Genomic DNA, 58,188 nt, shown 5'->3' on the forward strand with positions numbered 1-58,188 from the left:
CACGCGCTCTATGACGAGTGCGGGGCTGTTGGTTATTGGGGATTGTGACTTGGTCCGTCCCGGTGATGTTTTACTGTGTTTTTTTTTCTACTAGAACTTGTTGGGAATCATCATTACTTGGATTTGAGTGTTGTATTTGGGCTTCGTGCCGGTTATTTGAATCCTTCAGGGATTGATTTCACTGATTTGCATACTTTGCACATTGTTTAACCTCATTCTAAGGTTTTCAGTACTATTTTGCAAACTCAGCCCCTTTTTCTAAACTTGAAAACTCAAATGACATTTAAATGATATTTTGGGCTGTGAGTTACTGATTTAAAATGCCCGAGGGGCTTATATTGATTTCTGGATATATGGATGGCTCGGGTTGCACGCCGCAGCAGTATTATATTGATATTGAGGCTGAGGGCCTGGTCGGTGCCACGAGATGGCTTGATTATTTGCGCTTGGGCTGTAGGAGCCCCTCCGGAGTCTGTACATACCCCCAGTGAGCACCGTCGACGTAAAATATATGGTTGGCTCGGACTGTGCGCCACAGTGGGTACCTGAGTGTTCCGGTATCTGCATTGCATTGCATCATGGCATTATTCCTTACCTGTTACCTGTCATGGTCCTTTATGTACTATTGCTTTATTGACTTGTCGGTTTTACTGTTAAGGTTTGGTACTGCCTATTATAGTTGCCTTGTGTTTTTCAATGATTTCTTATCTTCAGTTGTTATTTATGCTTATTACTCACTGAGTCGGAGTACTCACTTTACTCCTTGCACCTTGTGTGCAGATCTAGGTGCACCACAGGCTGAGTGAGGATTGTTTAGCAGCACCGCAGCATCGGGGAGCATTGAGGTAGCTGCATGGCGTTCGCAGCCTTCGTCTCTCCCTCCTACCTTTATTCTCTTTTGTTCTGCATTTCATCCTAGACAGACTGTATTAGGTGGAAACTCTGTATTAGAGGCTCATGTTCGTGACACCGGGTCCTAGTTTGGGATTTACGTTTTCAGTATTTTGTTAAACTTCCGCGTATTGTTCTGCATTCCTAGAGTTTTGATAAAAATGGCTTAGTATTAACCTCCGTGCTTGAAATTATGAATCATTCAATGTGCGAAATATAGTTGAAAGATCGGGCTTGCCTAGCAATGTGTTGGGCGCCATCACGACCGGGGATTGGGTCGTGACAAGTTGGTATCAGAGCCTAGGTTACTTGGTCTCGCGAATCATGAGCCGGTTTAGTAGAGTCTCGCGGATCGGTACGGAGACGTTTCTATTTATCCTCGAGAGGCTGCAGAACCCTTAGGAAAACTTCATAATCTTGAAATTCTTGTCATGCGACTTTGTTGATCCGAGAACTAAACTTCTGTACTCTATTCTCTCGCAGATGGCGAGAACCCGTGCTACCGGACATGGCGGAGGACCACCAGTACCACCCACTAGAGGCCGTGGACGCGTTCGTGGTAGTGGTCGAGGTAGACCAGCGAGGGCAGCACCTGTTGATCCACCAGCTGCCCCAGTTCAGGACCAGCCTCCAGCTGTAGATGCTCCAGCAGCACCTGTGCAGGCACCAGCAGTGCCCATTGTGATTCCGGGTCTCCAGGAGGCCTTGGCTCAGATACTATCAGTTTGCACTGGCCTGGCCCAGGCAGTCTCAGCCACTACTACAGCAGCTACTTCACAGACCGGGGGAGGTCATCAGACCCCCGCTGGTCGCACACCTGAGCAGGTGGTTCAGGGATTGCAAACACCGGGAGTTGCTCCAGCTGCGCCAGTTGCACCAGTTGCACTAGCTCCAGAATATGTGGTTCTAGCTATGCCAGACGATGAGCAGCGTCGTCTTGAGAGGTTCGGTAGGCTCCAGCCTCCGGTGTTCAGTGGTGCTAAGGGCGAGGATGCCCAGGGTTTCCTTGACAAGTGTCAGCGTATGCTTCGCACCGTAGGGATCTTGGAGTCGAGTGGAGTGGCTTTTACTACCTTCCAGTTCTCAGGGGCTGCATTTACATGGTGGGAGGATTTGGAGAGGCGTAGGCCTGTTGGTGCAGCGCCCTTTACATGGCAGCAGTTCTCCACTCTCTTTCTGGAGAAGTACGTACCGCAGTCTCGCAGGGAGGAGCTGCGTCGTCAGTTTGAGTGGTTGACTCAGGGGGACATGTCTGTGACCCAGTACGAGATGAGATTTTCACAGCTAGCCCGTCATGCTACTTGGATGATCCCGACAGATCGGGAGAGGATTAGAAGGTTCGTGGATGGCCTCAACTATTCACTCCGCATTTTGATGACCAGAGAGAGGGTTTTGGGTGCCTCGTTCGAGGAGGTAGTTGACATTGCTCGTGATATTGAGGCGATTCGCCGCAGGGAGCATGAGGAGAGGGAGGCCAAGAGGCCTCGGAGTTCAGGCAGTTTTAGTGGTGCTCTATCTAGGGGCCAGTTCCAGCGTGGTAGAGGTCGTTTCTTCAGGCCTCCTCAGTCAGCTCGCCCTGAGTATAGTGGGGCTTCTTCAGGCCGTGGTCATCAGGGATTTCAGCAGGGCCAGCCTTCACTTAGTGCCCTTCCCACGCAGAGCTCTTCTCATGCCTCTTCAGTCCAGGGTTCTTCTGCAGTGAGGGGTTCCCTTCAGTCCCCTTCTCCAGCACCAGGCAGTTGCTACGAGTGTAGTGAGTTTGGCCATATGAAGAGGGATTGTCCTCGACGTCGTGGTGGTCGGTTTCAGCAGAGGGATCAACCCTCGTCTTCTACTTCAGCACCCTCCCAGTCAGGTAGGGGTGGGGGCCAGGCAGCCAGGGGCCGCTCTAGGGGTGGAGACCGATCTAGTGGTGGCCAGGCTCGATTCTATGCTCTCCCAAACAGGAGGGACGCCATTGCATTAGATGCTGTTATCACAGGTATTATCTTAGTCTACCACAGGGATACCTCTGTCCTATTTGATCCCGGTTCTACCTATTCCTATGTGTCTTCATATTTTTCTCATCACCTGGGTACGACCCGTGGGTGCCTTGCTTTACCTGTGCATGTATCTACCCCGGTGGGTGATACTATTGTTGTAGACCATGTGTATCGGTCTTGTCTAGTGACTATTGGTGGTCTGGAGACCCGAGTTGATTTGTTGCTGTTGAGCATGGTAGATTTTGATGTTATTCTGGGTATGGATTGGCTATCTCTATGCCATGCTATTCTGGACTGTCATGCCAAGACAATCACATTGGCCATACCGGGTGTTCCGAGGATTGAGTGGTGTGGTATGACTGACTATGTTCCCAGCAGGGTGATTTATTTTCTAAAGGCCCAGCGGATGGTTGGAAAAGGTTGTCTATCGTACTTGGCTTTCGTGAGAGATGTCGGAGCTGAGACTCCTAGTCTTGATTCTGTGCCCGTTGTGAGGGACTTCCCTGATGTGTTTCCAGCAGACCTGCCGGGCATGCCGCCGGACAGGGACATTGATTTTGGTATTGATCTGGTGCCGGGCACTCAGCCCATTTCTATTCCTCCGTATCGCATGGCACCAGCAGAGTTGAAAGAACTAAAGGATCAGCTTCAGGAGCTCCTAGATAAGGGGTTCATTCATCCGAGTGTGTCACCGTGGGGTGCACCGATCTTTTTTGTGAAGAAAAAGGATGGTACAATGAGAATGTGCATTGACTACAGGCAATTGAACAAGGTGACAGTGAAGAACAAGTATCCCCTGCCCCGTATTGATGATTTGTTCGACCAGCTCCAGGGGGCAAGGGTATACTCCAAGATTGACCTCCGTTCAGGCTATCACCAGCTGAAGATTAGGGATTCAGATATTATGAAGACTGCTTTCCGGACGAGATATGGGCACTATGAGTTTCTGGTTATGTCCTTTGGGTTGACTAATGCCCCAGCAACATTCATGCACTTGATGAACAATGTATTTCGGCCGTATCTGGATTCATTTGTGATTGTTTTTATTGATGACATCCTGGTGTACTCGCGTAGCCAGGAGGAGCACGCACAACATTTGAGAGTGGTATTACAAAGATTGAGGGAGGAGAAGCTTTATGCAAAGTTCTCCAAGTATGAGTTCTGGCTTGGTTCTGTGGCTTTCCTGGGGCACGTGGTATCCAGTGATGGTATTTAGGTTGATCTGAAGAAGATAGAGGCGGTGCAGAGTTGGCCTAGACCATCCTCAGCCAGGGAGATTCGGAGTTTCCTCGGTTTGGCGGGTTATTATCGCCGGTTCGTTCAGGGTTTTTCATCTATTGCTTCGCCCTTGACCAAGTTGACGTAGAAGAGTGCACCATTTGTATGGTCGGACGAGTGCGAGGAGAGCTTTCAGAAGCTCAAGACAGCTTTGACCACAGCTCCAGTATTGGTATTGCCATTAGCTTCAGGTTCTTACACAGTGTATTGTGATGCCTCGAGAGTTGGGATCGGATGTGTGTTGATGTAGGAGTGTAGAGTTATTGCATATGCTTCTTGCCAGTTGAAGCCCCATGAGAAGAATTACCCTGTACATGACTTAGAGTTGGCTGCTATAGTTCATGCTTTGAAGATTTGGAGGAACTACTTATACGGAGTATCTTGTGAGGTATTCACGGATCACCGCAGTCTCCAGCATTTGTTCAAGCAGAAAGATCTTAATTTGAGGCAGCGGAGGTGGCTTGAGTTACTCAAGGACTATGATATTACCATTCTGTATCATCCGGGGAAGGCCAATGTAGTGGCCGATGCCTTGAGCCGGAAGGCGGTTAGTATGGGTAGTTTGGCGTACATTCCAGTTGGGGAGAGGCCCTTTGCAGTTGATGTCCAGGCTTTGGCTAATCGGATGGTGAGATTAGACATTTCGGAGCCTAGTCGGGTGTTGGCTTGTGTGGTTTCTCGGTCTTCCTTGTATGACCGCATTAGAGAGCGACAGCATGATGATCCGCATTTGCTTATCCTTAAGGACAGGGTCCAGCATGATGATGCCAGAGATGTGACTATTGATGATGATGGCGTGTTGAGGATGCGGGGCCGGATTTGCGTGCCCAATGTGGATGGGCTTCGGGAGTTGATATTAGAAGAGGCCCACAGCTCGCGTTATTCCATTCATCTGGGTGCCGCGAAGATGTATCAGGATTTGAGGCAGCACTACTGGTGGAGGAGAATGAAGAAAGATATTGTGAGTTATGTAGCTCGGTGTCTCAACTGTCAGTAGGTCAAATATGAGCATCAGAGGCCCGGTGGTGTACTTCAGCGAATGGATATTCCGGAGTGGAAATGGGAGAGGATTACTATGGATTTTGTGAGTGGTCTCCCTCGTACCTCGAGGAAGTTTGATTCGATTTGGGTGATTGTGGATCGGTTGACCAAGTCCGCGCACTTCATTCCGGTGTGTACTACCTATTCTTCGGAGCGGCTGGCAGGGATTTTCATCCGGGAGATTGTTCGATTGCATGGGGTCCCAGTTTCCATTATCTCAGATAGAGGTACTCAGTTTACTTCCCAGTTTTGGAGGACCTTTCAGCGGGAGTTGAGTACACAGGTGGAGCTGAGCACAGCATTTCATCCTCAGACGGACGGGCAGTCCGAGCGTACCATTCAAATATTAGAGGACATGTTGCGTGCCTGTGTTATTGATTTTGGAGGCTCTTGGGCTGAGTTCTTGCCACTTGCAGATTTTGCTTACAACAACAGCTATCAATCCAGTATTCAGATGGCGCCGTATGAGGCCTTATATGGGAGACGGTGTAGATCTCCGGTTGGTTGGTTTGAGCCCGGCGAGGCTAGGCTATTGGGGACAGAGTTGGTCCAGGATGCCTTAGAGAAGGTGAAAGTGATCCAGGAGAGATTTCGTACAGCTCAGTCGCGTCAGAAGAGTTATGCAGACCGGAAGGTTCGAGATGTATCTTATATGGTGGGCGAGAAGGTCTTGCTGAAGGTTTCGCCCATGAAGGGCGTTATGAGGTTTGGGAAGAAAGGGAAGCTGAGTCCGCGGTTCATTGGGCCTTTTGAGGTACTTAGGAGGATTGGGGAGGTGGCCTATATGCTTGCTTTGCCACCCAGCTTGTCGGGGGTTCAGTATTCCATGTTTCTATGCTCCGCAAGTATGTTGGGGACCCGTCTCTTGTGTTAGACTTCAGCACGGTTCAGTTGGATGATGAATTGACCTATGATGTGGAGCCAGTGGCTATTTTGGGTCGTCAGGTTCGAAAGTTGAGATCAAAGGATATAGCTTCGGTGAAGGTGCAGTTGAGAGGTCGGCCCGTGGAGGAGGCTACCTGGGAGACCGAGCAGGAGATGCGGAGCAGATATCCTCACCTGTTTGAGGCTCCAGGTATGTTTCTTGACCCGCTCGAGGACGAGCGTTTGTTTAAGTTGGGGAGGATGTGACGACCCGGCCCGTCGTCTCATGTGTTACTGCCCCGTTTTCCCCGTTTATTGCTTCTTCATGTTCTATTATCGGCATTTGGTAAGTTAGAGTCGAATTGGTTTGGTTTTGGTAGAAAATGAGACATTTAGTCTCTTTAAGGAAGGCTTATATTGGAAAAGTCAACCGGGTGTTGACTAATGAGTTAGAGGGCTCGGATGTGATTTCCGGTGATTCGGTTAGCTTCGGGGGATGATTTGTGACTTAGGAGTGTGATCGGAAGTGATTTTGGAGGTCCGGTGTAGAATTAGGCTTGAATTGGCAAAGCTAGTATTTTGGCGAATTTCGGTTGGTAGGTGAGATTTTGATTCGGGGCTCGAAATGGAATTCCGAGAGTTACAGCAGCTTCGTTAGGTGATTTTGGATATGTGTGCAAAATTCAGGTTATTCGGAGGTGTCTTGGTCGGGTTTTTGATAAAATGCGTATTTCAGAAGTTTTGAAGAAACTTAAGCCTGAATCCGATGTGATTTAATGGTTTTAGCGTTGTTTGATGCGTTTTGAAGATTGGAACAAGTTTGAATAATGTTTTAGGATGTGTTGGTACCTTTGGTTGGGGTCCCGAGGGCCCCGGGGTGATTTCGGGTGGTCAATCGGACCATTTTTGGACTTGATATGTTGCAGGTTTTCAGCAGTAGGATTGCAGAAGATTTACCCATCGCGTTCGGGTGGGTAGGGTCGCGAACGCGTAGAGGAGAATTTGGAGGTCTGGAAATTGGTCTTCGCGTTCGCGTCTCCTTAGTCGCATTCGCGTAGTATTGAAAGGCGAAGCTTCGCGTTCGCGATTGGTGTCACGCGTTCGCATAGAGGAAATCTAAGGGGCCAAGAATTTGGCCTACGCGTTCGCGTCTATGGGCTCGCGATCGCGTTGATATAAGACCCAGGCCTTCGCGTTCGCGTGGGTGATGCCGCGTTCGCGAAGGGCATTTTTGGCAGCTTTAATAATTGGTCATCGCGAATGCGTGGGTTGTGGCCGCGTTCGCGTAGAGTAAAACACCTAGGCAGAAAGGGTTTTATTTGAATATTTCATCTGCGAGTGTATTCATTTTTCCTCCATTGTTAACCACCTTGAGAGCTTTTTGGGAGTAATTGAAGAGGGTTTCGACGGGGATGGATTGAAGGTGAGTCTCGTGACCTAGAAACGTTATTTTTTTGAAGAATCAACCTTTAATTCGTGGAAATTTGGGTAAAAATTGGAAGAACTAGGGCTTGGTTTTTAAAATGAAAATTTGGGATTTGAAAGGGCATTTGAACTCCGATTTTGGTAAATTTGATATGTATGGACTCGTGGCGAGACGAGGAATCTGATGATGTGAATTTTATAATTTTTCGAGAAGTGGGCCTGGGGCTCGGCTTTTGCCAACTTCGTGATTTTTGGTGTTTTTCGAGTCTTTTCGATTGGGTTATATTCCCTTAGCCTATTGTAATGTATTCCTTGTGGTTTTGATCAGATTTGACGCGCGAGGAGGTCAATTCGAGAGGAAAAGGCATAGCGAGCTAGATTTTGGGCCGGCTGGAGGTGAGTAATGGGTGTAAATGATGTACTGAGGGTTTGAGACCCCGGAATTTCACATTGTACCGCTATATTGAGGCGAGGCACGCGCTCTATGACGAGTGCGAGGCTGTTGGTTATTGGGGATTGTGACTTGGTCCGTCCCGGTGATGTTTTACTGTGTTTTTCTACTAGAACTTGTTGGAAATCATCGTTACTTGGATTTGACTGTTGTATTTGGGCTTCGTGCCGGTTATTTGGATCCTTCAGGGATTGATTTCACTGATTTGCATACTTTGCACATTGTTTAACCTCATTCCAAGGTTTAAGTACTATTTTTGCAACTCAGCCCCTTTTTCTTAACTTGAAAATTCAAATGATATTTTAAATGATATTTTGGGCTGTGGATTACTGATTTAAAAGTGCCCGAGGGGCTTATTGTGATTTCTGGATTTATGGATGGCTCGGGCTGCACGCCGCAGCAGTTTTATGTGATATTGATGCATTGCATCATTGCATCATTCCTTACCTGTTACCTGTCATGGTTCTTTCTGTACTATTACTTTATTGACTTGCCGGTCTTACTGTTAAAGGTTTTGTACTGCCCGTTATAGTTGCCTTGTGTTTTTCAGTGATTTCTTATCTTCAGTTATTATTTATGCTTATTACTCACTGAGTCGGAGTACTCACTTTACTCCCTGCACCTTGTGTGCAGATTTAGGTGCATCACAGTCTGAGGGAGGACCTGTCTAGCTGAGCAGCATTTCACCGGGAGCATCGAGGTAGCTGCATGGCGTTCGCAGCCTTGATCCTTCCCTCATATCCCTATCTTTCATTATTATGTTTCTTAGACAGTCTTGTTATAGGATGACACTCTGTATTAGAGGCTCGTGATCGTGACACCGGATCCTGTTTTGGGTTATGTTCCAGTATTTTTTTGTTGGTTTTCAGTATACTACTCCGTACTTATAGTAGTTTGATAAGATGGTTTAGTAATTTAGTATCTGTGTACGAATTACTGAATTATCATAAGTTGAGATTTGTTGTTGAATGGTCGGGCTTGCTTAACAATGTGTTGGGCGCCATCACGACCGGGGTTTGGGTCGTGACAGTATCCTTCATAAACATCATTCGTAAAATAGCGTAAAGATTCGTATATATAAAATTTATATGCGACTGATTGTTGATAAAACTTAAAATAACTGTTGTACCATTCTGCTTCTTATACATTGTTCAGCATATCTTCACTCCTAAAACTTATATGTGACTGTTGTTTTCTATGTACTTCTACGTTAAAGCCTTTATCTTACAGATTTGTATGTATATGGTATACAGCTTCTCTATATAGTATTTTGGCTTTTGATATAAAATCTTTAGGATAACTTCACTTAAGTTGCATTAATTCTCTATATAGTATTCTGGTTTTTCATATGAAATAGGTAGGATAATTATAGGCAGTGATCTCCGCTATATACGAGCTTATAATTGCGCGCTAATAATGAATCTGATTTTGTAGGGTGATCGTATACATGCTTCAATCGGAAAGTATGTTCTCAAGTTTTTTAGGAACAAGATACATGAACTTCGCTTATATCGTATGAACTACTTTGTCGTCGGACCAAATAATCTGAAGTTGAGGACTACGACACACAACCTGAGGCTAACATTTACTCAAAAGACATTTTTTGAGGAAACAAATGATCCCTCATTTAATATGAACATCTTTATCTTGCGCCCTTTTGACCAACTAACAAATCAACGTGATGTCAATGAGACAGAATTAAGTGGTAATTCTTCTTTTCATTTGTAACGAATTAATGGTATTGGTAAAACTATGTTACTCACTTTTATCTATATCTATATCTTAGATGTTGTTGGTCAGGTTGTCACCTATGAAGATGTTAAGACGTACAAGCAAGGAGACGACGAAAATCCGTTTATTAATATTGTACTCGAAGATGATCAGTACGTAATTGAAAAATTTAAATATTTTTTTATGGATAGCTTACCTATATATGTCTATATTAACCTTACTATGCAACGTATAGGAGGAACAGGATTGTGGCAACCTTATGGAGCGAACATGTGGATGAAATTCAACATTACTTGAATGAATCGACCGATGAGNCATCGCGTTCGCGTCGGGTAGGGTCGCGACGCGTAGAGGGAATTAGGAGGTTTGAAATTGGTCTTCGCGTTCGCGTCTCCTTAGTCGCGTTCGCGTAGTATTGAAAGGCGAAGCTTCGCGTTCGCGATTGGTGTCACGCGTTCGCATAGAGGAAATCTGAGGGGCCAAGAATTTGGCCTACGCGTTCGCGTCTATGGGCTCGCGATCGCGTTGATATAAGACCCAGGCCTTCGCGTTCGCGTGGGTGATGCCGCGTTCGCGAAGGGCATTTTTGGCAGCCTTAATAATTGGTCATCGCGAACGCATGGGTTGTGGCCGCGTTCGCGTAGAGTAAAACACCTGGGCAGAAAGGGTTTTATTTGAATATTTCATCCGCGAGTGTATTCATTTTTCCTCCATTGTTAACCACCTTGAGAGCTTTTTGGGAGTAATTGAAGAGGGTTTCGACGGGGATTGATTGGAGGTGAGTCTCGTGACCTAGAAACGTCATTTTATTGAAGAATCAACCTTTAATTCTTGGAAATTTGGGTAAAAATTGGAAGAACTAGGGCTTGGTTTTTATAGTTAAAAATGGAATTTGGAAGGTCAAATGGACTCCGATTTTGATAAATTTGATATGTATGGACTCGTGGCGAGACGAGGAATCCGATGATGTGAATTTTATAATTTTTCGAGAAGTGGGCCCGGGGCTCGGGTTTTGCCAACTTCGTGATTTTCGATGTTTTTCGAGTCTTTTCGATTGGGTTATATTCCCTTAGCCTATTGTAATGTATTCCTTGTGATTTTGATCAGATTTGACGCGCGAGGAGGTCAATTCGAGAGGAAAAGGCATAGCGAGCTAGACTTTGGGCCGGCTGGAGGTGAGTAATGGGTGTAAATAATGTACTGAGGGTTTGAGACCCCGGAATTTCACATCGTACCGCTACATTGAGGCGAGGCACGCGCTCTATGATGAGTGCGGGGCTGTTGGTTATTGGGGATTGTGACTTGGTCCGTCCCAGTGATGCTTTATTGTGTTTTTCTACTAGAACTTGTTGGAAATCATCGTTACTTGGATTTGATTGTTGTATTTGGGCTTTGTGCCGGTTATTTGGATCCTTCAGGGATTGATTTCACTGATTTGCATACTTTGCACATTGTTTAACCTCATTCCAAGGTTTTAAGTACTATTTTTGCAAACTCAGCCCCTTTTTCTAAACTTGAAAATTCAAATGATATTTTAAATGATATTTTGGGTTGTGGATTACTGATTTAAAAGTGCCCGAGGGGCTTATTGTGATTTCTGGATTTATGGATGGCTCGGGCTGCACGCCGCAGCAGTACTATGTGATATTGAGGCCGAGGGCCTGGTTGGTGCCACAAGATGGCTTATTTGCGTTTGGGCTGTAGGAGCCCCTCCGGAGTCTGTACACACCCCCAGTGAGCGCCATCGACGTAAAATATATGGTTGGCTCGGACTGCACGCCGCAGTGGGTACCGGAGTATACCGGTATTTGCATTGCATTGCATCATTGCATCGTCCCTTACCTGTTACCTGTCATGGTTCTTTCTGTACTATTACTTTATCGACTTGCCGGTTTTACTGTTAAAGGTTTGGTACTGCCCGTTATAGTTGCCTTGTGTTTTTTTCCAGTGATTTCTTATCTTCAGTTATTATTTATGCTTATTACTCACTGAGTCGGAGTACTCACTTTACTCCCTGCACCTTGTGTGCGGATTTAGGTGCATCACAGTCTGAGGGAGGACCTGTCTAGCTGAGCAGCATTTCACCGGGAGCATCGAGGTAGCTGCAGGGCGTTCGCAGCCTTGATCCTTCCCTCCTATCCTATCTTTAATTATTCTGTTTCTTAGACAGTCTTGTTATAGGATGACACTCTGTATTAGAGGCTCGTGATCGTGACACCGGATCCTGTTTTGGGTTATGTTCTAGTATTTTTGTTGGTTTTCAGTATACTACTCCGTACTTATAGTAGTTTGATGAGATGGTTTAGTAATTTAGTGTTTGTGTTCGAATTCCTAAATTGTCATAAGTTGAGATTTGTCGTTGAATGGTCGGGCTTGCTTAACAATGTGTTGGGCGTCATCACGACCGGGGTTTGGGTCGTGACAGAGAGCAACAACGAGCGATTATGGATCACCTCTCAAGACAAGATCGGGTGATGACAGAGTTGAAGCAGGCGTTATCGGGTGCTTCCAATAATGCTAATGGAAGAGCTCTGATTCCTCCCAGCGTTCGCGCAAATCAAACGGTTCAAGGAGCCTATAATGACGCTCCAAGGGAGGAGCTCCATTTCAACAAGGTAGGAGGTACCGGTGGTGGATCTGGGAAAACAACTCAAATAACCCTTTCAAAACCGAGCTCATAAGATTCATGAGGTAAATGAATGAACGAATGGACCAAAACACTAAAGAGTTTCATGCTCGGATGGATCCGATATTGGGAGCGTCGTCGATGTTAAAGGGACCGGATTCCAAGAAGTATACGCAGTTGTCGTTTAAAACCAAGTACGTCTCCAGAGTTGACCCTAAAGAGGTTTAAGATGCCAGATATACTAAAATATGATAGGACTTTGGATCTACATAAACACATTACGACCTACACAGCGACAGTAAAGGGAAACGACTTGGACTAGCACGAAATCGAATCTGTTTTGTCGAAGAAGTTTGGTGAAACCCTATCAAAGGGTGCCTTAACTTGGTATTCTATCTTACCTTAGCATTTTATTGATTCTTTTAAAATGCTTGCAGATTCGTTTATCAAAGCTCATGCTGGAGAAAGAAAGGTCCACACAAGGAAGGCGCATATATTCAAAATATCCCTAGGAGAATCTGAATTATTGCGATAGTTCGTGATCCGGTTTCAAAAAGAAAGGATGGTATTACCAGTGATACCTGATGAGTGGGCAGCCGAGGCATTTACAAAGCATCTTAACCTATTGAGTTTCTATGCCTCTCGGAAATTGAAGGAAAGCTTGCTAGAATTTCAGGCAACCACATGGGCAGATGTTCACAATCGCTACGAGTCAAAAATCACAATAGAAGATGATCACTTGGGTTCTTTGGTGTCTTCCAAAGGACGAAATCGTGATCAGAATCAAGATAAGTTCAAAAATTCTTTTGATGCAGATCAGAGGTCCTCTAGAAGTCATTTTCAACCTTACGAGAGGGCCGATGGGCGTGGAAATAAAGGTTTTCAGTCATCGGATAGGTTAACTTCCGATACAAGGGCGGATCGTGGTCAAAATAGCAGATCGTTGCAGGAGAAAGAGATCCCGGGTCTTGAGATGCAGCATATCCCTGAATATTTGACTACAATTTTAACATCAGCTTGGTAGAATTAGTGTCGGCTATGAGAAATATTTAAAAAGCTAGGTTCCTGTAACCAATTCGATCGGATCCTAGCCAAAGGGATCCTAATCTATGGTGTGAATTCCATGGAATTCTCAGCCATAGGATTGGGGACTGCCGACATCATTGTGAAGAGGTACCAATGTTGTTGAAGAATGGTCATCTTAGAGAGTTTTTGAGTGACCGTGCCAAGAACAACTATGGGAGGAATCGGGATGTTGCAGAACAATCAAAACCGATTGCAGGGTCACCTTGTATGACGATAAATATGATCTTCAGTGGAGAAGAAGTAAATAGGGTGATATTTTCGGCATCACAGAAGATGAAGATATCGATGACTCATGGCAAGAGGGTCCAAGGTCCCAAAAGATGACATAACCTTCACAGAAGAAGATGTTGATGGACTTCTTCTATCGCACAATAATGCTTTGGTAATTTCTCTTAATGTTTTAGATTTTAAAATTAAATGTGTGTTGGTTGATCCAGGAAGTTCATCCAACATCATAAAATGGGGAATTATAGAGCAAACAAAGCTGACCGAAAATATAGTTCCGGCAACAAAGCTTTTTGTCAGGTTCAACTTAACTAGTGTGACAGCCCGGGGAGAAATTTTGCTGCCACACATACCGAAGGAATAACGAAGACCATCCTATTTGAAATGGTAGATGGCGAAATGGGCTATAATGTAATCCTTATAAGGCCATGGATACATGAAATGAAGGTTGTACCTTCAACATACCATCAACTGTTAAAATTTCCAACACCAGAAGGGATCAAACAAATCAGAGGAGATCAATCGGCTGGAAGGGAGATGACCGTAGTAACCGTTTTCAGTAGCAAGGGCAAGGAAATGGGCAAATAGCAATTACATGAACCAATGCCTTCTTTCACATCTATTAAAGATGAGGAGTCATCGATATTTTATCAGGTACAGAGGTCTTTTCAGGTACCAGATGAGACGAAGGCGGCCAAATCAATCGCAGAAGAGCTCAAACAAGTGGTCTTGTTCGAAGAGTTCTTGTAAAGAAAATTCCACTTAGGAACGGGGTTGAGTCCCGAACTCAGGTTAAAAATTATGAATTTTCTAAAATCTAACGTTGATCGTTTTTCATGGTCGCATTCAAATATGACAAGTATTTCATTAGAAGTGGTTGTCCACAAGATAAGCTTGGAACCTAACTTCCCTCTGGTAAGTCAGAAGAAACGATAGATAGTAGAGGTTAGAAACAAGTTTGTCAAGGAAAAGGTAATCCGGTTACTTTATATAGGTTCAATTCAGTAAGTAAATTACCCCGATTGGCTAGCTAACATAGTGGTAGTACCTAAAAAAATAATTAATTTAGAATGTGTGTAGATTATAAAATTTTAAATAAGATATGCCCCAATGACTCTTTTTCGTTGCCAAACATTGATCAACTAATTAATGCTACCGCCGATCATGAGTTAATGAGTTTTCTTGATGCTTATTTTGGGTATAATCGAATTAGGAGGGACCCGAAAAATCAAGAGGAGATATTTTTTATCACAAATTTTGGCACATACTTCTATAATGTGATGCCTTTCGGGCTTAATAATATCGGAGCCACTTATCAGAGGCTTGTTAATAAAATATTTGAAAAATAGATAGGTAAGACAATGAAGTTTATATTGATGACATATTAGTTAAGTCTCTTAATGCAGGAGATCATCTGAAACATCTCCAAGAGACATTTGATATTCTGAGAAAATACAACATGTAACCCGGAGAAGTGCGCCTTCGGAGTTGGTTACGATAAGTTCTTGAGGTTTCTGGTTTCTCAAAGAGGAATCAAAGTAAACCCCAATAAAATCAAAGCCATCAAGGATATCCCGAACCAGCTAACAAGTGTGAAGGAAGTACGAAGGTTGATCGGTAGATTGGCGGCTCTAAGCAGGTTCATCTCGAGGTCTTCGGAGAAGTGCCATCACTTCTTTTCACTTTTGAAAAATAAGAAAAGTGTCGTGTGGACTCCAGAAAGCCAACATGCACTGAAGATCTAACAAGGCACCTGCCTAGCCCTCCGTTGTTGCCAAAACCGAAAGAAGGTGAACAACTATTGACTTATTGGTGGTCTCGAAAGTAGCGGTAAGTGTTGTTTTGGTCCGGAAAGAAGAAGGTACACAATTTCCCGTTTATTATGTTAGTAAAATATTATCGAAAAAGTAGACATGATATCAGCACCTTGAAAAGTTTAGGGGTGCTTATCGGGCAGATATTTGTGTTAACAGGTTGGCTTATCGGTTATCGATTTATAAACGTAGTAATCCGCTGGCCATCCAATAAGACATCGGGTGGATTGGTATTGGATTATCGATTATCGGACGGGTTATCGGCTAAATCAATCAAACAATAAAAAAGAAGTTGAGAATTATAGATAAGAGAAAATTTGGAGTAAAGCATTACATCTGCTCGGTGCTCGCCTCTCTCTAGTCGAACATTTATATAATCTAGCTGGTTTTAGCAATGCTTCTAATAACAATTTTATGTACAGAGAGATATAGGCTTCTCAATCGCAATAGACAATTCTTGTAAAATAAAGCTCTTTTTTCTCGTAGATGGTAATGATGATCAACATCTTTTGTTGATTATATAGTTCGAGATAGTGGCTTAAACAAATGCACTCTAAATTATCACCAGTCCAAGGGGATTCTGTAAAGAATGAGTTCTCTAGCTTTTCAGAATAAAAGTTGTACCTTTTCCCTTTTAAGTTTCCATTAGATGAAGGCCAATGGACCACATAATAAAGAAGAAATTGATGGATATAACAGAACCAAAGTCCCTCCGAGCAATATCTTCCTGGAATTTACTAACTGATGCGGGATGAATTAAGATTTGATAAATTAAGGATTTAGGGTTTCAAATATTACTTTATATACATATGGGGTAAAAGTATAAATATACAAATTCTTAACGGGTTAACAGTTTATCCGATAAGAAAATTGAGTAATCTGCCCCCAAACTATTAAGCCGTTAATTATAAAATTTTAATTCGTTCACCAACCATTACCCCAATAACCTTATACTAATAAGCCAATAAGCCTTTTTTTTTGCGGTTCAGTTAACGGTTACAGTTCAGCTTTGAACAACCTTAGAAAAGTTGGCCTTAGCTCTCTTAGTTGAATCTCGAAAGCTTAAGTCTTATTTTCAATGTCATCCTATAGCCGTTGTGACAAACTTTCCCTTGAGGAATGTCTTTCATAAGCCTGAGTTGCCGGGTCATTTGGCTAAATGGGCAGTCGAAGTTAGTGAATTCGACATTGAATACAAGCCCAAGATTACAATCAAGTCATACTTTGTGGCCGATTTTAGTCCGGGATTAATTCCTTTAGCTGCTAAAGAAGCAGTGTTGGTATTGAGAACGGTATGTGGAGTTTGGACCTTATTTATGGATGGATCTTCCAACGTAAAAGGGTCCGGTCTCAAGGTAGTAATAATCATTCCTTCGAGGGAAACCCTGAGATGGGATATTAGAACTGTACCATTAACTAACAATGAAGCCGAGTATGAGGCTTTTGTTGGAGGACTTGAACTAGCTTGGGGACTAGGTTCCGAGGTCATCGAAATAAAGTGCGACTCCTAGCTGGTGGTGAACCAAGTATACAGAATTTTTGACACCAAGGAGGAGCGCATGCAACAATACTTGAACAAGGTTTAAGTATTACCTTCCCATTTCAGGGAGTGGTCAATCGTCCATATTTCAAGGGAGGAAAATGTGGAGGTAGAAGCATTGGCTAATTTGGGTTTGTCTATCGAAATGAAAGGGTTTGATGCTGGTGCGGTAGTTCAATTGTTGCATTTGGTGCTGGATGTGGACAACTACTGTGAAGTTAACTCAACCAACTTAATTTGGTATTAGAGAAATGAGTTTATAGAATATCTAAGGCATGGCAAAATGCCTGGACTATCCGAAAGCATCCTGGGTATTACGAACCAAGGCAGCTTGTTCCTGTCTTGTTGATGGACAATTATATAGGAGGTCGTTCTAAGTACCAATTGGCTCGATGTTTAGGGACGTCGGAGGCTGATTACCTGATGAGGGAAGCTCATGAATGAGTATACAGGAACTATTCCGGTGTAGACTCGTTGGTTCTTACATTAATTAGAGCTGGCTATTATTGGCCCTGGATGGAGCAAGCCGCAAAGACATTTGTACAAAAGTGCAATAAATGTGAAAGCCATGCACAATTAGTTCATCAACCGACAGAACTTTTGTATTCGGTGGTGTCACCCTGCAATTCATGAAATGGGGAATGTGCATGTCCCTTACCATAGGGACCGGTAAGGTAAAATTTCTTTTGGTTTTAACTGATTATTTTACTAAATGGGTTGAAGCAGGTGCTTATCAAAATATCGATGAATGAGAAGTGATCAATTTTATATGAGACTACATCGTTTGCCGGTTTGGAATACCAAAAGAAATTGCTTGTGATAATGGGCCACAGTTTATAGGTTCCAAAGTCACAAATCAAACGAATTACATCTTCACCATACCACCCGAGTACTAATGAAAAGGGGGAGTCAACGAACAAGGTAATAATCCAAAACCTTAAAAAGAAGTTAGAAAATGCTAAAGGCAAGTGGACGGATGAGCTACCAGTGTGTTGTGAGCAGACTACAGCGAAGTCGAGCACGGGTGAAACACCCTTCTCACTTGTATACGGGTTAGAGGCTATGATCCCAATGTGGAGGGGACCAACCTTAAGGTTTTCCCTAGCAAATGAGGAGAGAAACAATGAAGCGTTGTTGGTTAAACTAAATTTGCTTTAAGAGCACCGGAATCTGGCATATGTGAGGATGGTGGCACAAAAGCAAAGGATGGAAAGGTATTACAACGCAGAGCGACTCTATGATATTTTAAAGCCAGGGATTTAATTATGAGAAACGTAACTCAAAGTACTCGGGAAGTTAACGCCAGAAAGTTGGGACCAACATGGGAAGGACATTACCGGGTTTCACTATAACCAGTAAAGGTTCGTATGAAATGAAAAAACAAGATGGACTTAAATTCCAAGAAATTGGATCGTGACTCACCTCAAAAGGTATTATTGCTAAAGATTCTTGTTGATACTGAAAGTGTGTGCTGCACTCTTATTTCCTTTGTCCAATTTTTGTCCCAATTGAGTTTTTCTTGCAAGGTTTTTTAATGAGGCAGCAATGTAAATCATATTACGAATGAAGGGTCGTCGGCAAAAATAAGACTTTCAGTGTTCGAATTCTCATACTTAGCATCCGAACACTAGGGAAAACTGTTATACACAAAGACACTAAAAGTGTTAGAACCGGGATCAATTTCTTATCAGGATCGGGGACTACATAATCAACCCCGTAGAAATAAGTTGTACAAGCTAGCCATATGAATTGGCATCTTTATTTACTTAAGTAAAAGAATGTTTATGTAAATGTACTTTTGAAAATAGATGGAACAAATCAAAGTCCTTTTATTTTTATGTTATTTCTTGTCCGAATGATAAATTAATTTACTTTATCGTTTGAAACATTAAATGCTTGTGCCAAAATAAACTTGAGACTTCCTCTTCAAGAGTACCATAAACATAAGGGCCCTCTCTTATGAAACTCTCATAGTTAAAGGGTAGATTCTGAAAGTGTTAATGCCTAGAATCAAAAGCTATCGGACGTGAAAAGAATTCTCGAAGCTTTATCAATTAAATGAAAAAGAGTATTTTTTGCACAACACTTAAGCAAAGAATTTCTTTCATTAATTAAAATTCCAAACTCATAAAGAAGTTTTGGCATAGTTACAAAAGAAAAGAAAAATTATATACATTAATTCTTGCTTCCAAAACCCGAAGAGAGAGAAGAGTCTTCGTTTTCTTTATTAAGAGAAGGTTGTTCCGCTTCTAGTTTAGGGCCTTCATCTTTATCTCTATTTTCTTCAGCTTTCTCTTCGGTTCCCGAATATTCGGAGTTAGTATTTGAAGAATCAGAAGCAACGGGCCGAGTAGGGAGGTTCTTGCTAGCGGTTGTCTCCAGTTCATGAGCTTTGGCAATGCAGTCATCAATGTTTGCAATGCCTTTTCTCCTCCTCCAAAGTCTTCCTCTTTGTGTGATATATGGCATAAGCTTTCTTGAAGAGGATAGAATCTTCTTGGTCTTGGGGTTTCGCTTAGATTTTTTCAATCTTGGATTAGAGTTTTTCATTTTCAGGTTTCATAATGTTGATTTTAGAATCAAGCTCAACATTGGTGGTCGAGTGAAGTTGATTATACTCCACGACTCTTTTGAGTCTTTCTTCCATTCTTGCTCTCTTCTCCTCGACAACATCTGTCTCCTCGATTTTGGAGCATAAGCTAGCCTCCAAGTTATTAACTTGCTCCATGAAAGCATACTCATGCTCGGCAGCAGCAACCACAATATCATGCAATTCGGCCCACTTAGCCTTAGTATCCTTAAGGTCTTCATGTAATTGAGCAGATTCTTAGGTGTGGGCCATTTTATCTTGCTCGGATTACTGCAACTGAGCCTCAAGATCATCTATTTGAGCAATTTTTGCCTCCGTCATGGAGAGTCGCTCGACAAACTAATTCCATTCGGCTAGAAGCTGATCTCGTTCCGAAGCAAGCTCTTGCTTGTCCAGAATCAACCTTTGAAGGCCCTCGGAAGCAAGAAGGTTGGCCTGAAAAGGTTAAATCTAAAGTTATTAATGCAAAGTATAAATTAAAAAAGGATAGAAGAAAGTTAAATTGATACCTGCAGCGAACAATGCATGTTATTATTTAACAGATACTCCGTAGAAAGAGAGTCCATTTTCTCCAATCATTTTCTGTGGCCAGCGGATTCAGATAATTGGAAAGCTCTACTGGCTTGAAAAGTATATGACACTAATTCGAAATTGAAAGGATGACACTTCATTTTCTATGAGGGCCTTTGAATGGGTGCCGAGTAAGTTATTTTCCAAGTTTCCATGGTCGGGTGACCGTGGAGAAGGAGCATTTTCCATCTGTTCGGATGGCGCCGGTGGAGAGGAAGCAACTGGTGTAGAAGGAGAGGCAGTTATTATCAGCTTAGAAGTTAGTGGTGGAGGAAGGACAGTGACTGAACTCTTTTGACTAGAGGCATCTACATGAGCCGAAAAATGGGAATCGGTATTTTTCAACCAAATCCATTTCCGTAAAAAGTCTATGAACTTCTCCCGACGATGGTATTCGAAGCTCTCCCGGTTGAGCATCCAATTAAGCTGATAAAGATCTTTTTCTTCTTTGAAGAGCAACCAATTCATCATCGATTTCTTCGTCATCGAGGACAACTGTGGCCGTTCCGGTTGGTGTTCTTTTCAACTTCTTCTCTTGAGTCCCAGCCAAAGAGGCATGTTGGTTTCGTGTTTTTAGCCTGGGGACTCAGGGCGGAGGTACCTTCACCAAAAGTAAGAGTAGATTCACGAGCTCTCCTTTGGTTAAGGGCATTTCGCAGTAGCCGTTCGGCTTCCACCAGGTCATCGAGAGCCTAGATGTCAGGGAAAATGACGGATCCCTTCAGAAGTCCTGTGTGATACAAGAAGATAGTTAATAATTTGTTTCTAAGTTATATTGAAAAGCTGAAAGAAGGGAGGAAGAATTTTTGCTTACCATAGTTTTTGGCTTTCCATCCATATTTGGGAGCCATTTCTTTCCACCTTCGGGATTCTGATATAGTAATATCTAGAATTTTCTATATCCATTGGGCCAGATCTTGAACCCTTGGTGGTTTCCAATGAGTAGCTGGAGTAAGGAAAGTATAAGGTTAGTAATATGAAGGTGTTTTTAAAGCATAGAAAGGAAAAAGATGCCCGAAGACTTACAGAAAAGATTCCACGATTTAGGAAAAGTAGGTGTTGTGGTCGGGAGGATGTCCCTGGTAGCAATGAAAACAAACCATTTCATCCACTCACGATCGTTGTCATCATCAACACTGGTAAGAAGGGCATGATGACAACATTTGCTAAGTTTTAGCACATCTCCACAGAAGATCTTTGGGGATTAGAGGTTCATTATGTGTGCAAGAGTTATGGTTTCCCCGATCTCATAGCACAATGCGGAGGAAAGCCACCGTGCGGCATATTGATGGGTCTACTTGTGCAAAATAGATTTGGTACCGTTGGCAAAATTCTAATGTTAGTGGATCGATTTTTTTACCCATTCCCGAGGTAAAAGGGTATGTATAAACATACATGAACCCTAGTTTGGAGAAGGCGACCCTCTCTATTTCATCGGGGGAGATGATTTCAATATTGTTCCATTCGCAGACTTCCTTCACAATAGAGATGTTGGAAAGACGAATGGAAGAAGGGTACATATGAAAGTGCCCGTCACTTTTGGAGTTAATGGGATCTTTTTATTCTTGGAGGTCAGATTTGGTGTTAAGTTAGGTATGAAGGAGTTTACGGTAGGAGGTTCAGACTTGACATCAACCTCTTTTGTTTTGTTCTTCTTTGGACCTCCATCGAAGAGAAGTCCAGAGTTTCCGTGGACAACCGTGTTAGAAAATATGATGGTAAGAAATTTATGAAGAAAGATTTTACCGAGAGAATTGAGTTTTACAAGTAGGGTTCTAAGGTAAATCAGAGAAGAAGAAGGAGTTGTAAAAGTAAAGAGTGAAAGTTATGAGTAATGAAGAAGCTTATAGACGGTAAAAATTATGGTCATGATTACCTCGAAAACTGGCAAAAATATTTGCCAAATCGTGGGGTAACATGTGTTCGGGTCATTAAATGCGGAGAGGCGTGTATCATTTCAAGTGTCAGAAACTTGTCCGCTAAGGAAAGAGGTTTCTCTACTTCCAACTGACACTAAAGTATTGTCACCAAAAAGTAGGGGGACTATTTGTATGCGGTAAAATTGGTTGGTGCAGTTGGACGAATGAAGAGGTGAGACGTGAAGCTGAAAACAAGTAGGATGTGAGTCAGCAAATAGTCAATATCGGTTGCAAGCATGTGACCGTTGCTTGATGAATCCCGAAGATGGAGTAGCCGATGACAAAGATTCAAGAATTGACATCGGGTAGTATTCAATGAGCAACCATTATAGAGAATATCTACATTTATAGCCAATCGTTATGCAACAATCAACGATAGTTTTATTCTTATTCAAGAGAAGTTTGATTTGGGGATCTTGTCTCCCTAAATAAGAGTTATAAATAGGATAATTAGCATCCATTGTAGACACGAAACATTCTGTAAGCTTAAATCAACTCTCATCTTATAATACTATCTTTGTCTTTATTATTGAATATTGTTCCAGCTTCTGTCACTGGAGAGGCTAAGTTCATAACCAGGCTTGTATTTTCTTTAAATTTATTTCATAATCTTAATTTTGTTCTTGTTTATTTCATATTTCTGGATCAAATTAATTAATGTGTCTATAAACCACGCTACAAATTTTATATATATATATATATATTATATATATATATATATATATATATATATATATATATATATATATATATATATATATATATATATATATATATAGGACCCCTTAAATAATTTACTTGGCCCCTTCAATTACCAAAAGCCAAACGACAACATTGGTTGAGTTGAGAGTTTAAGTACCTTTCCTCAGTGGTTGGGCATATAACTTGACCCACCGAAGTCCGTTTATTAATTTTCGGTCCAATAGAAGCAAGTTTAACCTTTTGCCTAGCAGGTGGTGGCTTGTTGGGTGCCACGTCGCGTGCTAGATGCCACAGTTTAAGTCATGACATTGCCAACCAGGTCTTAAGTCCATAATTAAATTATTCACTAAGTACTAACAAATTACAAGACCACAAAAAAAAAAAAGATAATATTCTATCTATTAAAAGTTAGAACAAGCTCCTCAAATGGACCTAAAAGTATGTAGAGTTTGAGCTCATTCATATCAAGCCTCAAGGGCAAGGAACTTACTTGAACCTAACTAAAAGGTCTCGATCTAAAATAGACTCGAAAAATCTTAGTCCAACCTTATCAGATAAAGGACTAGACTAGGGCGACCGTGCAACCAATGCCAAATTATCGATTCTAGTCAATAAGCTATATTCCTCGTACCTACAAAATATCAACCAAACATAACATAAGTAATACCAAATTTTATATCAGGAATTATTTTTCAGTAGTCTCCTCAGTTAGAGTTCGTCGCACCGGGCTTGCTAGTGCAATTTACATCTCCTGTGTGGTTTGCGAGTTATTGCACAGTGAGCAGGTTACCCAATGCATACTGGAAAGGTAGCAGTTGCAAGTTTTCTTGGGAAATTTCCAAAAAAAAAAAATACCAAATTTATATTAGAATTATTTTCCTAATCTCAATAATACTGGCAACAAATAAAAAAAGATACAAATAACCCAAATATTAACATTAGTGCTACGATTCTATCCATATCATGTACTAGTACCTACTGGCTACGGTCTATGTAATGGCAACCTATCACGTGCTGATCTCTCTCTCTCTCTCTCTCTCTCTCTCTGTCGAAATTCCGTCCCAAAACTGTACTCACTTATTACTACCGATATCTATAAATAGAAACCTATACAAGTCAAAATCACCCAAAAGCACACTGGGCAAAGATCTTTATACTTTCGCCATAAAAAATCCACAAAAACCGACTTCACTTCAAAATTCAAATCAATTATTTTACTCATCTATAGGTCATTCATTCTAATTTGTTCACAAAACAAATCAATCAATATTATGAGGAAAAGGGAAAGGGAAAATCCATGTGGTGTTTGTGGGCATTATCACAAATACGAGGAAGGCGAAGTTTGTGGGATCTGTGGACACCGAATGCCTGCTGTTTCTGAAAAGGGGATTCAACTCAGTGCGTTCCCTTCTGAGATCTTGCCTGAGTTTCTATTTTTGGGTAGCTATGATAATGCTTCTCGTGCTGAGCTTCTCAAGACTCTTGGGATTTCTCGTATTCTCAATGTTAGTAGTATTCTTTTACTAATCTGTCCTCAATAAATTTTTCACTATTGGATTTAAATTGTGTACACTATACACTGACACTCCACAAATTTGTCACTATTGGATTTAAGTTATATACACTGACTAGGCTAATTACCATATTTATTAGACTATCAATTAATGCTTATCAAAAGTCTACCTTATAATAAGTAACCTGAGTACCTGATAGCGTAAGTAATCTTTGCATAGTATTAAACTCATTATTTATTATTGTTGGTTTTTTGGGTATTTCTTGGATTCTTGCGTTTTCTGTCTTTTGCTATTTCTTGGATTGTTGTGAATACAATCAAACCTCTCTATAACAACCATGTTTGTTCCGATGTTTTTTTGGATGTTATAGTGAAATGCTGTTAAAGAGGAAATATATTATTGGAGAAAACTTGGCTTTTATATATTACTGGCCCACTGTCTCTTCTCATCTTCTTGAGCCGAGGGTCTATCGGAAACAGCGTCTCTACTCCTCCGGAGTAGGGGTAAGGTCTGCGTACACATTACCCTCCCCAGACCCCACTTGTGGGATTCAACTGGGTTGTTGTTGTTGTTGGCTTTTATAGTGAATGACTGTTATATAGGGATGCCGTTATAGAGAGTTATGATTGTAGTTGCTTTTGGAATGAAATGGAATTAAATAGAGTGGGTCAGGAGGATTCATCTAGTCGACCCCAAGTCGCCAACTAATGTGGTTTTGCGCCATGATTATTTGATTCCTTGAGTTGAGTTGGTTTTGGAGTGTAACAGAACTAAATAGAGCGGAAGGGATGAACAAATTCATATTAAAAGAACCCAACTAATATGGGGTTGAGGCTTAGTCTGTTGATTGAATAATTAAATTGCTTTGGGAGCAAAAGTTGAAAGATTTAACAGTGTGTTGGGTGAAGTAGCAATCAGTAGACTTGTTCTGCTTGGCAATATTTTCTCTGATCAAAAGCGCGTGCCTGTGGTTGAGGGATTTGGGGATCTAGTTAGTATTTCTTGCATTAGCTTTTTAAGATATGAAATCACTCAACTTGATTGGCTTAACTCCTTAATACTTTGTCTAAAGAGAGCTGGATATAGGGGTGGATTTAAAGGCAGTGTCTGAATTATTACCTATTAAACTTTGGTTAAACTTTTTATACACACATATAGTCGGCTTATAAGCATTGGTTGCAAAATGCACCTGCTTAATATGCTGGATCTACTGGATTTGCCTCTGGTAGGATGGGAATGTACCCGAATTTCCTGGTCATATAGTACCTTTTGCCATCTTTTTCTTTTTTGAATATAGAAAAGGGAGAGCTTTCGCCATATTTTGATTAACCTAGAAGCAAACATCACTTAAGCACCCAAGGATGTGGCCTAGTAATAAATGAAGTGGGTAAAAACCATGAGATCTCATGTTCAATTCCCAAGATAGACAAAAAACACTAGGTGATTCCTTCCCATCTATCCAAGCTTTGGTGGATAGAGTTACCTGGTACCTGTTGCTGGTGGGTTGTAGTTGGTATCCCGTGGAATTAGTCAAGGTGCACGCCAGCTGGCCTGGACACCGTGGTTATCAACAAAAAAAGAAAAGAAAAAAAGAAGCAAGCATCACTTACACTTTCCACGAGTCACTCACACAGGATCTAGTGATGTGTTGGGAAAGGGGCTAGGAATTGAGTTTATCACTTTTGTTTTTCAATACTTATCAATGCCTATGTTTGAATCATGTAAGAAATCTTCCTTACTGGTTAGTACCGGCTAGATAATCATTCACAAGTTTCAAACCTAGCTTTGCCTTAGGTGCTTTAAACTTGCAAGAAATTAGGGTAGTGATTTTAACGTTAAAGATGGCCTTCCTTTTTTTTTTTTTGATAACCGTGGTGTTGGGCCAGCTTGCGCACACCTCGACTAATTTCACGAGATACCTGCCACTTCCCACCACCAACAGGTTCCAGGTAACTCTATCCACCAAGGCTTGGATAGATGGGAAGAAATCACCTAGTGTTTTTTGCCTCCGCTGGGACCTCATGGTTCTCACCCACTTTATTGACCACTAAGCCATACCCTTAGGTGCAAGATGACCTTTCCTTCTTATGAGGATACTTCTTGAAGGAGTAGCGGATAGGAATAGTGTAGGTGCGGAAAGATTGTCTCATAGGGGGCCAACAACAACAACAACAACAACATACCAAGTATCTATTATCCCACACCGTGGGGTCTGGGGAGGTTAGGCTGTACGCAGACCTTACCCCTACCTTGTGAGGAGGAGAGGCTGTTTCCAATAGACATAGGGGGCCATTATGTACAATAAACATGCTGTCAGCTAGGTGCAGAAGAGAAGCAAATGGGTGTCCTCTCTTACTTGAGCATTTAGTTTCTTTTCGTTCTTAGCTTTGTGAATTTGCAGATGTACCGTCATCTTAAATGAGGTACTAACTAGCAATGATTTTTAGTGTCAATACAATTTGTACCAAATCTACTTCATAAAAGATACTGTAACCCTTTGAAGAAAATGCTAAAATTGCAGATATAACCAGGGATTAGTCTGTTTAGCAAAGCACATATTACATTTGAATACCGGCCTTTTCTCTAGGAAAGGATCTGTGGATATGGTTCTTTATTATCTTATATTGTTTACCATTATATAAAAAGAACAAAACTTTTAGTATTTGCCACTTAGCCTGAAAAGGAAGGATGCAAGTGTGAGACGATGTAGCCTGTGCTAGGTGAGTGTTTGGGAGTTCTTTTTGTAGGTTTATGCTTGTGGGAATGCATGGTGGCTTGATTGATCTGTAGTTTATAGTTCATAGTTCTTCAAATCCTCAGTTATCAGTTATGATTGCTGAAAACCCTTTTTAGTGGTCGTCAGTATTTGATGACAGGAGGTTTGAGGGAAACAATGCTGCTTAATTGGATTAGATCTTCTTAAGCTCATGTCTAAGCATGTGCATGAGAAAAGTTCAATGTTTAATGTACTTGTATAATAAAATTTTCTGCTGGACCATCTTCATATGCATTATCTGTCTGGAGGTAAAAAGTCGTGAGTCAATAATGTGCCAAACATACCAAGGGTTATAGAAGTGATCAAGATAGTATGAACTTGCTAAAGTTGTCTCTGTAACTTTAGCAGTGGTTGTCACGGCTGTAACATGTGAGTGTGCTTGTACTTATGGAGTATGATGACATAAGGTACAATCTTGTAAGAATGGAGTTGCTGTTATCTCTGAATAGCCAAAACGGGAAGGGAAATAAATGCCCTCATAGGTCATAACATATTAGCTCAGTCTCTTTCTTTGGACCAACCAGTCCTATGCAAATAGTTCTACTGTCTTTTCAGATTTTGTGAGCTCTCTCACTCTAGTCTAGTCTAGCCTCTCTAATCTACTCTTTTTTGGATCGCTCCCAGCCCCTATCAGAACATCTTGTTATGGAGCTAGCTCTCTACTTTTGTTATCGCTGTTATCTTCTTGATGCCATTCAATGAATCTACTTACTTTATCACCAAAAAGAAGAAAAAAGTCATAACATACTAGCTTGGATTTTGGTTTTTATACCTTCATTTTATTCATTAAATAATTTTTAACTTACCAAAAAAGGAGAAAAGAAGATCCATTTCCAAAAAAAGAAGAAGAGCATAATTCCTTTTTTAGGTTGAGTGCTTGACCAGCTGTAGTGTATCCTGTTTTTATCTGTCTGTACATTATTGATTGAGAACCTTTTTTCCACCTTTAATTATTTAATTATATGATAACCTAGCACCAAACGAAACTCCCTATCTAAGAGCCCGGCAATAACCTTCCCCACTTTGCTCTCTTGGTGACTCGAACTCCCGACATATCATGGTTAGAGGGCCCTTGTTATTAGGCCTCTCCCATGTCATTATTGATTGGGGATCTTGATTAGCTATATTGCATTACTAATTAATGAAGGAAAAGGTGAAGTTTGCAGTTCCATTTTTTTCATATATATAATGGAAATTCCAAGACAACTTGCATACACCTCGACTGTTCTACCGAGCACTTGCATCCTCTCACCAGTAAAGATATTGGGTAATTGTACCCACCAAGGCTTAGTAGATGCAAAGGAATAAATTAGCTGTTTTCCCCCTGTTGGATCCGAATCATGTTCACACCCTTGGGTGCGAAGTCTGCAATCCCTTAGGGAAACTTAGCAGTTGAATATTTATATCACATAACAACTAGAACCTGATGAGGTTTTTATATTCTCAACTGAGTTGAGCTGCGTTATCTAGGGATTAGACTGTTAGATGTGACTGAAACGTCGCAAAGAGGTCATTGCTAATTTACTTCCCTATTCATTCTACTACACATGGCTGTTTTTTCTCTAATTTATTTATAATGCAATATAATGGTGAGAAGATCTTACCATCTAGAACAAACTGAAATATTCTAGTTCTCCTCTTGCCATTCTAATGTTCACTTGTAATTGGTCTTAAACTTTATGAAGTGGAAAACATGGTTAGGGATATGCCTATTCAACATGGACGAAATGTTAGAAGACACAGTTATGTTGAATGTTGACAGTACCTGTCTTGGAAAGGGTTTCTTTGCCAAATTCATGTCATTCTTTGGACTAGACACGAGGAATAAGGGGAGGGGTTTCGAATATTTTGCTAAATGATACTCTACAGTAGGAGATAGAAGTGCGAAAGGAGACCTTGGAAATCCTATCTGGAACTTGTTCAGTGGTTAAAAGGCCTTTTATGACTATAGATGATCTGTTTTTTAAAGAACTTATGATCTTTCTATTTACCTGGGGGAGTGACTCTTATCATTTTATTTGTTATTTTTTATTTGATTAGGCAACTCCCATCATTCTTTAAATTTGATACTAGAAGATGGATGAACAAATGAGCAGATGGGTAAACAAAAAGAAGCTATTGTACTTTAGACTATCTATAAGAGGAGACCATATGAAAGAATGTGAGGGATTTAAGAGGGGGGAATGTAAAGGATTCTTTGGCTCGTGACAGAGACACAACACATATACACACGCAGAGAGAGATTTTTCCCAGTGGCGGAGGGCAGGGTTGGGAAGAGGGGATGTTTGTGTTTCCATTTTTTCCTATGTCCCATTTTCTTCTAAAAACACGAATATGGCAAGTGTTTAGATTTTAGTAATGCCACATATTTTAACATTTTCTCAAGATAAATGATGCTGGTCTCACTAAGGACGTTTCTTTCTTTCTATATTTATTCGTATGGTATTTTGCTCCTTCGTATGGACTCGGATAAATGAACTAGATATATGTACTTTTGGATCCATAAAACCATAGTGGAAAGTATATACTTTTCTCTTGAATCGTATTAGATGTTTCTTTTTTTGTTTCTGGTACTTGAGAAATCATTCATTGACAAGACTTTCATGTGCTCTTTGTGGCCCATGTTCTTGATTGTTGACACTGAGTATTCACTTTTTATTTTGTCTATGTCAGACAGTACCTGCTTGTCAGAATCTTTATAAAAATTCGTTCACTTATCACTGCCTTCAAGATGATCAAAATTTGCCATTTGATGATGCTATCCAATTCTTAGGTGAGTATCATTCTCTTTACTTTGTTAAACCTAGTACATCTAATCTTGATTTGGAGATCTATGAGACATTTCTTTTGTTTTTTTAAATGAAAAGGTAGGGATCTCTATGAGACCTTTCTCTTTAAAGCAGTTCTTTAGTTTGGTCAATTATTTGCTGTTGCAATCCTCTTAAGGTGCCTCGTTCATTGGAAATTATGGAGTGAGGACTGAACTGTGTGAACAAACTAATACTGCATACAATTATGTCTCAATCCCAAGTAAGTTGGGGTCCGTCATATGAATCATTATTGTCTATGCCATTCCAATTAAGCCTGTCTTTGTCCAATATTATAAATTATTAGTTTCTCTAGCTGTGTAGCACAAGAAGCTTTCCACATTTTTTCTGGCACATAAATCGCGGACAAGACTATAAGAATCTTAGCAAACAGTGGACCTAAAGTAATGTACTAAGCTGACTAAAATCTTATCCCAAATAATTGGTATCGTCTATATAGATCTTTTCCTTTCATTTGTCCCTATTTTTGTTAGCTCTGCATGAATCCAAGATGTTGTAGGTCTATAGATAATTTCATTCCATGTGATTTTAGGCCTACCTCGTTCCCTTTTAACACCTTCAATCTCCAAGATTTTACTTATATGGACTGGTGCCAGTGCATCTGCAGGTCGACATAGGACATGAGCAGATCATCTTAAGGGACATTCTCTCATTTAATCCATCACTGGTGCTACTTGCATTTTATGCTGAATGTGATTATTTGTAATCTTGTATGATCACACATCCATTTTAACATTCGCGTGTCTACGGCACTTGTCTTGTGGATATGTTGGGCTTTGAAGCTTATTATTTATACAAACTAATAATAATCTATCACCAAACAATTTTGTTGATATTGCAAAATGTGATATTTAGGCTGTAGTGTTGTTTAATGGAGTATTCTTCTCCATATGAATAGAAATAATATAACAATTATGGTATAAATAATTCTGACTAATCCCAAAATCAAAAGTTCAACCAAACACGGGATAAAATAATTCCGTATTTTATCCCGGAATTATTATCCCTTATCCACAAACCAAGCCACCCCGCGAATGTGTGGCCATAGCGAGTTAAACTGCTATATAATCGTGGCCTCATGATTTTAGCATTTGCTGATCACTTTGGTCTTTGTAGTAACAATGTGGCTGAAGCTATGGCAATTCTTCAAGGATTGTGTATCTGTATTGATAGAGGATTTCTTAAGACTATTGTTGAATCTGATTCTCTTATGTTGGTTAATATAATCAATAAGAAAGTCAGACCTCCATGGCAAATTCATAGCATCATAGCACAAATAGGAGAGTTGATACAGAAGGGATCCTTCCTTTTTGTTCATGTATTCAGGGAAGGAAATGTGATTGCAGACCAAATGGTAAGTTTGGGTGAGAAAGTCAGGAACCAGATTGTCTTCACTGAAGATCTTTCTTTGCCAAGGCAAGTTAGAGCTTACTTGAAGCAAGAACAGGATGGCTTCCCCAATTTCAGATTTAGGCAAAAGAAAAATCTATTCTCTGTTAGTAATGGCTGAGATGAAGGATCTTATATATGTTATACACTTCAACTGTTTTGCTTTGTGCTTTATAGTTGACTCTTCAAATATTGTAATGGAGGAGTCCTCCCATATCTTAGCTACAACTCTTTTGCATTTTTGCATAGGAATGCCTAGCAGCACTGTTCATCATACTCTGGAGGCTATGGTTTATGTCCTCCTCCATGTACTTCTGTTATTTGATTTATATACAGGTTAGGGCTATTCCTAACTCCCACCAACCTGGTGGATCGTTTGAAAAAAAAAAAAAAAGGTTGAGTTTTGTTCTCTGCTGGACATTGAATGGTAGCTTTCTCTAGTTGAATGTTGAGCCATGTAACGTTTGATTATCACAGATTTGTTTACAACAGGTTCACCTGGAAAGACGATCTTGTTTTTCTTTCTTTTTTTAGAACATTCTATTAAGGTTTCTTTATACATGTATTTCTACATGACAGCATTTAATATGTTTCAACTCAAGCCTCCGTTTACATGTCTCTAGCTGTTGCATCATTACTAAAGAAGACACCGTCAGCCTTGACTGCTACAGTAGATATCATGCTTATGACCTCAAGCTTGTTCTCCAGTGATCTTTCATGTTTTGTTGGAGGCATTGTGCTGACTAATCTGAGAATATTTCTTTTTGTGCAGAAGAATGTGAAAAGGATAGGGCTCGTGTTCTTGTGCACTGCATGTTAGGCAAAAACAGGTAAGGAGATTAATTATCAATTTTTCACATAAACCTTTTTACATTTTGCCTTTTTCCTTTCGTGTTTGTGCTTTATCCTTTTCTCCTCCATTCTCTTGTTCTCCCTTTGTGGTTTTCCACAATTAAGGTATAGATGTTAAACTTGTGCTCTTTTTTCAGCTTCCTCTCAGAAACTTAAACAACTTTTAGTGCTAAAATAATATTTCTCACTGAGAATGATAAGTGCAGTTTACTGTTACAGCAGTTTTGTGGAGTGGGATTGTCCTTGAAGAAACCACCATTTTGGTTTGTGCGAGGTTTTTATATGTAGAACTCATAGACTTGTGCTTTTTTAATAGGTCGGCAGCCATTGTAATTGCTTATTTGATGAAAAGTAGAAGATGTAACCTTGCACAGAGCCTTCAGTGGGTGAAAGAGCGAAGACCTTCTGTTGACCTAACTCAAGGTCTACATACTCTGCTATCTTTATAAGGATTTCTTCTTTTACATACAGTTGTAAAGCTAAAATATTAAGGTACTAACTCTACACATTCTGAAAAATGCAAATCTGTGAGATGACAAACCCTGGTATCCTTATAGTTAAAGAGGCCAGATAGTTGATCTTGATTTTGGATGCTATTTTCATACTCGAATGGTAAATTGAAAAAATAGGGATGGGAAAAACTGCACAACATTAGTGCATCGTTGGTGGAATAAACTGTGACCAAGCTAATAGAGTTAAGTCATTATGAGTGCAAGCGTAGTGACTTCTAGAATTAGAAGATCAGAGCCCGTTAACCTTTGTGTTGGTGAGTTGCCAGCTCACAAAACCTTTCTTTCTTCACTTGGGCTGTGGCTGCTCTTTGAAACTGATATTAGTTAAAAAGTTTACTTCTAGCTTTGCGTCTCTCTGACGCCTTCTTTTCTTTATGTCTACAGAGGTCTACCAACAGCTACAGAAGTACGAGCAAAAGATCTTGGCGTCACTTGAGAACCAGCCCTGCCCTGTCATGCCATCCTTCCCTTCTCCTGTGACATCCTTCAACTTTGGCTTCCCAAAGCCCAGCGACCCCATTCCTGCTCCAGCCTTCAATAATTCTAGTGCTCCTTCACTTTTTGCCCGTCCTGCTTTTGACATTCCTCCACAGGAATTCACTTTTGGTGCTGCTCATAATCAGGGCAACGTCTCACAAAGCCCTCTGAGTGCCGATCAAAATCCAAATGGTAGTGACATTTCCATGGATGGTTCGTGATACTACATGCCTTTTTGCCTTGTGAAAAGTCCTCAACTTCAACGAGTATTCAGAAAGTTATGCCAGTTGCTGACGCCAAGAGACCAAGTTTTTCAGAAGTTTGGATGTAAAGTGGGAGTAAGTGCCTTATACATCACTAGATGTAGAGTTTGACATCCCTGTAACTTGAGGTGCCATCAAATGGACTCGTTATTCAGGAAATCCAACTTTTTCTAATCTGTACAAGATATTAAAGACTGTTTTCGCCTGGTTCCTTACTACTTGATATTGTGTAGAAAAAGACTTGTTATATTACAGCAAAGGTAGGTGAAATTTGTTAGTAATATTTTCCTTTTAATACCAAGTCTCCTGCTGAGCAGTTGCTTTACATATTTTGTGTTAAGTATAGTTAGACTCTAAAAAACCAGAACATGTAGATGCTAATGATCATAGATGGTGGATGTCCAAAAAACCAATCTTTCTAGAGTTAAACCCAGCCCCAGTATAAATACATCAAAAGAAATTTGGCTCCCAACTTTTGCTCTCGTATTGCAAAAGGAAGAAATTGAAGATATTCCCTTCTGAAAAAAGCTTCTCAGATTCCAAGATGACCCACCACAAAGATTTTGGAAAACATTTTCTCTAGGTTCCTGCTATAAAGAATAGGGTATATTGGCATCTATTTCGAAAATCACAGTTGACAAATACTAGCATAAGTGAATTGATCCTACAAGAAATTGCTTCATTGCCATTCAATTTGGTGTATGCATAGAATGAATATCAAAAGAAAAAGTAGCAAGTCAGGAGAACCACACATATTGCCATTCATCCCAAAAAAAAGCAAAAGAACTTCTAAAGTTTCAAGACTAATGAAACAAGCAAGTGGGGTACTACAGTAAATTGGTGTGTGACCACACATGCTATTCCTCTTTATCATGATCAATCGTTCCCTTAGAATAATTTGACTTCCATTTTTGTGTTTGGTATTTTGCAAACAAATTTATTCGAAAAATATTTAGATCTAATTAGTTGCTTCAAAGGGGAGTCTTGGAGCAACTATCAAGTTGTCTCCGTGTGACCTCTAGGTCACAGGTTCGAGAAGTGGAATCAGCCAATGATGCTTGCATCACGGTAGGCTGCTTACATCACACCCCTTGGGATGCGGCCCTTCCTCGAACCCTGCGTGAGCGCGAGATACTTCGTGCACCGGGCTACTTTTATAGTTGCTCATTTTACATCCTTCTTAGTACTTGATGCATGATTTATCAGCCAAGTGTTTACCTAAGTTTGCACCCAATTAATTTTCAAGTTATAGCTATAGTTAGAGTTCTAGGATTAGTTAGTATTGTCATTATCTTGGTCTGCAACTGACATAAGAATAAGATAAAAGATCTATCATTTGATGATAATTACTCAATATGCTAGCTTCGTTGTTTAATTATCCAGTATGTGAAATTTACTGGCTAGATTAATCTTGAATCGCGCCGGATAGACTCACTAAAGAAGGCGATTAGACCCTCCCTACCGAAAAACTCTATAAATTTCAAAAGTTGATTTAGTCATGGATTGAATATCTACAATGAGAAGCTGGTTAAAAGGACAGTCCGATGCACAAAGCATTTCGCATTTATGTAGAGTCCGGGGAAGGGCCGCACCCTAAGGGGTGTGATTAATCCTGAATCAACACTGGATAGACTCACTAAAGAAGGCAATTAGACCCTCCCACCGAAAATCTCTCTATAAATTTCAAAAATTGATTTAATCATGGATTAGATATCTACAATGAAAAGGGGAGTCTTGGAGCAACAGTAAAATTGTCTTCGTGTGATCTATAGGTCACGGGTTCGATACGTGAAAGTAGCTACTAATGCTTGCACATTATGGTAGGCTGTCTATATCACACCTCTTAGGGTGCGGCCCTTCCCCGGACCCTGTATGAATACGGAATGTTTTGTGCACCGAACTGTTTTTTTTTTTTTTTTTTTTTTCCTACAATGAGCAGCAGGTTAATTAGTTTGATTTTCATATCATAATCAGAGATTCACAGGAATGCTTAGCACGTTCACCATAGCATGTTCCTTTCATCCTTTGATCTCTTTTTCATATCTTCTTGCTCTTTTTTATTTATTCATTTCTCCACTCTTTTGGTATTATCTCATAATCTACGTGTATGGCTATGAGTGTTAATGGCTTTTAGTGTTGCTCACGTTTGTACACTATAATGTTAGGCTGAGAGAAATTCAAGGAAGCTCTCTCATTCTTCACAACACAAGAAACTGCATTAACCAAATCAATTCAGAGAGAAAGAAAAAAAGAAAGAATTTTCCAACTACTTTTTCAACTAACTTCTCTCTCTCTCTCTCACTCACTTTTCATCAATCTTGAATCCAAAAAACAGTTTTTTTTTTTACAATCTTTTTTTCAAGATCCCAAAAAAGTTGACAATCCAAGAACCCCATCCTCTTCAAACAAAAGGATTATTCTTCTTTCTTGTGTTTTTTTCCCTCTAAATGATCATAATTGCCTTTTGGTAAATGCCAATGTGATCAAATTGGTTATACACATTCTGTATTTGAATCAAGAAAACCAGAGTTGAAAAAGAAATATGCCAAGCAAGTTAAAGAAGGCAATTGGTGCAGTAAAAGATCAAACAAGCATTAGCCTTGCAAAAGTTGCAAGCAATACTTCCTCAACCCTTGAAGTTGCTGTACTCAAAGCCACAAGTCATGATGATGTGCCTGTCGACGATCGATATGTTCAAGAAGTCATCAAACTTGTCTCCTCCAACAAAGCCTATGCAGCTGCCTGTGCTCGTGCCATTGGCAAACGTATTGGTAGAACGAGGAATTGGATCGTTGCCCTTAAATCGTTGATGCTTGTCTTAAGAATTTTCCAAGATGGTGATCCTTATTTCCCTCGAGAAGTTCTTCATGCCATGAAACGAGGGGCCAAGATTCTCAACCTCTCTAGCTTCCGCGATGATTCCAATTCTAGTCCATGGGATTTCACAGCTTTTGTTCGCACGTTTGCTCTGTACCTAGACGAGCGTTTGGATTGTTTCCTTACTGGAAAGCTTCAAAGAAGGTACAATAATCGCGAAAGAGAAAATTCTAGCAGCCATTATAGGACGAGTATGAGTAGTCGAAGAAGGGGTGATGAGCCTGTTCGTGACATGAAACCAGTAATGCTGCTCGACAAGATTTCATATTGGCAACGATTGATTGAGAGAGCAATCGCTACAAGGCCAACAGGGGCAGCTAAGACGAATCGTCTTGTCCAAATCGCTTTATATGCTGTTGTTCAAGAAAGTTTTGATCTTTACAAAGATATATCAGATGGGCTTGCTCTTGTTCTTGATAGTTTTTTCCATTTACCATATCAATCATGTGTAAATGCATTCCAAACTTGTGTCAAAGCAGCTAAACAATTTGAAGAAATTAGTGCTTTTTATTCTGTGTGTAAAAGTATTGGAGTTGGTAGGACATCAGAATATCCAAGTGTACAAACAATATCAGAGGAATTGATTGAAACATTACAAGAATTTCTCAAAGATCAATCTTCATTTCCAGCAAATACACCAACCAAATCACATTTGCTTCTTCCAGGACCTGGTGGATCAACGAGGACCACGAGCAGCAAACGTGATAGTTATGGCGGACAATCTGAGTTTTCATTGGCCACAGAAACGACAGAGCCATACTCGGAGAGGAGCATTAATTCTGGTGTTGATTCGCGTTGCACATCATTAGAAGATCTAATAAGTGCAACCGAAACATGGAAGAGTCCAGCCAATATTTCGATTGATTTGGAGGCTTATTCTGATATTCAATTTGAGAAGCAGTTGCATGAGAAGGACGATACGGGGTCTACTCATTCATTGCCTGTGTCAAATTCAATGGTTGATCTTGTATCGTTACCAGATTGGCAAGGATATGATGAAGACGACGAAAGAAAACAAGAAGAGGATAAACAACAAAAGCAGGAGGCAGTGAAAGATCAAGAAATCAACAAAGAAAAAGCTGCACATGGACAAGAACATAAACAGAATCCATCATTAGATTCTAACTCAGCAAAAGAATGGGAACTCGTGTTAACTGAGGCGATACCATCAACATCTTTCAACGCGTTCCCTGAACAGCCAAAAACAGAACATTTGCCTAGAAATGAAGCAAAAGGGTCGTCTACTGAGGCGATAATAACACCATCAGCATCTTTCAATGCGTTCCCAGAACAAGGACAAGAAAACACGCCAACAAATGAAGCAAAAGGATCATCAGCTGAAGAGGTTTCTTCAAGCAATGGCTGGGAGTTAGTATTATTCGAAAATATTCCACAAGCACAATCGACACAATCCATGCCTAGTACAACGAACAACGTTAACAGCTTCAACTTCGCCACTTTGGACGAATTGTATAATCAGAATCCAATGCCAATGTTTCCAAATGGTGGCCAAAATACACAATATACAGCTAGTACAAACAACTTTTGGAATGATCAGAATCTGTCCTTGAACTTGCCACCTCCAAATAATGGGCTAAATGCATATACTCATCAAAATCCAGTTTTGCCAGCACCTCAACACTACAATCCATTTTTACAAGATACATCAATGGACTTGGCCATGGTACCGGTCACGACTGCTACCACCACTGCCACTGCCACATACCCGACTATGGCCACCAATGCTCCATTTACATTTCCGACGTCTACTGACATGTTTTCATCATCAACTCCAGCACCTACATTCCAAGCAACTCCAACTTTTACTGCTCAGAATTCAACTTCAGGGGCAGTGCAGAGTAGCGTGGAGGATCCATTCGCGACGTTTTCAAGTAGTGATCAGATGTTTAATGGCATTCCGAATGAACAGAATTTGTTGCATGAACAACAGTTATGGTTGCAGAACCAAAACAAGATCATAGCAAAACATATGGCTTGATTTATATACGTGTGTAAAATGAATAAATCTTGTTGTTATGTTTACATTTTTGCTTTTATTAATTCTCCTCCTTTCCAGTATGACTACATTATTGCACCATTTTTTGTTCAGCTTACTCCGTCTCCGTGCATCTAGTTTGTGAAAAAATGGCTCAAAAATCAATCAATTAAAATGTAATCCTCGAAACATTTTAACTATCAAATGAATTGTCTCACTTAACAAATTTACTAGTGTAATCAAATGGTCTAAAACTACTATTCATGCATTTTACTTCCAAATACTCTTTTTCAATTTAAATTCTAAAGATTTTTTTCTTCAACTTCAATCAAATATTGTCCAAACGCCCCAAATATAAGTAGTCGGTCATAGATATACAATGTTCTATATCAGGGGTGTGTTTGGTACCGAATTCAGAAAATGTTTTCCAATTTCTCATGTTTGGTTGGTTTCTCTAAGAAAAAAAGTTCTTTAAAAATCAGAAAAATAACCTCCTTGGTGCGAGTAGCGAAAATAAGTTTTATAAGTGGCATTTCACGCTGATTGTCTCCTCCCCAACCCCAAACACCCCATCCTAGGGGTGGCAAGTGGGCCGGTCTCGTAGGCCGGGGTTCCGGTCCGGTCCTGGTCCTTAAATAAACGGGCTTAGCGATCCCGGGCTAAACGATATTTTTTTAGGAACCGGCCCGAGACCGAACCTATGAACTCATGGTCCCGGGCTAAACGGGCCGGGCTCGCAGGGCTAAGTGGGCCCAACGGCTAAATAGTGATTTTTAAAAAAAAAATTAAATAGAAATTAGAGACAAAAAGATATTAAAGAAATATATAAGGCAATGCAAATTTATTATAGAATTATGAAATAATTTTTTAATTCAAATTTAAAGACAAAAATATTGTAAAAAGATATTCAAAGCAATGCCTTGTAATTTTATTATAACAATAAAAAATATGGCAATATCTTTCTTAGTCTTCCTCCTATGGAATGAGCACAACAAGGTGTTAATACCACTATTGAGAAGAAAAAGGAGCTAATCAAGATGTGCCAAAATACAAGTTACATAATACATACTAATTTTTGTTCATACAAGTTACATGCTATCTCTTACAAACTTCATAAACCCTTCAAGGTTCGGAGGAGTTTTCGTTGGTGGTGACGGAAAAGTAGCTTGGTCATCGTCGCTTCCATTGTCGGGCGAAGCAGCATCCTCAGCAAGTTCAGCTAGCATTTTTTTCGTAAGCTTCGTCTTCCTCTGGTTGTGATTCAGCAAGTCCAAAATTTTTTCTTTCCGAACGGATCCGATCTCTAAAATGTATTGATTTTTCCAAGCTCTCCCTCATAAACGCTCTATAATCACCAATTTGAAGTCTTGCTTGTTTGAAGCGCTCTCCGATGCCACTGTTGAAGCTTGAATAGTTAAAATATCTCGGGCCATCCTTGAAAGAACCGGAAAGTATTTTTTTTGTCCTTCTACTATTGCAAAATATTAAAGGAGCTGTCGGGATTCACTTCCTCAATTTGCTGCGACAAATAAACTTCAAGCTCATTTAGTTGTGAAAAATCATTACTACTAGAACCAAAAGAACTCCTAAACCCCGCCCAAGCACTAAGTGTTCTTACTCTCGCAGTTCTTTTAGAAGATTGAGAATCAGAAGAAGAAGGAGTTGGAACATTTGGTCTAGCATGATTTAATGCAACTTGATAAGCATTATAAATAGTTTGAGCATTTATTCTAATTGAGGCTATTGCTTTCGGAAGTTTAGGTAACCCATAATCTTCAAGTGCTAAATTATTACAAACAGTTTCATACCAAAATCGAGGACCTCCTAATTTCATACAAGGATTTAACAAAGCAGCAACACCATAAATAGGGGGAATAGGGAAAAAATATTTTATAAAATTTTTTCTCATAGAATCAATAGCAAGTTTTTAAATTTTCCCACCCTTTGAAAAATGAGAAAACAAATTTGCAAATTCTGCAATATAAACTAAACAGTTAGAAATAGTAGGATAATATTGCGCAGAAAATTCATTTGTAGCAATATAAATTTTTTTTAAAAAAATCAACAAGCATTTTAACATTAACCCAATCCCCGTTCATAAGGTGCTCGTCATCATCACTTACATGTGCATTAAACGTTGAGTTTATGGGGTTTCTATATTCATATGCAACAACCAAACTTTCATACATGTAATTCCATCTAGTTGGACAAGGTTTAGGAACATTTCTTTCTCTTAGGCCACATTCATCGCATCTTTTAAAAGATTCTCTAAGTCTACTTCAACGGTTTGAATGAAAAAGCCAGTTAAGAGCCATTTTAACCTTTTCAATTTGAATATTTAAAATTCCCATACCATCACCCACAATTAAATGGTAAATATGACAAATACATCTAACATAATTTTTTTTACTAAATACAAGATTTAGCGTAGTGGTAAGCAAGTCTATGACATTTGTGTTATTAGTAGCATTATCCATTGAAACTGATATTATTTTATTACTAATGCAAAAATATCTGCAAATATTCGTAACTGTGCTAGCATTAAACTGCCATGTGTGACGTGAAGCAATTATGCGTTTTTGCATTATCAAATCCCCGTCAATCCAATGACTGGTAACAATAAGGTAATCATAGTCGTTGCCGCTTCTACCAATATCAGTTGTAACAGCAACACGATAATTTATATGAGTAAATAAATAGCGCAAATATTGTTTATATTGATGCTTATATTTATAAATATCGCTCTTTACGGTTGTGCGAGGAAAACCTTTATAAGTAGGATTAAAATTTTTTTTAATATAATGCACAAACGAAGGGTCAGAAGGAAAACTATAGGGTAAGCACATAACAATTACCATTTTTGCCAATTGTTCCCGATTTTATTTTGGATCATAATATAAAATACCACCGGTAACAGTGTTAATTCTCGGTTGAAATTGATCTGAACCGGTACTAGGGTCAGCCTGACTAGGACTAGGTACACTTTTTCCCTCAGCAACAGCTTTCAGACGTTGTATCTGACGTTATCTTTAGGGTGTTTTTCTATGTGTCTAGCCAAAGATCCCGTCCCGCCCCCGCGATCCAAAATATTTAAAAGCTAACTCCATACCACAAGTTTTATACTTAGCCTTATTTTGTGGAACTAGTTGAGTAAAATATGGCCAAATAAGAGATGTTTCTTGCCGTTTGGTAGGTTGTCTAGAAAAAGTAGGAGCAATAACGGAAGTTTCAGATGGGTCATCATTTGGATTAGCAGCGTTATCACTCGTTGGATTAACATTAGGAGCAGGACTAGCGGGTGTATCATCATCTGGTTGAGTTTTATCAAAATTAATTTCCCCATCATCATTTTCATCAATAGTATTATAATTATTAAAATAGAGAGCATTCATTAATTCTTGGTCTAAATGTTCACCGGGTGCAATATTATGGCAAAATTGACTCTCGATAAATTATAATAAACTAGTATCGGTATCAAGAATAGCAGGTGTGGGACGGATATGGGTTTGGTTCGAGGAGCCGGGGGCAGGGGAGGAGGAACATCAGTACCACTAGATTCGCCAGTCTTAGATTTTCCCTTATTCTTATTTTTACCAAAAATATTTCTTAAGGAAGACATCTTAATTAATCAAGTAATAGCAAATAAATAAAACAAACAAAACTATAATACTAAGACTTAAGAGTTGGAACGAGTTTACCGAATTGACGAACAACGTGTTGAAAATTGATTATCGTTGAAGACTTCAATTCACCAACTTCACAATTTTTTCACAAATTGTAACAACCTCACTATTTTTTTGACTATTTCTTAGAATAAAGTATGCAATAGTAGCAAGTATAGAAGAAAATTAGAGAGAGATTGTGATAGATTGATATTGATTTGTAAGAAAAATAAAAGAATGAGGGGGTATTTATAGTTGAAAATAGGAAAAAAGTGTAATTATAAAAAGTTAGGGCTAAAACAAAGTTGTGAGGGGGGAGGGTTAAATGGCTATTTTTTAAATAGCCAACGACTATTTTCTAAAGCCAAACAACTCTTTTTTTAAATAGCCACGGCTAGTTTTTTTTTAACGTTGGGCCTGTTTGGCCCGCTAAGGAACCGGTCCGGTCCCGGTCCTTTGACGGGCCAAACAGGCCCGGTCCTAACAGTTCCTAGGCAAGAACTGGCCCACTAAACCGGCCCAAAACCACCTCTAGCGGTCCCACCCTTACCCTATCCCATCCTTCGCCTGCACCCCCAAACAAGTTTTCACTATTTTTGATCTATTTCTGGTGCCGATTGCAATTCTTGGTGTTGGTTTTTGTAGAATTTGATAAGTATTTCTGTGTTTTTGGTTAAATCTTGTTTTTCTTACCATTCCTGTTGAACAACTAAATTTATTAAATATTCAAATTTATTAAATAATGAAGATAAAAAGTATTCACTTTTGGTAAATTACGACAATAATAATAACAAATTCAGTATAATCTCACAAGTGAGATATGAGAAGGATAATGTGTACGTATACTTTACCTCTACGATATACCATCAGCTCAGGAAACGGTGAAAATGAAGCAACAAATAATAATAATGACAAGTTAATAAGGTAACGGAAGCGAATGCCACAACATATAATAAGAAAGAAGTAGGAATAAGAAAATACAAGAATAGTACTAGTACTACTGGTAAGCCTAGAGAAACTCATGACTACCTATCAACCTTCAACCTTAATTCTCGACCTACACATATTCCTATCGAGGGTCATGTCCTCGTAAACTGAAGCAATGATATGTCCTGCCTAATCATCTCTCCCCAGTACTTCTTTAACTTACCTCTACCCTTCCTCAGTCCGCCATGATCAACCTCTCACGCCTCCTAACCGGGGCATTTATGTCTCTCCTCTTCACATACCCGAACCACCTCAACCTCGATTCCCGCAACTTATCAATCAATGGCCATTCAACCAACTGAAATAAGCACGTAGTTGAACAAGTAGATAAATCCAAAGGTTAAATTATATTAAAACATAACAATAATTCATCCTCCAAGAGGTTCCATCAAAACTCTAGATAATAAATTAGCTATTTATAAAAGTATGGGAAAACACAATACTCCAATTCATAACCAACAATAAAATAGGCCACTCTTCGTTGCATAGAGGCCGCAACTTTTGGTAAATTTAAAGGACAAAAACTCCTTAGCAATATATTTAAGGGGCTATTTTGGACATAACCATAAGAGCCAATATTTGTCATTTTTTCATAAAATTTTACATTAAGATTCATGATTAATATTTTGACCCCATTTTAAATTTGATGCATTAAGTTGGATCACTTTTAATGCTTCACCTCATTTTAAGTGATCCCATTATGAGCATTTCCTTGTATTCATACCAACTAGATGATCAAATACATTGATAATTCTTTTAAACTCAACTTCATTTTTCATGTAAAAATCTTAATCTTTAACTCTTGGCCTATTAAACCCTTCAACTTCTTGTCCTTCTCAAAACAAACCCTTCAACTTCTTGTCTATTAAAATCATCGTAGAGTCAGAACTATCAATTAGAAGCATCTCACTTTTTTCTTTTTGCAGAGATAGAGGAGGAGAAGCGAACAATGTCGGGAGCAGAAGAAGACAAGAAGCCCGCCGGCGATCAGGCTGGTCACATCAATCTCAAAGTCAAAGGCCAGGTCTTCTTCGTTTCTTTCTTATCTCCTCTTTCCCTACTAGTCCCTCGTATGAGTTAATTAGGGTTTGCTTTGGTACCTTATTTGAACTTTTGAAGTGTTTTTGAACATTAAATTCGTTTTATGAGCCTGAATAGAGCATGATAGATGTCGATTTTGGGATTGATTTAGTAATTAATTGATGGATTAGGCCTTCTTTAGGGTTGCAGGGAATTTTTATTGTCATTCTACGATTTCTGTGGCTACATTGTTGAAAAACTTTAAATTACTCATTTGAGTAGCGCATGGGTTCGAGCCGTGGAAGCAGCCTATTGCAGAAATGTAAGATAAGGCGGGCTATAGACCTTTGTGGTCCGGCTAAGGGCCGAACCCCGCACATAGCGGGAGCTTAGTGCACCGGGCTGCCCTTTTTTCTGGAGTAGCATCATCTTAACTTAGACTTGAGTAGAAAATATTACTATGATACCTTCTCCCCCTTTCCTCTCTTTGTATGAGTTATGGTCCTCTGTCTGTATCGAAAACAAAGTGAAGTATTTTTTGGCCAGATTTTCTTTTCAAGTTTTGTAGTTGTGTTAGTTTGATGGTTTTTGCAAAAAAAAAAAAAGTTATTTCCTCCATCCCATTCTGTATGGATCTGTTTGACAGGGCACAAATTTAAGAAAAAGAGAAATTTTGGAACTGGTGTTCTTAAACATGCCATTACATTTTTGTGGCTCTTAACTTAAACTTTGAAACTTGTGGTCTTGAACATGTCAGAGTAATACGGAACGTTTAAAGTTAAGTTATTTTCAAATATAGAAAGGGGTCATTCTTTTCGGAACAGACTAACAGAGAAATAGTGTCATATAAAATAAACAGAGAGAGTACCTTTTTTCTCCAAAAACTTGAAAATCTAGTTCAAAGTATTGAAGAAAATGGTAATGTATTTTGCACCAAAAAAAAAAAAAAAATGAAGGAATTCCCAAACAAACACAAATTTTCGCACTAGTAAAAGTTTTTAGCCAAAAAAATTTCACCCTGTTTTCGATACAAATGCTGCCTAACTGCTGATCTTGGAATATCAAGGTTAAACTGAATTTTTGCTAATGCTTTATGAGTTGCTATGAGATAATTTAGATGTTCATATTTAGTATATTGTCTCCTTAAAGCTTCTAAGCTCAGAGAAAGCCCCTGTATTTGTCATGTTGGATCGAAATATATTATCTTTTCTTGAGATTTAAATACATTTTTTTTTCCATTAATGCTAAACCAAGATATATAGGTCTACCTTAACACATTGGGCTGCAAAATATTTGCTTTTATTTTAGCTCCTTGTGAGAAAGCCTCTGTATTTGCCATTAAAGTTTTCTAAGCTCAGGGAACAACCCTGTATTTCTCATGTTGGATCGAGGTATATTATCTTTTCTCGAGATTTAAACTTAGAATATTTTCATCAATGTTGAACCAGTAATTTCTGGCGTTAGTTAAAGTTGTTACCTAATCATATCATCTCAGAAAGTGAACCTGGATTAAGTGATTTTTTGTTTATGTAGATTTGGTAATAAAGGATTATATTTACCAATAGTGATTTACTTGTGGCATTTTTTTTTCATGGTAATACAATAACCTGGGTCGTACCTACTTCTTGAGGTTCGGGATTCTATTGCCAGTCCATACAATGTTTTATTTTGGCTATACAAATGCGATTTCTTATGCTGTCATGTGTTGATTCTGATACATTCTTGATGAAATAATTAGCATTGACTTTTTTCTCTCAGTTCTATCTTTTGTTTGCTTCCTCTCCTTGCTGTTATTAGGATGATGAGCTTCTCATTATAATTTTCTGGAAAATTTCCTTTTGCACGTTTCAACGAAAAGGAGTAAATTGGCAAGAGAATTATATATTTGACTGTTTTTTCCGGATGCAGGATGGCAATGAAGTATTCTTTAGGATCAAACGAAGCACCCAGCTGAAGAAGCTGATGAATGCTTATTGCGACCGACAGTCGGTGGATTTCAATTCAATTGCTTTCTTGTTTGACGGTCGTCGTCTTAGAGCAGAACAGACACCAGATGAGGTCTCCTCCCTCCCCCCCACCCCCCCCTCCCCCCCCTTTGTCTCCCCCCCAAACCAAGCCCCCAAACGTGCACACACAAATACAAACAAGAGAATACCAAAGAAAGACCCATGCATTTGCTCGATATTGTGCTTAACAATTGTGTTAATTATCTCGTTTCCTTACAATTTTCCTCCCTTGTGCAGCTGGAGATGGAAGATGGTGATGAAATTGATGCGATGTTGCATCAAACTGGAGGCACAATTCTTTGAGTCGTCTTTTCTGTTTCGGTGGACCTACTTTATGCGTGTTTCAAGGTGGTATGGACTCGGTGAAATGTAGGTTGTTCAACTTTAGGACCTGTAGTGTGTAAGGAATGTGATCATGTTTGCTTTACGTTAACCCAGCTCGGTTGAACTTAATCGTTACTGTAACTTGATATGAGTCATTACTTCCTTAACCGATTAGTTTTTTAAAGATGATGTGAATTCAAAGTCTTGGTTTGTTTTAAATAACCCCCTCCCCCAACCTTCACGAAATCAGAAGCTTGGCGACAAGAAGTAGCTCCAGTGTACCCTGATGTGCACCTCGTATATCACAGTTTGCTCATTATCTCAGGCTTTTTATCTTGATGGTAGTTTATTTTAGAACTAGCACCGAGGCTTTGGTCTAGTGGTAAAAGTGCAGTAGGTGATGTGTGGCTTGAGTGCACGTCACAGGTTTGAACTATGCCACAAAAAAAAAGCCTGGTATTTAAGTGAAGAAGAGTAGAGGGACTAGCTCATTATTCACAGAGTTTTAAATCGTATGCTACTGGCCCTTGGTGATTTCTTGTGTGCCAGAAAAAAGGTTTGTTATAATACTTCTATTCGCGTTCTTTAATTCTTTGAAACTACAGTGGATTCGTTGGGGGTAATAGTCCTCTCTTAAGTCAATTTTAATCAATTTTTGACAGTTAGATTGCTTATTTTTTTGTGCTAAGCGCTTAAGGAGTACTTGATTTGATATTGTCGAAAACGGATTTATCATAAAACTCAGCCACAGTTTACAATGTAGGATATATGCAAATTACAAAGTACTAGTAATTTTTAACTAAAAGCAAAACTGTGTTTTCGAAAAAAAAAAAATGAAAATCCAGACATTCACATAAACACTGAAACATCGAATTATCATGGCAAAGAAAATTATTTTTGCACTGCTTTCATGGTTTATCGTGAAATTGTAGTTCGAGCTTGGAACTGTAGGACAGTGGCCTAAAGTTTGAACGGTAAGAACTGAACTTCTTCTCCTCCCCCCCCCCCCCCCCCCCCCTTTTTTTTGTTTTGGGAAGTTGTGGCTTATATTTATGTTTCAAACAACCCTAAAAGTGGCTATTGGTGCATTTAATCCACAAAAACTTGCACGACATATCCCCCAACGGGACTGGTCTTGGTGGAATATCCCTGTTGTTAGCAAAATGTCTCCCTTTTTTACTTGAACTCCATAGTTTTAATATTTGAAAGCTTGAAATTTTTGTTTAGTGGTGGAAAGTAAGGTTGACGATCCATTATTGTTAAAATCATTTGAATATTGATATTTTATGCTTAAACTTTTAGTTCAAACACAAATTTAGTGATTTGCCGTAAAAAGCATAAAGCTCCATTGCCGCACCTTAAAAAGTGTTGAAAAAGATAAAGTTGGTGTTTTTGTTTTGGTGTAATTCGCCTAAGTTGGTAATTGAGGAGCAGATTTGGGGTGGTTTGGTCGAATTTGGAGTTGCAAATTTGAAGAACATTTGTAGACTTCGTTGAACAACTTAACAAACAGATAGAGTAAATATCACTTAAACTCTAACAATCCGGCGTAGAAATCCATGTAAAAATTGCACGGGGCGCCCTATTTGGTCGCACCCATTTAACCTATACCCATTTTTTTTAAACTTTTAACTTGTACCCACTTTTTAAACAACTTCAGCTCCCTTTCTTCTCCGCTTCAGTACCTCACCAGAAGAAAGCAAGGATCTAGATTGAGATCAATATGCATAAAAACAATATCACAAGCTGTGCAAAAGCTACCCTTTCACGTTCTTACTTTATTTTTTAGCTTTTCTTTTTTCCAACTGTATGTAATATTAATAGTTCCAGCAAAATCTGATGTTGTCTCTCACTGATTATAGTGGTTTTTGTAGCTGATAGTTGTTGTGTGTTTGTTCTTTTTTCTTCCTTTAAACGAAGCACTAGAGAAAGCACACCTTGTAGCCTGGTGAGGGAAGCCGATGCTACGGTCAACCCTGGTTCTGCAACAAGGCGAACAAACTTATACTGTCGTGTATTTTGAACTAATGTGAAACTTCAGCTCTAGTATGTAATATTAATAGGTGGTAAAAGAACTTCAGCTCTAGAGCTGAAGTTTCTGTGTTGTAATATGAAACTTCAGCTCTAGTATGTAATATTAATAGGTGGTAAAAAAACTTCAGCTCTAGAGCTGAAGTTTCCCAGTTACAACACAAAAACTTCAACTCTAGAGCTGAACTTCAGGCCCGGCTACTAGAATGCTGAAGTTTTGCGTGATTGCCTTTGCTACTTCAGCCCCGTATGCTGAAGTTATGCGAAAAAAGCGGGTACGCTTGCAATTTTTTTTGCAAAGAGGGCACAAGTAAAAATGTGACACAAAAAGCGGGTATAGATGCAAATGCCCCGAAATCCATGAAGAGCAATAACCGATTGGTCCAAGGGTCATTTTTTGAAGGGATTTTTTCCTTCCTATACCATATATGAAACCTTATTACCAAAAATGTGCATAATTTGTTAATTACCCGCCCAGTCCACACTTTAACTACAATTTATATACCAATCCATAATTAGGCAGATTCTGCCATTTAAAATGCGCGGAAAAAAAGGCACAAAATCTGCGTTTGATTTTTTCCACATTAAATTCGAAATTTGAAACGGAAAGAGATCTGATTGCTGCGTAATTCTCTCTTTCACTACAATTCAAAAACAACGCAGAGCTTCAGAAGCTTCAACAACGCAATACAAATTGTAGAATTCAAAATTGTTCTTCATCGTCCTCAGTACTCAAATTGTCGAACCTATATCTGTTCTTCATCTTTTTTCTCTCAACTACACGAAATCATGTCAAAAATTCCAATAATGCTAAAATTGAATGGGAATTGGGATATCTATGGCAGATTTAGAGATTTTGAAGTTGATGCCATTGTGGTAGATGAGAATGCAGGTTAGTGTAGTTCGAAAATGCTTAGAATTTTAGTTTTATGATATTATCTACAAATTTACTACATATATCTATAATTTGACTACAAGTTCTTTATTTGGTGCAGGAAAAAAATATTTTAATATACAATGTCTCCAGATTGTAGATAAATTGTAGACAAATTGTAGTTTACTTATAGTTTATAGTTAATTTGTAGATAAATTGTAGATAAAATGTAGATATATTGTAGATACTATATTTTTAATATTGTAAATTTTTTTTCTTTGTGTTTGTTCTGAAAATGTAGGTGACGGCTTCAACAGATCATATACATACTACGTTGGATGCTGTGAAGCGGTACATTGTGTGTCTAGAAAACAAGAAATGTAGTTGTGGCCAATTCCAACTTGAAGAACTTCCATGTGTAAATTGTTTCCAGATTGTAGTTATAATGTAGGTTAAATGTAGTTAATTTGTAGTTTTTTGTAAAATCTTGTAGACAATTTGCAGATTAATTGTGGATAACACATTTTTACGATTGGAGTATTTATTTCTTATTTTTTGTTGTGTAATTTATATTCAACTGACAGTTATATACAAATATTACATAGAACTTGGAGGTAAACATCTAAAAATTACCTACAGTTTAAGTACCTAATATAAGAATAACTACAATTAATCGTGGAATGTTCTACATAAACTACAAACTAACTACAATTACATTACAAATAATAAATCTAGATGAGGGCTTCAACAGATCATATCCATTACACTAAATCTACAATTATACTACAATTACACTGCAATTACACTACAAAATACACGACAAACAGTAAATCTAGGTGAGGGCTTCAACAGTCAGTATTTCTAAGTCGTTTGGAGAAGTTGTCGGCAGCTTTTCATATTAGTCTCTTTACCAATAAATTTCTCATTTTTGACTTTTTCAGAAGAGGGAATTTTGTTTGGTACCCAAAAACAATTGTTGCAGAGGAAATTGGCACGACATTCAAATATAATGAGGTTTCGCTGGCTAATGCATCTCAAAGACATCTTTCGTTGATTGATCTTGCAATCGTGGATGAAGAACAAGAAAGAATGTGGGGTATGGGTAAAAACGTGGGTGAGGGGGTGAGGGGTAAGGAGAGAGAAACGTGAGATATATGGATACCTTTAATTAAGGAGTAAAAACTGCCCATTAATTAGATATGGATACCTTTAATTAAGGAGTAAAAACAACCCATTAATTAGAACCTTAATTAAGCATGGTATAGGATTGATAATTTGGTATACTAAGTGTAATTTACTCAAACCTTAAACATGTAGAGTAAAAAGGTTTCCTATATGGTATAGAAATATAAAAATTCCTTTTTTAAATACCGCCAATTTTACAGACATTCGGACCAGTCCCTTACGAGTCATTCCTGTCAATCACCCCTTAACCCACGATTTTGAAAGTCAGCCCAATCAAATGATGGGCCTAAATGCAGACCAGCCCACAAAATTAGGTTTCGTAAACATAACCACACTTTATTTAAACTCCATTCGATTCACCTTCCAATTCATCATCATCTCCTTTCTCTATTTCTGCTTTTATTGCTCGTAGGATTTTATGAGCCTAATATCTGAAGTTTTTTCTTCCCATCTCTAAAGTTTTGTAATTGCTAATTATTTACTTGGTCCGATGCCACGTCGGCGGTAGCAAAAAAAAAAAATAGCAGTGACCGGCGATGCTATGATCGGACCAACATCAAGTTTTTTTTGACGCTTCGCATTTTGATAGGAATCTGTGGATGAATATTTGGTTTTTCCACGGAGCCGTTTTGTGCGATTACATTACTTTTTAATTATGTTTTTTTTTTGAAGAGATATTATTATATTTGAAGCCGATGAGGATCAAATTTTTGATATTTGGAATTACCGTCTGAACATAATATTGATGTCAGATTTACTATCTGAGGCTTCCTTCTTATTTTTTCATGAATTTAAGTCTATTTTATTGATCAATATAATATTATTTCCTATTAAATGGGCAGAAATATTTCTTAATTTGTAGTATATTTCAAGACTTCTTTTAAAAAAATATATTTTTAAGCAGATAGTATAGTGAGGCTGAGAAGTTTATCTTGTGTCTCATACAACCAACACTACTTGTATGAGGCTCCTTTTTGTTTCACAAAATTGTGGACTCCAATCTTACACCGCTGGGTCCACAGAATTCTGGGTCCACAAAACTGTGAGACAAAAAGTTGTCTCATACAACTAGTGTATTTTGTATGAGACGCAAAATAAAATTTTCCAGTGAAGCCAATGAAGATGAAATTTTTTGATATGCATGGCTTTTAACCTCTGTCGTTACCCTCTAGTGTAGAGACGTGGTACAAAACTTAGGTCTAAAGAATGCTAAAGTTCAGCAAATACAGAATACAACTTCAGCTACTAGAATGTTATTCACGAACAAAACAAAATTATAGCTAATGCTGAAGTTCAGCAAATATAGGACATAACTCAGCTACTAGAATACTGAAACGAACAGAACAAAAACGAACAGAACAAAACTTTAGTTAAAACATACTGAAGTTCAGCAAATACAGAACACAATTTCAACTAATAAAATGTTGAAATTCATCACAAACAGAATAAAAACTTCAGCTAAAACATATTGTAGTTTTACAAAACACAAAAATAAAAAACTTTGGGTACGAGGTGATTTGCCAATTACAGGAGTTCGATTGGCTTTTTTTTATCGACTAATTCGACTACATGATAATATAAAAAAGTATATTATAAAAATAAAATAAAATAAAAACAAAAATATAAAAATTAACTTATACTAATTTGCATGAAGTTCTTTATAACCAAACACATAATGGAAATGGAAATCCACCAACAATATACTCAATTGAATAATATTTATCCTGGTTGCCCAATGCATGTTTCATTGAGGTAATGAGCTTCTCATAAGAGACATTACCCCAAAGATAATCAACACAAGCCTTATCATATTCAACAATGGCCGCATACTCATCCAGCACAGTTGATTCATTCTTTTTTCCAAACAAAATAGACTCCACAACAAGAATTTTCATAAGCTTCACAACATCTTCATCACTCTCGCATACGTGTTTGAAATTCACTTCATTCTTTTGAATTTCATTCTGGGATATAAAATCTCGAATGTCTTTCAAGGTCACACCCTTAGACTTCCCAAAATAGCGCTTCAGGATCTTGCTCTCTCGTTTACTTGATTTTTCAACATTATGTGCTGTGATCCTCAAACGGCACATAATGTGAACGTCTTCAAGGGTGAACGATATATCATGGCCAAAAATCTTGAAACTAATGGAGTCCCGATCATTGGTGAATATTCGAGAAAGAATCAATCAATGAACCAACTTCATGCTGCATTTGAAATTCTCCATAGCCATAATATACCGAAATGTACCATTATTCAGCTTATCATATTGTGTAGGAGTCAAGAAAGTTGAAATTAGACTCTTCAAATCGTGGTTCCCCTTCCAATAAGCATGATAGTTAAACCAATCTCGCCTAATAATATCAATCCCCTGATTTTGTAGGTAGAGCAATAGGGACTGAAGGACCTTTGCATATTCTACGTTGTTTAGATGCTTTAGATCTTTAGGTGCTTTAGGATTTATAGGTGATTTGGATTTTGTAGAAGCCATCTGTTCAAAAAAAGTAAAAAGATAGGAAAAATAACGTCAGAACATTATAAAAAAAAAAATATCAGTTAAAACTTCAGCTCTGAGAAGGCTGAAGTTCAGCAAATATAAAACAAAAATTTCAGCTCCTAAATGCTGAAGTTCAGCAAATACAAAACAAAACGTCAGCTCCAGAATGATGAAGTTCACCAGTTACAAAATAAAAACTTCAGCAAAAACATGCTGTAGTTTTTACAAAAACAGAACATAAATTCAACTCCAAATAATGCTGAAGTTCATAAAAAATATAACAAAAACACAAAACACAAAACAAAACATCAGCTCCTAAAATTAAGGTATCCTTGAAGTATTATAAACTTCACACTTTAATAGTATCATCTATTTAACTCTCAAATTTTTAAAAATTTTCGACGTCTCCAAAAATCACTGAAGAATTTATATAATTTTCATCAAAAACACAAACACATGTTCAAAAAACCTAAAAACACAATAGTAAAAGTAAAAATAGTGTACTAATCAAAGTAAACCCTAAGAAACTATTTTATCACAAATAAAAAAGGGAAACGATTCAACTAACATGACAATTAAAACAAAAACCAGAAAATAAATCGTAAAAATTAATGCTAAAATAAAACCCAGAAAGTTAATGCAATGTACCTGTGATTATACGTAATGTTATTGGGGAACAAACAGTCGAAAGATCAAGAAGAATGACGAAAACCGTTTAATTTTAGAGAAGAACAAATCAAAAACGCGAAGAGCGGGAGAGAGAGACAGAGACAATAGCGGACTGACGTATACTTGGAGAGAAATTAGTCTTTTAATAAAGAAGGGCAAAAACGTCTTTTTAAACGACTTTTACAAAAAAAGAGTACGAATACAAACAGAAAAACGCCCCATGCAATTTTTATCCCCTTAATCCAGGATTTGAAAGTCAGCCCAATCAAATGATGGGCCTAAATGCAGACCAGCCCTCAAAATTAGGTTTTGTACTCAACCACACTCATCTATTTAAACTCCATTCCATTCATCTTCCAATTCATCATCTCCTTTTTCTATTTTTGCTTTTATAGGTTTTACGATTTTAGGAGTCGGATATCTGAAGTATTTTCTTCCCCAATTGTCTCTTAATTCTTATAATCGCTAAATATTTACTTGGTCCGATGCCACGTCGGCGGTAGCAAAAAAAATAGCAGTGACCGGCGATGCTATGATTGGACCAACATCAAGTTTTTTTGACGCTTCGCATTTTGATAGGAATCTGTGGATGAATATTTGGTTTTTCCACAGAGCCGTTTTGTGCGATTACATTTTTAAAAAAAAATAATTATTGCCTTTATATATCTTTTTGAATTTTTTGAAGAGATATTATTATAGTGAAGCCAATGAGGATCAAAATTTTGATATTTGGAATTACCGTCTGAACATAATATTGATGTCAGATCTACTATCTGAGGCTTCCTTCTTATCTTTTCATGAATTTAAGTCTAATCTATTGATCAATATAAAATTATTTCATATGAAACGTGCGGAAATTTTTTCTTAATTTGTAGTATATTTTTAAGACTTATTTAAAAAATATATTGTTTAAGCAGATAGTATAGTGAAGTCAATGAGGATGAAAAGTTTTGATATCTGGAATTACCGTCTGAATATTACATTGATGTCAGATCTAGTATCTGAGACTTCTTTATTTTTTTAATTATGAGGATTTTAGTTTAATTTTTTTAAACATTATATAGTATTTTTTACGAATTACTATATGTTTAGGAGGAATTACCAATATAATATCAATTAGTATAACCGTGATGCTACCTTATTTTGCCGATTCATTAATTAACTATATTGGGGATAGAAAATAATCTTAAAATTATCACTAAAAAGATGGTCGTTAAAATTAAATGTTTTACCTATTTTTGTTTTCGTATCGTCAAGCAAAGAAAAAGTTGGTTGAATGAGGACATTAAGATTTTAAATTTTTTTACTTAAAAGTATTTGCTAATCCTACAAGTATAAAGTTAATCTAATATGCATGGTACAACATGCTGAAATCTAAATAATTGAGCATCCAATTAATTATTCCTTTTTTTTTTATACCAAGCGAGCCCAAAAGTTTTAGCCAAACTAGATTGTGTATATTAAAAATTTAGAACCACATGAGAGCTCACTAATTAATTAATCCGCTAGTACTTTTGTATTGACAACAGAATATACTCAAGCACAGAAAATCTCTACCACACAAAATTGTTCGACTTGTCCTTTAAGGGATTTCTTCTTTAAGTGGGCGTTTGGACATAAGAATTGTAAAATTTTGAAAAAAGTAAAAATAATTTTTAATTGAAAATGGTATTTGTAAATTAGAGTTGTGTTCGGGTGTGAATATAATTTTGGGTTATTTTTGAATTTTTGTGAGTGATCTAAATGAAAATTTTGAAAAACAACTTTTTTGGAGTTTTTCAAATTTTCGAAAAAAATCCAAAATTCATCTTCAAGTAAAAATTGGAAATTTTTCAGCCAAATACTATTTTCGGAAAAAAGTGAATTCTTTGAAAAAAAAGTAAAAAATTTCATGGCCAAACGGGCTCTAAAATTTTTTTTTTGGTAATTAAATTTTCTATTACCAAGGAAATATTTACAAGTATATCAAAAACCCTTAACTCACATAGATTTGGACATGCAGCCCCAAATCTAGTGTCCTCATATCTACATAGCTATTCATCTACAACTATGGATAAAAATTAAAATTCTGTAAATTTCTAGCTAGCTTAGAATTCAACATTCCACGACAATGCACTTCTTGGATTATCAGTTTAATCATTTCCTCTGCTTCTTTGTGTTCCTCTGAAGGTTCTCCAATTGCGTTCTTGCCAAATATAGTAAACTGCACAGGCAAGTACCATTCTAAATGTTGCACATATTTGCTTCTTTCCTGAACCATGCTTGACTGCCCGCTGCTCTTCTGCCTGCCAACCTTGAATATTCCCATCCATTGTAACAGTTTACCCCATATATTTGTTGAGTAGTTACATTGAAACAACAGGTGCTCATGACTTTCTGCTACATTTCGTATATAACTTTATTACAATAGTAGGCTTCTTTATCATCAAAAACATTATAATTCTTCAATATTAAAAGCTTTAAATTCTTGTTTGGGATAGAAACTGGAAGTCGATTATGGTTAATATTATTTGAATATTGGTAATTTGTGATTAAATTTTTAGTTCAAACATTAATTCAGTGATTTACTTTAAAATTTTCAAAACTCTATTGTTGGTCTCTAGGAAGTATAGAAGACAAAGTGGGTCTTTTTAGTTTGGTGTTTTGACTAAATTGGTGATTGTAATATTTTGTGTTAGTATTTGAAAGTTTTGTTTAAAGCTTAAGATTATTTGGAGCAAACTTGGGCTGGTTTGATTGAAATTCAAATTACAATTTCGGAGAAGCACTTTGTTGAACAACACAAAAAACTTATGCTGATCGGTAGACTTTGATAAATACATTAACAAACAGGTCAATTACAAATAATACAAAGTCATATCAATCTGGTAAAGTGATCACGCCCAACTATGCCTTATAAAAAGGACAATACGGTCGCTGCAAATATAATCCGGTTTACAAGTCCGGAGTCGAATCCCACAGAGAGTTAACCTATCAACTGCTACCTTCAGACCCACCAAGTCTTCAGAACCAGCTTCCCAAATATTCAAATTCTCAGTTGATTGTTCTTTAATAACTAACTTGCAAGTAAATAAAAGGCTATAACTAAATTAGAAGGGTTGTAAACAATTATGAAAAAAAGCTAAGGCAATGATTTCCCCTATTGATGAAATCCCTTCTGTTTATGCTCATACAAATTTACCCACACATCTCTAGCAATCATGAACGCTAATCTTACCGCAAATCTCTCCCAAGTAATCACAGTAATCTACTATTGCACTCTCCCGAGATACACTAGCTTGCTTAAATTCGCACAATTCAATTTAAATTGCTCCCAAGGCTTCGTTATTCCTAATCCCGCCTTTAAACCCGCAATTATAGATTCCTCTAATAATCTAGGAGTGGTGTTGTTCAACAATACCCTAAATATGCACTCTTTTCCAAGTTATGCACACTAAATAGGCACAGCTAATTGAGGATCCTGTCAATTAACTACAACGAACACGAAGTTGAACAAATAAAGATTTAACTAGCAATTTGTATTCACATAAACAAGAAGTTCATCACTCAATAGGGTCCATCAAAGCCTTAGACAAGGAATTTAGCTACTCATGACTATGGGAGAATAAACTAAGCTTGAATTCATCATAAAATCAAAAGAGAAGAAGAAAGATGTTGAGAGTACTTTCTCACAATTGTTTTTCTTGCTAAGAACCCTTAGAAATTAATATCTGCCTCTCTTGGGCGAAGTCTAGCGTTTTAAATAGGGTTTAGGTCTAAAAATCCCGTGTTTTACACTTAAGTCCCCGAAGTTTACTGTGCCCACCGCGGTTCTACCGCGGTCGCGGTAGAACCGCGGTCAAACGCCTTCGCGGAATCTTCAACCTTCAGAGACTGCCTTCCACCGCGGTTTCACCGCGGTCGCGGTAGAACCGCGGTGGAACTTGTACCCGGGCATTTTGGCCTGTTTTGAATGGGTTACTTTGAAAATTCAACAATTAGCCTCTTTTCATCAATAATTGACTCCAAAACCGCTCCTTAGCCTTCCTTACACCTATTTCACCTGCAAATCATGTAAAGCACTAATAAGAGCATTTTGTTGTCATTTTCCACATTAAAAGTTCACAAGAAGGTGTTTATTCGGTGCATGATTCTAGTCAAATTCACCTATTATCAACACCCCACACTTAAACCTTTGCTCGTCCTCGAGCAAACTAAACCACACTTCTAGGCCTAACTGCTCAATGCATTGCCCCAATTTATGTCACACCTGCTATTATCAAAGATTGACCTAAGCGATGCACAATCATATCTCAAATGCAGACTCTCATGCCAAGACACACTTGTGCTCACTCTAATTACTCTAACAGAAGTGAAGACTCACTTTTTCTTCCAGAGTCACATGCCCTCACATAAACAAAATTTGAGAGAAGTTCCACACACACATAAAATTCAACAATAAGGAACCATATATAGAAAGAATTCACTCACTCTCAGCAAAGAGCATTCACATGCCACACAGACACACCATAAGCTTGCCCCTAGTGTAATACTCCACTAATCGAGTCATTCAGTCAAAGATCAAGAGGTCTTTATAGGTTGTAATGTAGGCTAAGGGACGGGTAGGATATATTTGGATATAGTGACTAACCTCCCTAAGCACTTTTAATACACACTTCCTTTTATTTTACTTCCATGACTCAACCCTCTTGTTTCTCCACTATTTTGTTTCAC

General features: G+C 38.6%; 4 protein-coding genes across 5 annotated transcripts; all 4 read left to right on the forward strand.

Annotated features, from left to right (window-relative positions):
* Nucleotides 1-1,374: 1,374 nt before the first annotated feature.
* LOC109216084 lies at nucleotides 1,375-10,076 on the forward strand. The gene is made up of 6 exons (XM_019380213.1): nucleotides 1,375-1,485; nucleotides 1,717-1,822; nucleotides 1,931-2,022; nucleotides 2,551-2,811; nucleotides 9,733-9,815; nucleotides 9,899-10,076. Exons 1-6 carry the CDS (start codon nucleotides 1,375-1,377, stop codon nucleotides 10,074-10,076), a joined length of 831 nt encoding a protein of 276 aa, XP_019235758.1.
* Nucleotides 10,077-23,756: 13,680 nt separating this feature from the next.
* Nucleotides 23,757-33,671, forward strand: LOC109216085 (protein-tyrosine-phosphatase IBR5-like). 2 transcript variants are annotated; one of them, XM_019380216.1, is made up of 5 exons: nucleotides 23,757-24,240; nucleotides 29,699-29,798; nucleotides 32,018-32,072; nucleotides 32,411-32,517; nucleotides 32,991-33,671. In XM_019380216.1, the coding sequence occupies exons 1-5, from the start codon at nucleotides 24,007-24,009 to the stop codon at nucleotides 33,302-33,304; spliced, it is 810 nt and encodes a 269-aa protein (XP_019235761.1). In that variant the 5' UTR covers nucleotides 23,757-24,006; the 3' UTR covers nucleotides 33,305-33,671. The 2 variants fall into 2 exon arrangements, with proteins under 2 accessions (XP_019235761.1, XP_019235759.1); XM_019380214.1 differs by having other exon boundaries at nucleotides 23,758-24,240; nucleotides 32,015-32,072.
* Nucleotides 33,672-35,472: 1,801 nt separating this feature from the next.
* LOC109216086 (clathrin coat assembly protein AP180-like) lies at nucleotides 35,473-38,330 on the forward strand. The gene has a single exon (XM_019380217.1). The coding sequence runs from the start codon at nucleotides 35,889-35,891 to the stop codon at nucleotides 38,220-38,222; it is 2,334 nt and encodes a 777-aa protein (XP_019235762.1). The 5' UTR covers nucleotides 35,473-35,888; the 3' UTR covers nucleotides 38,223-38,330.
* Nucleotides 38,331-43,725: 5,395 nt separating this feature from the next.
* On the forward strand, nucleotides 43,726-46,422 carry LOC109216087 (small ubiquitin-related modifier 2-like). Its single transcript, XM_019380218.1, has 3 exons — nucleotides 43,726-43,892; nucleotides 45,797-45,946; nucleotides 46,132-46,422. Exons 1-3 carry the CDS (start codon nucleotides 43,818-43,820, stop codon nucleotides 46,195-46,197), a joined length of 291 nt encoding a protein of 96 aa, XP_019235763.1. The 5' UTR covers nucleotides 43,726-43,817; the 3' UTR covers nucleotides 46,198-46,422.
* Nucleotides 46,423-58,188: the final 11,766 nt, after the last annotated feature.

This window comes from Nicotiana attenuata, unplaced genomic scaffold, assembly GCF_001879085.1.
Source record: "Nicotiana attenuata strain UT unplaced genomic scaffold, NIATTr2, whole genome shotgun sequence".
NCBI lineage: Eukaryota > Viridiplantae > Streptophyta > Magnoliopsida > Solanales > Solanaceae > Nicotiana > Nicotiana attenuata.

Bases quoted from the DNA above. Each gene is read 5' to 3' on its own strand.
- LOC109216085 (XM_019380214.1), top strand. From the start codon at position 24,007: ATGAGGAAAAGGGAAAGGGAAAATCCATGTGGTGTTTGTGGGCATTAT. The intron at 32,073-32,410 runs GTAAGGAGATTA...CTTTTTTAATAG, and splicing joins TGCATGTTAGGCAAAAACAG to GTCGGCAGCCATTGTAATTG. The intron at 32,518-32,990 runs GTCTACATACTC...TTATGTCTACAG, and splicing joins TTCTGTTGACCTAACTCAAG to AGGTCTACCAACAGCTACAG.
- LOC109216086 (XM_019380217.1), top strand. From the start codon at position 35,889: ATGCCAAGCAAGTTAAAGAAGGCAATTGGTGCAGTAAAAGATCAAACA.
- LOC109216087 (XM_019380218.1), top strand. From the start codon at position 43,818: ATGTCGGGAGCAGAAGAAGACAAGAAGCCCGCCGGCGATCAGGCTGGT. The intron at 43,893-45,796 runs GTCTTCTTCGTT...TTCCGGATGCAG, and splicing joins ATCTCAAAGTCAAAGGCCAG to GATGGCAATGAAGTATTCTT. The intron at 45,947-46,131 runs GTCTCCTCCCTC...TCCCTTGTGCAG, and splicing joins CAGAACAGACACCAGATGAG to CTGGAGATGGAAGATGGTGA.